Source organism: Gouania willdenowi, chromosome 6, assembly GCF_900634775.1.
Source record: "Gouania willdenowi chromosome 6, fGouWil2.1, whole genome shotgun sequence".
NCBI lineage: Eukaryota > Metazoa > Chordata > Actinopteri > Blenniiformes > Gobiesocidae > Gouania > Gouania willdenowi.
In genome coordinates this window covers 1,808,018-1,880,106 of record NC_041049.1, presented here as the reverse complement: position 1 = coordinate 1,880,106, position 72,089 = coordinate 1,808,018, and the positions used below count along the sequence as shown (strand labels likewise).

The 72,089-nt window shown below is 36.5% G+C and overlaps 3 protein-coding genes across 4 annotated transcripts; all 3 read left to right on the top strand.

The window, feature by feature from the left end:
- Positions 1 to 13,222: 13,222 nt before the first annotated feature.
- LOC114465986 (tetraspanin-8-like) lies at positions 13,223 to 27,768 on the top strand. The gene is made up of 8 exons (XM_028451398.1): positions 13,223 to 13,410; positions 20,350 to 20,409; positions 20,474 to 20,590; positions 24,594 to 24,668; positions 24,748 to 24,843; positions 25,848 to 25,961; positions 26,042 to 26,125; positions 27,469 to 27,768. The coding sequence occupies exons 1-8, from the start codon at positions 13,354 to 13,356 to the stop codon at positions 27,544 to 27,546; spliced, it is 681 nt and encodes a 226-aa protein (XP_028307199.1). The 5' UTR covers positions 13,223 to 13,353; the 3' UTR covers positions 27,547 to 27,768.
- Positions 27,769 to 37,334: 9,566 nt separating this feature from the next.
- Positions 37,335 to 44,344, top strand: LOC114465430 (tetraspanin-3-like). 2 transcript variants are annotated; one of them, XM_028450431.1, is made up of 9 exons: positions 37,335 to 37,430; positions 38,552 to 38,617; positions 38,694 to 38,819; positions 38,885 to 38,959; positions 40,539 to 40,634; positions 40,964 to 41,046; positions 41,412 to 41,481; positions 41,560 to 41,643; positions 43,617 to 44,344. In XM_028450431.1, the coding sequence occupies exons 1-9, from the start codon at positions 37,371 to 37,373 to the stop codon at positions 43,737 to 43,739; spliced, it is 783 nt and encodes a 260-aa protein (XP_028306232.1). In that variant the 5' UTR covers positions 37,335 to 37,370; the 3' UTR covers positions 43,740 to 44,344. The 2 variants fall into 2 exon arrangements, with proteins under 2 accessions (XP_028306232.1, XP_028306233.1); XM_028450432.1 differs by lacking the exon at positions 38,885 to 38,959.
- A 12,220-nt stretch (positions 44,345 to 56,564) lies between these two features.
- LOC114466026 (23 kDa integral membrane protein-like) lies at positions 56,565 to 67,296 on the top strand. The gene is made up of 9 exons (XM_028451454.1): positions 56,565 to 56,757; positions 59,358 to 59,414; positions 61,298 to 61,417; positions 61,488 to 61,562; positions 61,644 to 61,739; positions 62,568 to 62,696; positions 62,766 to 62,798; positions 63,675 to 63,758; positions 66,678 to 67,296. The coding sequence occupies exons 1-9, from the start codon at positions 56,698 to 56,700 to the stop codon at positions 66,762 to 66,764; spliced, it is 741 nt and encodes a 246-aa protein (XP_028307255.1). The 5' UTR covers positions 56,565 to 56,697; the 3' UTR covers positions 66,765 to 67,296.
- Positions 67,297 to 72,089: the final 4,793 nt, after the last annotated feature.

Genomic DNA, 72,089 nt, shown 5'->3' with positions numbered 1-72,089 from the left:
TTATATCACATGATGGCAGACATTGATAAACTCATATTGTTAAAAGAACTCCAATTAACTTCCAAAATCCTGCAATTATCTTCAAATTATTCAACAAAATTTCCCCAAATTACATATAATCTGTCCACAAAATCTAAAATATTTAAAGTGAAGATCCTGCAGAGACATATCTGTTACTTATTGCTTTAATATTATCAGTGCCGTACACGTTATCATTTATTTATACAGTACGTGGAAGTGCAAACTAGAGCACAATAATGATTAAATTACTAATTTTCCCACCTAAGGTTTGTGGCCCACTTGATGTCAAACTTGTCCATATTTGGCCCCTGAACTAAAAGGAGTTTGACACCCCTGCTAACAAGAAATGCAAGCCATTTATTCAGGTTTTCTGGACAATTCTCCCATCAACGTCTTTTGTAAAGATTCTTATTCCATTCTAATGCAATAAGGACATTATTAAGTAACAGATCGATGAAGGTTCCCACCTGGTTGAGGGACACTGAGAGGGGATACCGTCAGTTCTGTGAGGACCTCATGTGGGATAAAAGGGTGAACATGGGGGGAGGAAGTGAAAACCACATGCCCATTAAGGGTTTGTTAAAAGATTTAATTTAAATCATCATTTCATGGCCTCGTGTATCTTCATATTTGTCAAATGTAACATTGAAGTAAAACCGCAAGAACGAACAAACCCTAAAATAAATATTTAAAATCACATTTTTTTCAAAGACAAACGTGAAATTGCTTCATTTGTTTGATTAGAGACAAGTTGTTTTTTTAGATTTGTTTTTGACCAAATTCAAATAAACTTTTGTGCAAGAAACCATTAAATTCCTTTAATTTAGCTTTTTTTCCTGTGGTCAGTTTGATCAGGACTGATAACTGGAGGATTAAATCGACGAGTCAGCATGATGTCGACATGAGCTACCCCTTGGTAGAAGGTTTTTTTTTTTTTTTATTTTATTTTTTTTAAAAACACTTAATATCATAAAAAAACAAACGTCTGCTTGTGTGACTAAAGCTGTTAGCCTTCAGGCGAGTTAGCCATGTTAGCTTGTGAGCAGAGGTCTGTTGGCGGGCGTGCGTTAGCGTAACGCTGTGTGTTTAATTTGTAAATATTCTGCTGATAAAGTGTTGGATGATTTTTTTGTGTGAGAGAGTGAATGAGCTGCTGAGCTTCCTGCGGCCAGTTTTACAAACGTACTGTATCTCCTGTACAGATCAGACACTTTTCTAGTGAGCCTTTGTTGAACTTTATTGTGGTGGAAAAAAATTATTAATAAAACAGTTTTATTGTTCCTCAGTGAGTCTGGTCACCACTTTGTCCAGAACACAATACAGACGTTGCACAGAAACAATCAAGGAAATGTTTAAAAGTTTTCTGTTCCAACTTGTGATGAGATCAGATTTTCTACACCAAACATCAAAATATAGAACAGCAGAATTTACAAAACTACAACCAAAAATATACGGAATGACAAGAAAACCACAAAATACATTAAAGATTATAGAAAAATATGTAGAATGACACCACAATGACTTCAAAACAACATCTGAAATACACAGAATGACAGAAAAACATACCAAACAACAGAAATTACTCCAAAAACACAGAAAACCACGTTAAAATGACAATTACTAAGAAAAACAAATACACAGAATGACTTCCAAAACACACAAATACACTATGGCTCCAAAAAAGAGCATATAGCGACAACAAAAACACGTAGGACAAATGGTTTGTTCATTCCAGAAATGCTGAGTCAGCAGAAAAGCTGCGTTCTCTGCTTCGTTGTCTCCTCCAACCAGGACTGCAGCCATCTGTGAGTAAAGCTGTGGCTGCAAACAGCTGCCCGTCAAACAGCTTTCACCAATCACATTAATCTGTTCCTAATCTCTAGGTTCATCACTGATTCATTAGTAGCTGTATTTTTATTATGACTCTTGGAAATGCACAAAATCTAAATAGCGCAAAAAACCCTGTTAATGGAAACACCTGCATTTTGAAAAAAAAAACACTCAAATATCACGAGAAAGTTTTTACACTTTCATGAGGAGGAATTCCAGATGTTTTGATATGTAAATGTGTTGCAAAAGCGCTATAGAATTTTTTATTTACCATCACCACAACGTGACGTATCTGAAGGTCCCCCACATGTGCAAAGGAATTATAGGAATTTAGAAACGTGTTGAAAACAGACACAGTCGTAGTGAAACAGAAGCGCTAGGAGAACATGGAGCATCAGTCCTTAGAGCCCCTTAGGTTCTATGGGTTCTAATGGTTCTGATAGTGGTTTAGTAGGTTCTAATGGTGGTTCTCTGTTGTCCTGTGAGCGGTGCTGACTCAGCGCTGACTGACTGTGGGCGTGGCCCTACGTACCCCCTGAACCCGTGATCTTCACACGGTGGGAAAGCAGCCTGTGGTGATGAGGCTCTATTTTAGATTTAGAGTGGATGGTGATCAGGGCTCAGTGGGTGTAACCCGACACCCCTGGACTAGACGCAGAGGATTATGGGTCTGATTTAATATCTACGATGTGTCCAAATGTCACAGCGGCTGTTGGTGTTCACTACGTATTCAACTTCAATGAACCCTGTCATCATCTGTGTTCTATCTATCTATCTATCTATCTATCTATCTATCTATCTATCTATCTATCTATCTATTCATCTATCTATCTATCTATTCATCTATCTATCTATTCATCTATCTATCTATCTATCTATCTATCTATCTATCTATCTATCTATCTATCTATCTATCTATTCATCTATCTATCTATTGACTCAGACGTAGCTGAGATGTGACTCTTAATCATCAACATTGGGTCTACAGTAACTATTAACTACTACAGTAACTGTAGTCGGACAAAGACGAGAGCCAAAAATGTTTGAGAACCAAACAATCAAACAATGTTGAAGAATGACTGCAGGAACTCAAGGTATTTCAGCTGAAGACGATGAACAATAAATGACTGTATCATCAGCGTAAAAGTGAGACCTGGCATGAGACATTATTTACATAAATTGTGAACGACAGTGGGCCTAAAATGGATCCTTGAGGAACACCTTCTAGTACAGGGAGAAAAGAAGAAGACAACACACCGTGTTCTCTCTGATCAATAATTAGTGAACCAATTGACAGCCTGGTTAGATCAGCCAATCATGTGGAGTCTATCTGCCAACATAACATGATCAACTGTCCAAAGACTTTGACAAGTCTATGAAAAGAGTTGCACAATACTTTTGGTCGTTTAGTGTCCCTATGACGTCGTTGACGATTTCAAGGAAGTGTTTTCATTGAATCAGGTTTGTGTGCACAGGAACCCTCCATCACGTGTTTCTGGTCCTGGTCCTAGATGTAGACCACAGGGATCAGTACAGAAGGTAGACCACAGGGATCAGTACAGAATGTAGACCACAGGGATCAGTACAGAATGTAGACCACATGGATCAGTGCAGAATGTAGACCACAGGGACCAGTACAGAATGTAGACCACATGGATCAGTGCAGAATGTAGACCACAGGGATCAGTACAGAATGTAGACCACATGGATCAGTGCAGAATGTAGACCACAGGGACCAGTGCAGAATGTAGACCACATGGATCAGTGCAGAATGTAGACCACAGGGACCAGTACAGAATATAGACCACATGGATCAGTGCAGAATGTAGACCACAGGGACCAGTGCAGAATGTAGACCACATGGATCAGTGCAGAATGTAGACCACAGGGACCAGTACAGAATGTAGACCACATGGATCAGTGCAGAATGTAGACCACATGGATCAGTACAGAATGTAGACCACATGGATCAGTGCAGAATGTAGACCACATGGATCAGTGCAGAATGTAGACCACAGGGACCAGTACAGAATGTAGACCACATGGATCAGTACAGAATGTAGACCACATGGATCAGTACAGAATGTAGACCACATGAATCAGTGCAGAATGTAGACCACATGGATCAGTGCAGAATGTAGACCACATGGATCAGTGCAGAATGTAGACCACATGGATCAGTACAGAATGTAGACCACATGAATCAGTACAGAATGTAGACCACATGGATCAGTGCAGAATGTAGACCACAGGGATCAGTACAGAATGTAGACCACAGGGATCAGTACAGAATGTAGACCACAGGGATCAGTGCAGAATGTAGACCACAGGGATCAGTACAGAATGTAGACCACAGGGATCAGTACAGAATGTAGACCACAGGGATCAGTACAGAATGTAGACCACAGGGACCAGTACAGAATGTAGACCACAGGGATCAGTACAGAATGTAGACCACAGGGATCAGTACAGAATGTAGACCACAGGGACCAGTACAGAATGTAGACCACAGGGATCAGTACAGAATGTAGACCACAGGGACCAGTACAGAATGTAGACCACAGGGACCAGTACGTGTGAGGCTTCGTGGTCTACAATCTGCTGACAGTGTCTCTGTGTTTCATCTCTTTAAAGGACAAACTTTCTACTAAAGTCTATCTGGTCCTCAATCTGCGGCAGTTTTCACAGCTGTGTCTTTTTGTGGACACATAAATGTCAGAGCGGCTAAGTGGGTGACATAACAGAGTCAGAGCTGGAGGGGGGTCCAACAGTTCCAGGCCTCGGCACACGGAGCCACGCCCCCAAATACTCCGTCTGGGGCTCTACGAGAACTTTGAAGGCCCGCATTTACTCTGAGGGTCTCTGAGTTCAGTGTGTGTGTGTGTGTGTGTGTGTGTGTGTGTGTGTGTGTGTGTGTGTGTGTGTGTAGGGTGTCAGATTTGGGGGGCCAGAGGTCAGTTTATTTCCAGCTCTTCACTTCATCTCACACATGCCTCTGGTCCGGCTGTCACTCTCTGCTCGTCTACAGCAGGAGGAGAAGCCGCCATAAATAAATCGATAATCAGCTGCATCGGTCACATTAATATTAGTGAGGAGGGGGAGGGGGCTCTAACCCCTGAACCACTTCAATTATTTCTGCTGAAAATCAGAGGTTTTTTTTAAACCAAATTTTGAAATCAACTCTTTAGATTCTCATGCTCTGCTGCCCCCTAGTGTTAAAAATATAAACACTGACATTACACTTTAAAGAGTTACTAGACCCTGTTCAACCACTTTTTTCTACTAAAAAACAAAAGTATTTGTTATTAAGTCGAGTTTTTGATTGAGTCATGTCCAAGTATTTGACTTCGAAGCGATACTGCCCTCTATGGGTTGAAACACAGCTATTAGAGTTGAATTTTCCTATTGGCTGAGAATGGAGGTTTGTGACTTTTTGGTGGCTTCTTACGTTATTGTTTGCCCCGCCCCTCCAATGAAAACTATTTCTTGTGGACTTTGCAGTCTGTGGGAGTAGTGAATAGATTGTTCTTTGAAAATATTATATTATAGTTTGTGTTGTCATTTTATGTGATTTTGCAGTCATTTAGTGTATTTCTCTGCTCTTTGATATATTGTTTTGTCTTTTTGTGTATTTTTCTTGTTGTTATTTTGTGTTATTGCCTTTTGGTGTATGTATGTATTTTTTGTATTTTTTTCTTCATGTTTTGTATTTTTATTATTTTGTGTATTTTAATGCCTTTTTATGTGATTTTTTTTGTGTTGTTTTTGTTGTAGTTATGTTGTGTGTTTATATTTTGGGCCCCCACAAAATTACAAAGACGGCAGCATGTGGCCCCCGAACCACCAGTTGTTGATGTCTGATACATTTCAGACATGTAAGGGATGAAAAAACTTTGATTGTCCAATAACCAATGGGAACGATAATGTGGAAAAGATCAAAGGCTTTGTATGTTTTTATCATTTTATGTGTTTTTGGAGTCATTTTGTCAAGTTTTTGCATGTGTTTTTTTATGTATTTTTTTTGTTATTTTTCTGTTTTTCTTTTTCATTGTAGATTTGTTGTGGTGACGCACACACCTAGACAAATGGCCGCATGTGGCCCCCAGGCCACCAGTTTCCTATGTCTTGTAGGAACGAAAGTATTAGATCGAATGACCGACAATCACTGTTTCACACACTTCCCTCCAATGGAAATAAATTTAGTTGACAAAGCAATAACTTTACATTATTGGTTCTCATCTCGCTTCAGGGCCCAAGACCACGGCTTTAAAACAAGCTGTGACACAAATCTCAGAAACTTTTCCATTTGAACAATTTCATGAAAATTGCTCGCAGGTTTATATAAAAGTTGTTTTAGAATGTCACAGTTTGTTCATCACATAAGTAGATTTGAAATTAAAACAAATTATTTCCAAATGTTTTCATCCACAAACTTGAACAGAAAACATGTATTTTATCAGTAATTAGATTTTTGTTATTTTTTTCCAAACATAACAATAAAAAACTTTATGAACTAAATTTCCTTCGTATTGACAGCACATGGTGTTTTTTTCTGCTGAAAGGAGATTGTTTTAAAATAAAAGCTAATAAATGTATAATTATATTGATCAAATAATATTAAACATTGAAAGGTTTGAATTTAACTGACGTGTGTGTGTGCGTGTGTGTCTGTGTGTGTGTGTGTGTGTGTGTGTGTGTGTGTGTGTGTGTGTGTGTGTGTGTGTGTGTGTGTGTGTGTGTGTGTGTGTGTGTGTGTATGTGTTGTTTTTCAAACTTGGTTGGTTCCAGTATAGTTAATAAGTATTGGCGTGTCAGAATCGATAGCCAATCAGAAGCGAGTATGGATCACAGTGCCGGGATTTAAAATGGCGGCTCAAACTAAACGGTTCGATTCAGTCTCGAAGCGTCGTCGTCCGGTCCAGTTTAGTTTAAACCGGTTTCTGAATCTGTTTTCCCGCTGGAAACACGAAGAATCGACGAAGGAGACGGAGCGAGACCGGAAGTATAACTCAATCTGCTGTACTGGTAAAAAGGCGGGAATAGCACAAGTTATCAACGGTAAATGTTCGTTTAAATTGTTATTTATTGAACATATTTCTTTTTATTTTACAAATATATATATATTTGTCATGGTTTTTGAGTTGTTTTTGCATGTGTTTTTTTGTGTATTTTTGTTATTTATCTGTTTTTTTTTATTGCATTGTGGATTTGTTTTGGGGACGCTAGACAAATGGCCGCATGTGTATATATATATATATATATATATATATATATATATATATAATTATGACCTATTTTGTCCACAACACCAAATTATGTTGTTTTTATCATTATTGTTTTCACATGAAGAATCTGATTACAAATGCTGATTTCAGACACATTGTCATTTGGGAATATTTTTTTATTTATTTTTCAAAACTATTGTGAAAATATTTACATCTAAATATAACGGCAACTTAAAAAAAGCATGTGGAGAAAACCAAAAACGATGTAGGGAATGTGTTTGTACTAGAAAAATACAGGGAAATCACAGATTTTTACTTCCTGAAATGTAAAAAGCTACAAAACATGGAATTTATCCACACATATGGGACGCCAATTGTAAAGTTGCGTATGTTAATATAAGCAGCAACTTTTAGTGACAAACCATCAGTGATATTGCGTATTAGCAAAATATTTAGTTTCACTCGTGACATTTAGATTCAACATTTAGCATTTATTAATATTTAGAGAAAACATTGACATTTTTTTTTTACGAAAATAGTTAATATCACAAATTTCACAAATATTTCTCTAAATATTACCAAAAGTAGAAAAACAATTCACCTTTGTTTTTTTTTTGTTTTTGTTTTTTTTACGTGGTTTGTTTCTAAATGTTGCATAAAGTTGTTGTTTATTTTAGCACACACAACTTTACAATTAGCGCCCCCTACCCAACTACATGTTGGAGGAGAATATCACACATTTCATCATATTTTCCCTTTAAATCAGTGTTTAAATCTGTAGCGTGTTTTGAAAAATCTCTAATGTTGTGCTACGAAATCTTACGAGAGCACTCGGTCATGCTCGATTTTGCTAAATTTAAGCGTACTGTTTTGACTTCTGATTCTGAATCATAGAAAAATAAAATGTATTATATTGACCTTAATTAATCACTAGTAAATGACACCTGTTGTGAAATTTAATTTTAAATGATTTCCAAAAAGCACTTTAAATGTGTTTTTATGACGTTTAGTTTGTTATAGTTACATCACATTTAGAGAAAGCCAATAAAGCAGAAATGCGTATTCTGAAAGGGAATGTGGTGAGTTTGAAACCGTACAGGTTTTACATCCTGAGGCATACTGGGAACACTGGGATACAACATGGGAGACGTGTGGATACAAGTGTAACGTACAAAGGAATCCCACTCAGGTACAGTGTTGAACGTCTTTCTTTGGTTTTACATCGTTTACTTTTGTACACAAATAAATAAACTCACATTTGAAACACTTTTGGTTCCAGCTAAGAAAAATACTAAAGTACAAAGTACATAATGTGGGACAAACTGTCTTAGTTTTAGGTCCCACGCTTTAAAGACAATCACAGATAAGAGTCAGACGTGTCTAAAAACACATGATGTAATAAAGACAGACAAGAAACTGACTAAAAAGGAGCAAATATAACCAATAACAGGCTGAAAATGAGCCAAAATAAAAACAGACGTTATAGAAAAAAGCACAAGACCTAAAAAAGCAAAGATAGACAAAAACTGACCAAAATGAGATCAAGTAAGACTGGTTTGATTGGTTTTCAGGGTTTTCTATTTCTCATTTATTCTATACAGTCATAGAATATTCTTAAGTTTAAATTAAACTGCTGGTTATTTTGTACTTTAAAGATATATTTTTATTAAATACAATTATTGTATTTATTAATGTTTTTCAGGGTCTTCTAATTTACTTTTTAAATGTATTTGTTGAATATTCTCAGGTTTAAGGTTTACAGTTAATTGGCCCTTGTCCACTTCCGTAGATTTGACTTCATTAGCAAACCTTCAACATTTATCACAATATTGTATTTTGACTTTGTTTTTTCAAAATTTAAATTTGAATCTTGAGATTATATTTCAACTTTATTCTCAACACTTCAATTTTATTCTTGATTGGCCCAAAATAATTTTCTCCATCAAATTTGTCCCAAATTCACTTCTGTAAAAGTTGAAATGTTTGTAACAATTAGTTAAAAATAACTATTGTTCTGTTTAAGAAGTAATATTGTTTAATCAAGTCTTTAACTTTATTCCACAATACAAAAATATGTAATAAAGTACAAAATAATGAATAAAAGTATGTAGGTTACGTATCGAATTAATATTCCTATCGAATCAATATCTGTATCGACCAATATCAAGGCACCAATATTGGTATCGTATTGGAAATAAAAAAGTAGTATCAGAACACTTCTATATTAGATGATCCATTTCATAGTGAAAAATAAGGTTTAAATATGTGATCTTTGTGGGGGAGGGTCTAGTCTCTGTCATATAGATATTTATATTTGAGAAAGTAATGTCTGCAATTTCCACTTAATTTAGTGTAAAAAATAGATAAATAATGATATTTCTATGTCAGGAAGTAAACATTGTTTCTTTTATTGCTGACTATTTACACCACGTGTTTCATAGAATAATAATAATAATAACTTTAAATGGATGTTTCATGTGTTTATGGTCAGTTTTTAATTCTTTGTCTCCCTCTAGTGTCTAAAGTACCAAACGTTTCCCACCAGCCTGTGAGGAAAGACTTTGGTTCTCATTTACTGCCCCCTAGTGGTCAAATATATACAGCACAGTTGGATATTTATTAGAGCCGAGGGCCCTAGAAATGTGATTATATTTCATTTAGATTAATAATCACAACAACAATACAGGGAAAAACTCATCATTTTTTGTTGTCATTTTCTTGTGTTTTTTTTGTAATAGTTTGATTTCTTTCTGATATTTTGTGTTATTTTGATGGTGTTTTTTGTGTTTATAATCTATTTCTGTATTTTTGTTGCAATTTTGTGTTTTTTGAGTCAATTTTGTATTTTTTTTTATTGTTTTGTATATTTTACTGCCTTTTTTATGTATTTATGTTGTATTTTTGGATTTCTTTGTATTTTTCTTTAATGCTTTGTGTTTAGTCTTTATGTGTATTTTCATTGTGATTTTCTGGTGTTTTTTGAGTTATTTATTTATTTTACATTTTGTGTTTTTGTTGTTTTGTTTTCTTACGCTATTTTGTTTTTTTTTTTGTTGATTTAGTCTTTCTGATTTTTTTTTTTTGCACGTTTTTCAAGTAATTTTGTGTTATTTTCTTGTTTTTGTAGTCGTTTTGTGTATCTTTCTGCCATTTTGTGTTCTTTGATGGTGTTTTTTGCGTTCATGATCTATTTCTGTATTTTTGTTGCAATTTTGTGTTTTTTGAGTCAATTTGTGTATTTTTTATTGCTGTTTTGTGTATATTGTGTATATATGTTTTTTGTGTATTTGTTGTTTTTTTTTAAATTATTTTAGTATTTATCTTTTATGTTTTATTTATTTTGTGTATTTTTAGTCTGTGTGTATTTTTTTTTTGTCATTTTCTAGTGTTGTTGGAGTTATATTTAGTTTTTTCATGCTTTGTGTTTTACTTATTGTGTATATTTGTTGTCATTTTGTTTCTTTCTGTTATTTTGGGTCATATGCTACAAATCTAGATAATTATAACCTGGATTAATCTCCTTTACCGGGATTCAACTAACCACACATTCCCTTCAGAGAGAAGCTGTCCTTTGAAGGTCGATAACAACACGCTAATTTAAGCCAAGTGTTTTCAGCCTTGGTACGTGTGCGTTCACATGAAAGGGGTGGAGCTTGCAGTGTCTGACCAATCACTGGAGAAACTGGCAGAATGAGCGTCTTTACAGGAGGAACTAATGAAAGGATTAATTTAGAAATAATAATCTTCTTTATAAACTCAGCTGTCAGATCTGCACCAACCAGGATCTTCTATCAATGGGCAGGGCATTTTCTAAGAGATCTGATTGGTCAGGAGGCGGGGCTTTAGGACTCGCTAACATCCAAGCCAGAACAAAACCTGGTGCCGACCGGGTTAGTCGTTCAGCTTAAGTTACCATGGTGATTTAGCTCTGTAGGACGTTAGCCAGCTTTGTAGTCTAGCACACACTGATTAAATCCTGGAAGTTACCATGATAAGAGCTAATCTAGATATGTAGCTTACCCCCATTGTGTTCTTTTGTTGGTGTTTTAGTTTTTTTCTGTATTTTTATTTTTATTTTTTTGCATGTTTTTGAAGTCATTTTGTATATTTGTGTGTTTTTGGAGTTTTATTTTTAGTTTTTGTGACTTTACTTTTTAATGTCAGAAGTTTAGGAGTGAAATTTAACCCAAACCGTGGTTGTTGATTATTCTGTGAGATTCCAGAGCAGGAACGTTGGGATCGTCTCTAATAGTCCTGTGGGCTTTTACACACACACACACACACACACACACACACACTGATCTAAACGGTTTTCTGAGGAGGTTTTACTTCATGTCCACATGTCGTTACTCCATTTACACCGTAGGAGGAAATTGTAAGTGATTTATCTGCAGTGGTTCATGTGTGGAAGGCGTTGCACGTTAACGGTGACACCAAAGTCAGCTCCAGCACTAAAAGCAATGACAGCCTCAGGGGCCGCGTCAACAAAGACTAAAAACTGACAAAAACGACCAAATACAGACTAGAAACACATCCAAAGGTGTTAAACATGAAATGGACTTTATCAACAACAATGGGCAAATAGATGAAAGATTAAACTATATATAAACTTAAAAACAGATTAAATATGAGTATTAATTTGACAAAAATACAACCTGACTAAAAGGGTCCTAAAGGGACTAAAAGCAAACAAAAAGACTAAATACAAACAAAGGACTAAATTCAAAAAGTCAAAGTCTGATTTAATGTCAGTTTCACTATAAAACATTTACAAACACAACAATGTTGAATATATAAATGATAAAGACCAAACAACAACACAATAAGGAAAATCTGAATAAAAGTGCCTTTAAAAACAGACCAAAATCATTGACTAATTACTGGACCTAACCTGTTACCCTAACACCTAACCCTAACCCTAACCTGTTACCCTAACACCTATCCCTAACCCTAACCTGTTACCCTAACACCTATCCCTAACCCTAACCTGTTACCCTAACACCTATCCCTAACCTGTTACCCTAACACCTATCCCTAACCCTAACCTGTTACCCTAACACCTATCCCTAACCCTAACCTGTTACCCTAACACCTATCCCTAACCCTAACCTGTTACCCTAACACCTATCCCTAACCCTAACCTGTTACCCTAACACCTATCCCTAACCCTAATCTGTTACCCTAACACCTATCCCTAACCCTAACCTGTTACCCTAACACCTATCCCTAACCCTAACCTGTTACCCTAACACCTATCCCTAACCCTAACCTGTTACCCTAACACCTATCCCTAACCCTAACCTGTTACCCTAACACCTATCCCTAACCCTAACCTGTTACCCTAGCACCTATCCCTAACCCTAACCTGTTACCCTAACACCTATCCCTAACCCTAACCTGTTACCCTAACACCTATCCCTAACCCTAACCTGTTACCCTAACACCTATCCCTAACCCTAACCTGTTACCCTAACACCTATCCCTAATCCTAACCTGTTACCCTAACACCTATCCCTAACCCTAACCTGTTACCCTAACACCTATCCCTAATCCTAACCTGTTACCCTAACACCTATCCCTAACCCTAACCTGTTACCCTAACACCTATCCCTAATCCTTCTTCACACTAACCTCTAATCCTAACCCCTGATTTTACTTGAGTAACATGTGCTTTACCTTTGACCCCCCCCCCATACCAAACTGAACGATCCAGAACCTTTCAGGTGGTTTTATCAAGAGAAAATAACCACAAACTTAACCCTAACCACACTAGATCCCTCTACCTAACCCAGAAAATGCCAACATAGCTCCAAAGGTGTCATCATTTAGTGAACAACACTTAATGATTCATGCTAATAATGACACATTATTCATGCTAATAACAGGCCTATGTGTAAAAGTGTAATCAAACATAGACTATAAACAGACTAAAAATAAACTAAATAGTGACTGAAAGGACAGAAAATGATGCTGTTATTACTAATAAATAAAACATATTTTCAGGCCAATAGAGAACGTGTTAAAGCAGTGACGAGCGGGAGAAGTGCAGATAAGGAGGAGGAGGTGGTTTCCAGATAAAGAGGAGGTGGAGGAACAGGTAGAGCCGGTTCTCCTCCTCCTCCTCCTCCTCCTCCTCCTCCTCCTACTACTACTACTGCTGAGTATCTGTGTGTGTGTGTGTGTGTGTGTGTGTGTGAGCGTAGCGTAGAGGCCTGGAGGAAACCAGAGGAACGTCTCCACTAAAACTGACCGAGTCGTGAGGACAGAAGTAAAGAACATGGCCGTCAACAAGTGCATCAAATACCTGCTGTTCGCCTTCAACCTGCTTTTCTGGGTGAGTTTTTCATCTCTAACATTCTGCTTTAGCTTCCATTTCTGGACTTTTTTATTTCAACTCATTGTGTTTGAAATTTATATCCACTCGTCTCATCTATGACCTTGTCCTCTTTTGAAATAAATAAATCAATTAAATGATTTAGCTTGTGTCTCACCCTTTTAAGGCATTTTCCTTCAAAATAAAAGCATAATTAGACATGCAAACCAAACGACTTCCTGTTGAAAACATGGGGTTTTTCCTTCTTTTTTGGAAACTTGTCATTATTGAGGCGTGTTTTATTTCCCCGTGTGCACAGTGTGTTTGAGCTGTGATTGGCTGACCTCATCTCAGCTTTAGAATCATTTTCATAAGTCATGTGTTTATCTGAGACATGAGTTAATCATATTTGGGGACATTTTCTCTCAATGTAATTATATATTGTGTTGATACGTTCTGCTCCAGAAACTCCTTATTTCTCTCAAACTTACTGTTATGTCATATTTTCTGGTTCTTTCTGTTTTTGTCACAGCACACCTTTATTTAAATAAGTGTCTGATGGTTACACATAATAATGAACTTCATGTTGTGTTTTTAGTTTCTTATTTTTCTCTCCGTGTTTGGTGCGTTTTGGAGGCGTTTGGCCTCTAGTTCTCCTTCCTGTGGCGGTCCCGTTCCGTCCTTTGTCTGCGGGCGCTTCAGAACCGGTTGTGTGAGTGTGAGCTCGGTGCTCCTTCTATCAACAAACAGTGGTTCAGTTTCAGGGCGTGGCCATGGGCTGAAAATGTGTCCCCATCTTCATTAGGACGTCTGTGAGCTCAGGGACATCAGACATTTGAATATGTTCTTGTCCTATTCTTTTCTATTTTGTCACTTTTAAGCTGATTGTTTTCTGTTTTTAGTTTAGTTTTACTTGTTTTTTGGTCAGTGATTAGTTTTTATCTGTTTGTAGGTACTTTAAAGTCATGATGATGTATTTTTTTTCTCAACGTTTAGTGCAGGTTTTTGTTTATGTCCGTCTTTAGTCAGATTTTTTTTAGTCTTAAGTCAGTTTTTGATCAGTTTTAGGTCCTTTTATGGTAGTTTTTAGTGTTTATAATCAGTGTTTAGTCCATTGATCAGTTTTTGTCTATAATGTCTGTTTTTATCTGTTACTAGGTAATTTAAAGTGGACTTGTTTATCTGTATTTGGTCATTTTGATCTGTTTTTGATCCTTTTTAGTCAATGTTTAGTGCAGGTTTTTGTTTATTGTTCAGTTTTTTTTTTTTTCTCTCTAAATTAGTTTTTAGGTACTGTTTTTAGTCAATTTTTAGTTTAGTGTTTTGGTCAGTTTCTGTCTACAATGTGTGTTTTTAGTTGAGGTTTCAGTTCTTTTTAAGCCATTTTAGGTCTTTTTGTGTGTGTTTTTTGCTATAATGTCCATTTTTAGTCTTTATAGTCAGTATTTAGTCTTTGGGTCTAAGGATACACATTATTATTTTTCTTATGTTGAAAAAAATTAAAATAGTTCATATGTCGCCATTTTGAGGATAAATATATAGATATAAATATTGGTTCATGTCACACAGGCCTGTTGTAACCAAAGCAGTAACGTTTTATCTTGTAAATGATGTGATTGTCTAAACTGTGTGAAATAAGGCGTTCAAACACTGTTTAAAGTAGGATTTTATTCATGAGTGTTACCTTAATAACAATAAAAATCACTAGACTGATACTGCCTTGTTATGTAGCTGCTAATGCTAATGCTACATCACTTTGGTTAAACAAAGTAAAAAAACGGTGATGATTGATGATAGGTTTAAGTTGGTGAATTAGTTTGTTTTATTGGTAACTATCTTTAAAATGAGCTCAACGAAAAAAATGTGATGTGATTTTTTAAAGAAAACATTGTGACATGATGTGTATGTTGTGAATTTAATGATGATTTAGTTGTAAATTCTGACTCCGTGTGGTTACGTCTGTGATGTTGGTTCATATTAGGGCTGTGTCGTTGGTCGGCGTGTCGTTGGTCGGCGTGTCGTTGGTCGGTGTGTCGTTGGTCGTTAACGGCAACATTAGTTTACGATCTTTGAATCTGAGGCTGACATGTACACAAACAAACTGTTAACTTGTGTTTAATTATATATTCATACAAAGGTTTGCTTATTTAGGTAAGATTGTGATCTAGGGCTGGGCAATATGGCCTTTTTTTTAATATCTCAATATTTTCAAGCTAGATCACGTTATATGATATACTGTATATCTGGATATTTTGCCTTTGCCTTGAGATGATACATACAATCTAACCAGAATGGTAATACTTAATATCTATGAATGTTTTCTCTGTGATGTAATGGGGTTTCCCCTAACGATTATAGCATCATGTTAGTTTCTTCTTTCAGACACAAACCCTTAAAATAAGGTCAGACAGTTAAAGTCTAATGCGAGTCCAGTATTACGACGGTGGGTGGTATCGAATCATTGGCACAAACCAATATTTAATGGGGCCCATTATCCAGTACATGTCACGGGGTTCCAGGGGAACCTCAGGTGCGACTCCTCCTTGGTTAGATTGGAATACAGTTTGGTATGAATACTCTATGAATGAATATGATGAGACGCTTGGAGCCCTTTTTTTAAATGGGGCCCGGAGGCCCCACCCCCCATTTTCTGATCCATTTTCCAGTCGTTTTCTCATTTATTTGTGAGTCAAATATTGTGACAGTTGGTGATCCTGAATCAAATATCAATGCATAGTAATAAATTATAATAATCTTTTAATAAAATGTGATTAAATACATTAAAAACATTGTATACATTGTATACACGGGCGACCGTGGCTCAGGTGGTAGAGGGTCGTCTTCCAATCGAGAGGTTGGGGGTTCGATCCCAGTACCTGACTATGTGTCGAAGTGTCCTTGGGCAAGACACTGAACCCTAAGTTGCTCCCAGTGGTCGACTAGTGCCTTGCATGGCAGTCCTGTCCCACTGGTGTGTGAATGTGAGAGTGATTGGGTGAATGAGCTGATATGTAAAGCACTTTGAGACTGTTTCAGTGGTGATAAAGCTCTATATAAATCAAGTCCATTTACCATTTACTGTAATATGATACAGTTTATAGAAATAAATGTGTAATTACCAGTTTGTGGTTAGACACACACACACACACACACACACACACGTGGTAAAATGAATTTCCTGTTTCCTATCGAACATGTTAAGTATTAAACAAGTGAAAGAGTAAAATTAAACTGAATTTTGCCCCAAAACTTTTTTTTTAATTTTCTTTAATACATTTTAATTTCCATAATCCAGTTTTTCATCCTTATTACAACGGATTATTTTTTTAGCCCCAAAGCTGTTTAAAATTGTTTTACATTGTGTTTGAGATTTTTTTAAATTCTTTTCTTAAAGTTTCATCTCGTCGGCAAATGGAGGTTTGAACATGTGGAGGAACTCTTGCCCAACCTGGCAACCCTGCTTCTGTCTGCTGTTGGGCAACAAATAATCCAGAGTTTATCCTTTAAAATCCTTTAAAATGAGACTTTAGTAAGAATGTGATGCGTCAGTGTTTAATCAGCGTCAGGTCGAATCCTAGAGCTAACCATGGATCAAACGTAGACATGGGGCCACCCTGTGTGGCCCCCCAAACAATAATACTAAAACATTACAACAAAACATACAGACGAACAACAAAATGTCTCAAAAACAAACATTTACAGAATGATAAACAACAAAAGCTCTCAAAAATAACAGAAATATATACAATATGACAACAAAGTCCCTGAACATTTACGTTTACGACAAAAATAACAGAAAAAATACAGGTAAAATAGACAAAACACACACAGAAATACTTCAAAAACACACAAAACTACAAACATAATACACAAAATAACAATAAAATACACAGAATGATTGATAAGACACACAATAGAAGAAATATACAAACTTACGATAAAAGTTACCCAAACACTAAGGCAACTAAAACTGAAATTTACAAGAAAATAGACAAAATGACTCAAAACACAAAGAAAAAAACTCCAAACAAAAAACTGACTGACTTCAAAAACCCACAAAACAACTCATAAAAAAAACACACAAAGCCTTTATTGTTTGTGTTAATGCTCATTATTGTTCTAATGCTGATGCGAATGTTCACGCTGTGTTAAAGTTGCTTTTCTCTCATTTAAAGTTTCTCTAAACAAGGTTTAAACTCTTGATTAAACACTCAGAGATCCCAGAGGAGTCGTTTAGTTACAAACCATTCACACGTTTCAGGAATCAATCATAACTTAGAGGTTTATTAATAATTAGAGGCTTTTTTTACCCAATGTTTGAACGATTTATTGGTAAAATGAGACTGTAATAAATCATGACGTACTGCTGGTTCTAAAAGGATCACATGAAAGTTCTGTGAGTCTTTGTAGTTCTTTAAAGGTTTAATGTTTGATTCACTGGTGACTAACAAAAAACCCCCACAGCCGTAGAGCAACTATTGTTCAACACAACAAGTCTGTTTTCACCTTTATGAAAAGGAAAGAAAGAATAAACACGTGATCATCAGACAATTAGACACTAAAGTACAAGAAAAAATACACAAAAACAACACAACAACTTCAAAAATACAATGAAAGTCAATTAAAAATGACACAAAAAACATCAACAAGATAAATAAAAAAAACGTAACGATATGACAAGAAAAATATGATGAAAAATAAGGTGAAAGCAAAAGTACACAATACCTCAAAGACTTAAAAAACCCAAGAGAAACACACAAAATGATGAGAAATAAACACAAAATGTCTTTAAAAAACAAACGACACAAAATACACCAAAAGAAACACGACAACTTCAAAAACACACTACATGTCAATTAAAAATGACAGAAAAGAAATCTACGAGAAAAACACACAAAATGATGAGAAATAAACACAAAATGCCTTTAAAAACCAAATGACAATAAAACAACTTCAAAAACCCACTGAATGACCACAAAAAATTACACAAAATGACTTAAAAAACAAAACGACAGTTAAATAACACAACTTCAAAAATAAACACGATGAGAACAAAAATATACAGTGACCACAAAAGTCTTCTAAAACTCACAAAACAATAAGAAAAACACACAAATCTATGAGAAACACACAAAATGACGAGAAATAAACATAAAATTCTTTAAAAACCAAATGACAATAAAAAAAAATTCAACAGCTAAATAACACAACTTCAAAAATACAGAATATGACAAGAAAAATACACAGTGAGCACAAAAAAAACACAAAATGACCTAAAAGGTTAAAAATACATAAAACCACATTTTCGTCTCTGTTTAAAGTGAAAAATTGCCACTGAATGTGTGATCTTGTCCCAAATCATACATGTAAAGCTATATTTCATGTCATATAGCAATTTTCACGCAATTGTTTTTAAAAACAAAGTAAGATAGAAATAATAACAGTATTCAGTGTGTGTATTACTGTGGAAGGACGTTAACCTGTTGATCCTGTGATGTCATCGCCCTGGTTTAGTCAGTGTGTTTGTGTTGAGGAACCTTAGAGACATAATGTGTTACATAATCGATGAGTACGCTCATTATTTGTGACGGACAGCCTCCAAAGCTCAGTTTCTGATCCTTTTGTTCTCGTTCACGTGTCCATAGATGAAGTGACGGATCGTTTACTGCACAACACACGCATCTGTTCCAGTGTTTCAGTCCCACCTGATGGTGGCGCTGTGCTACGGAAACACAATTACACAACGTGTCGGGTTTCCTGCAGAACAACATTTCATTCATAATTAAAGTTTGTCGACTGAATGTTTAAACAGTATCAGTTTTACTCACAACACGTCGTTATTCATGTTGACAGGATGAGTTTTACAGTCTAGTCATGTGACCACTTTGGGTTTTTTTTGTTCACCCGCAAACTTTAGCTGAACTGATCAGATGGTAAGAACACACACAAGACAGAGAAATACACAACGTGTCTCCTAAATACATGCAATGACTAGAAACCATAAACAAAATGACACAAATACCAACAACAAAATTACAGTTACTCCAAAAACACAAAAAACCAACTGATTTGCACATGGCTCCAAAAATACACAACACAGCAACCGCAATACACAAAATGTAACAAAAACACACAAGAAATGACTAAAAAAATAGAAAAAAGGGCAACAAATTTACCCAAAATACACAAAACAACTGTAAAAAACACACATGAACAACAGGAAATTAAACAAAAACACAAAACAAATACACAAACAACACCAACATATTTACACAAGATTACTTAAAACAACTCCAAAAATACACAAAATGGCCGCCAAAATACTCAAAATGTGACAAAATCACACAAAAACCTTCATAAATACACAGAAACGACAATAAACACAAAAACAACAACGAAAATATATGAAAACGCACAAATTCACTTAAAAGAATAAACACACAAAATGACAGTAACTCATAATTTAAACAAAACGGGACAAACTCCATAAATAACCAAAACCACTCAATAAATACAGAGGAATGACAACAAAAATACTCAAACGATACCAAATGATACAAAATAATCACAAAAATACACCAAAACACACAACATGAGTCAAAAAACACAAACGATGACAAAAATATATAAAAACACACAAAATAACTTCAAAAACAGAAAATAACAAAAACACTAAACAACAATATAAATATACAAAATCACGATAACACATAATTTGATATATAAAAGTCTTTAAAAAATGTAAATCATATTTTGAACATCTCAACATCATAAGATCATCGACCTCTGCACACACGCTTAGAAAAAGATATGAAAAATGTGGAGATGATTTTTAATTTGTTACATTTTGTATCTTTCTCTCTGATGTAATATTAATCTCTTTTCAAACCAATGACCTCATAAATCAGAGAGAATATGATGAAACTATGTGATGGTAGATGTTTCTTCTTCTCTCCTCAGATCAGTGGCTGCGTCATCCTGGGCGTGTCCATCTACCTGAAAGTCAGCAAACGTCACCAGGTGAGCGTCCACGTTTCCTCTTCCTCTCCAAACCGCTCTGACCTTTTCTACTTCCTGTTCCCAGCTGAATGGAGCCATTCCGGGCGTGGACCTATTGATCGCCATCGGTGTGATCATCATGGTGCTGGGCTTCCTGGGCTGCTGTGGAGCCATCAGAGAGAGCCGCTGTCTGCTGCTGCTGGTACGCGACGCCCAACGCTTGTTAGATTTACCACCTGATGATGGTTTCTGAAGAACGGTCGTTAAAAACTGAACAGTGAGAACATGCAACTGTAGTCACAGCAGTTTGAAACACAAGTTGTAAAAGAACAAAAAGTGTTCAAAAACTAGCCGTGGGAGTAAACAATGCAAGATAATGTGTTCAAGAGATCGATACGTTATTTAAATAGAAACAAATGTATTTTATCTTATTATTAAACTCTGTATGAGCTTTTTTAGTTCCTTTAGTGACCAGTAGGGGCAGCAACATGCATCTACTCTATCTAGTCTATTAAAAGAACGACAACAATGGAAGGTAGAGAGAGTCAGAATTTAGAGCCAACCCCAGATGATACATCTCACATCACAAGATATCACCTCACCCCAAGTACACTGACCTTTCACCTCTTTAAACCAGTGATTCTCAACCAAGGGGAGAGATTTTTGGGGTCCATCCATAAAGTCAGTAAAATGATGGTCTATTGTTCTATGAATCTGTGATAACCATATTTATTTATTCATCTGAATAATATCCACTGTTATCCAGGAACGTTTATTATTATTAAAATCATCTTAAAGATGGAAATCCTGGTTTTAATTACTAATAAAATGGGTTCAAAGTGATCAAAAATGGTGGAAAATGTGGTGAAATGGGATTTTAAAAACCACAGAAATAAAACAGATATAGGAAGTGGTAAAAAGTGTCAATATTAGAACAATTTGTTTAAAGTGGCAAGTAATTGGTATGACAAAAAAATGTGAACGTGGATAAATGGGCAAAAAATAATGATGAAATATGGCGGAAAGAGATTAAAAGTGACAATAATGGGTCAACATATGTGACATTAGGTGGAAAAGTGTGGAAAGTGTTTATAAGTGCTGAACATGTCTGGAAAGTGGAAAAAATGTGCAGAAAAGTCATTGAAATATGATGTAGAAGTGTCAGAAATGGGAGAAATGTAGCAAAAATATGACAAGAAAAAGTGATGAAAATATGTTAAAATATGGGGAGTTTGGTGGAGTTGCAGAAATGGGCTGAAATTATTGAAACAATTCTTAGTTTCTTGAAGGCTCTGTCGATCCTTTCCCAGTGTCCAAAAGCACATACATCTGGGAGGTGTGTCAGATTATGCCACTGTCCATTTGTCCATTAACTAGACTTCATTCAGCCGTTAGCGATTCGTGTAATTTCGTCAACAATTTGTTGTTTGTGTCAATTGTTCCAATGTCTGGTCGGCTTTTCCCACTAGTTGCTTCTTTACTCTCTGCTAATGTTTTACCAATGTATCGCTTGCTCATTTTGATAATTTTAGCCCAGAAACTGTTTGCTAAAAGAAACCAATTTCTAATTCATCCCCAGCGGCGATGTAGAGATATTTATCCGTTCAACGTACAGAAGTGAAGACAACCTTAAATAACATTAAATGTCACAGCCTCAGTGACATTTAGCTTTGAGCTGTTTGACAAACCAACGCCAATATTTGGACAAGGTTCGACAGCGTAGGCTCATGAAAACTCCATCAAACATGTTTGCTAAGCAGCCAGCTGGTGTGTTAATCCAGAATAAAAGAAGAAAAGTCTTAATTGTTAAGATGTATTGCAGGCAGGAAGTAGTGGTTCATCTGGTTTAGTCAGTTTAGGAACATTTTGTGTTTCAAACAATGTGTCGGGAGTCGAGAGAAAAAGGAGCAAGATGAGTTCAGACTTCCTGCGTGTAGACGAAACCAAACAAGACAAAAGACTAGACAACTCAAGTCTAGACTAGTCTAGAACAGACAAAACTAGACTACACAAGACTAGTGAAGACCAGACGCGACAAAACAAGTCAAGACTAGTCAAGAGCACACATACCAAGACTATAAAAGATAAGACTAGACTAGTAGAAACATGAAAAAACTAGGCAAGACCTGTATTCGCAAGGCAAATACGTATTTGGCAATTGAAAATTGGCAAAAATGACAACATTTATTTGGATTTGTTGACAAGTTTGTTGTTTTTACTAATTAAATTGAAAGTAATAATGCAGGAGACTGACCTTGACCTTAAATATGACCTTGAGCAAAGGTCACAGATTGAAATGTTGCTCAATGGTACCAGTCTGAGCACTGTATTAGGGCTGGGTTGTATACCGGTTCATTTTGAATACCTGTATATATTTTCATTATGATATTAATTTTTAAAGTACTGTCGTTCTTGATTACACAACTTTCGGAACGCTACACCACATTTCCGACGTAAACAGTAGCGCTCCGTTGTTACAGTGTAAGTCATACGTGCAAATAGATAAGAGAGACACAATTGAAAGCTCTGAAGCTACATGTGCCTGCGTGCGCTTGCCTCTGCTACAGGAGGCCCAGTTAGCTTAGCAAGTCGGCAGTTTAGCAGTAATACACAAAAAAAGAGCAAAGGATCGCAATTTGCAATTACTATAACGCGTAAATAAGTCCTGGTGGAGCTGCAAACAAAACGCTCCTTATTCACCATTCACCATAACAAACCACCACACCACTGAGTTTGCAGCATTTAAAGCTAGAAATCAAGCTCATGCTTAAGCTAAGCTAGTGTGGCAAAGAGCCATTGGGCTTCCGTTGCAAACTTGTATTACTACTAGTGTGAAATTATTTTATTGAGTATTCGGGAATCAAGGTCCAAGGGTTTGGAGGAAGACGGGTGAGGAACAGAACATTGCACCCCCAAATCATGACTGGATATTTCAAGCAGATTGGGTTCTGGTCCGAATGAAAGACACACTTTATTTTTTATCAGAAAAGAGGACCTTTGACCACTGGCCAACAGTCCAGTCCTTCTTCTCTTTTTCTGCAAAAACTGAAAAATAAATGGCGATTTCTTCAGTATTCTTATTTTTTGAATTCCTGTTTTTGTGGGTTTTATGAGCTAGAAGCCCAAATTATATAAAAATAAACCAATAAGTACTTGAAATTGTTTAAATTGTGAGCCCTGAATCTATAATCTATGAAAGTTGAACATTTTGAATGGAATTATGGAAATTAAACAACTTTTCCATGATATTCTAATTTTTTGAAAAGGGTCTGTATATCAGACTAGAGGGAAAGATAAACTACACAACACTAGATGAACAAAGAACAAAAAAAATGAAGTATAGGATATTGACATAAGATATTGAGCAATTTTCCCAAAGTTACTGGGAAATAATTTGCAGTGAAATGTTTTTTCTCGTAAGGTAGAATATTGCATAGAAAAGTACCAGTATGTCTATGCTGGTTGGAAATATGATAAAACCACTAAGAATAAGACTATACAAGATAAAGCCTGACTAAACTAGAAGAAACGTCTATAAAATATACAGAAAAAAAACACAGACTAGAGAATGTTAGACGAGAGTAGACTACACTACACAGAATAAGTCTGTATTAGATGATACCAGAAGAGTCAGGACTAGAGAAGACCAGGCCAGGCCAAACATGACAAGACTAGACAAACTAGAGAAGACAAGACTAGTCCAGACCTCTCAAAAACAAGACCAAACTACACAAGATGAGACTAGAGAAGACCAGACAAGATATACAGTACATTAGAATAGACTAGGGGAGGATAAACTACACCACACTAGACTAGCAAAGTCTTTTCGTAAACCCAAAGAAAATGAAGTGTTGGAAAGTATTGACGTACAGGATATTGACAATATCGAGCATAAAGTTACCGAGAAATCATCTGCAGTGAAATTCATTTCTTGTAAGGTAAAATTTTGCATCGAAATGTACCAGTATGACCATGTGGTTGGTAAAATGAGTTGTGGATCACCTTCAAAATAAAAGTTGCCTTTATCAAATTCAGTAATCTGCGTACAGAATAATATTTCAGTCAAAACAAGAAATAAAACACTTACAAAGGAACTCCTTTACATTCAAAGTAAGAGTTTCAATGTTCACCTGAAAATATTGGACAAAAACAGACATTTAGTGACGTTTGACTGACACTAAAATCTTCTGCTTGTTTTACATCAGTTCTTCGTCGCCCTTCTTCTGATCTTCATCCTTCTCATGGCTGCTGGCATCGTGGGAGCTGTGGGAGAAAGTAAGGTCAGTGTTCCAGGGAAACGGTGTCTGTTTGGGTTCTGTTGGTACAAGCGTGACATGTGACCTGTGTCTGTGTGTGTAGGTGAAGACGTGGCTAAAGGAAAAACTAGAAGAACTGGTGCCGCTGAGCGATCAACCTCAGAACGTGAGGGACGACGTCGAGAGTCTGCAGAGGGAGGTTTGTCTGAAAACATCTGGGACTTTAACAAAGTCCATGACTACATTCACCCAACATAGAACAAACTGTTATAGATACGTTAAGATTCAGGTCATTAGCCGGTCTAGTCGATTAATGTCTTGTCCTGTCTCGTCTCTTCTAGTTTTTTTTGGGCCTTGTCTAGTGTTGTCTTGTTTTTACTAGTTTTGCTCTGTGTACTTTAGTTTTGTCTTGCATTGTTGTCTCTTCTAGTGTTGTCTCATTTAGTCTTGTCTCATTTATTCTTGACCTGTCATACCTTTTGTCGTCTTGTCTAGTCTGTTCTAGTCTTGTCTAGTCTAGTGTTGTTCTAAGTTGTATGTGTCAAACTTAAGGCCCGGGGGCCTAAAATAATGTAAATCATTGTGTAAATGAAACTCAACAATATTTGCAAGTGCTCACAGTTTTTCCCGGTGCTTATATTTTATGATGGCATTAATTTTTAATGTTAAACTGTTGAAAAAACAATATCCTTTAATTTTTGTCAAATTGTTGCACAATATTTTCAGTGATTAAATAGAAATTGGTCACAAAATCCAGGAAATTTATAGTGTAGATCTTGTTGGGACTGCTATGTCACTTATTACTTGGATATTGTCGGTTTTTTACATATTTTGAATTTTATGTATACATAGAAGTGTAAACAAGGGATCAATAATAAAATCTGTCCCACCTGAAATCAAACTGCTCCGTATTTGGCCCCTGAACTAAAATCAGTTTGAGAACCTGTTCTAAGTAGTCTCGTCAAGTATCGTCTCTTTTCTAGTCTTGCCTTGTCATCTGTTTATTAGTCTTGTCCAGTGCAGATTAATCTAATCAAGGCTCGTCTTATCTTGTATGGTTTTGTCTTTATTCTTACCCACCAGCTAACCGTTAGCTAGCTGTTGTAGGAGATCTTTTAACAGGTAAATCTTAGAGATGATTGAGATGTGATCGTTTTCTTCAGGGCGTATGTTTATATCTCACTCTTACTTCTGTTCTTCCAGCTGAAATGCTGTGGTATTGTAAACGGACCCACGGACTGGGGAACCGTCCCCCCCGCCTCCTGTAAATGTAACGCCACCGATTCCAGCTGCACGGCTGGCGTCATCTTCGTGGAGGTGAGCCACTGAAGGGTTGAATCTTTCTGGTTTCAAACAGACGATTTGATGGTTTAATCACATGGTCTCTGCGTCCTCAGCCCTGTGGTGATAAACTGATCACAATGATGGAGTCCAACCTACTGATCGTGGTCGGAATCGCCTTCGGTATTGCCTGCCTGCTGGTAAACACACAAATAATGACACGCCCCTTCTTTCCCCATTGTTTATCTACATGTATGTTTTGTTTATTTAGTCTTTACGGTTATTCTTGTTATATTGTCTTTATTATTATTATCAGTAGTGTTGTTGATTCTGTTGTGGTGTTATTGCTATAATTTTTTACTATTTGTTATTATTTATGGTATCATTAGCAGGATTGAAGTCAATTATAATTGTTTTTTTTTGTTTTTTTAAATAAATAAACACAACACAATAAGCACAATATGCGCAACTACTAACATCACATTGCACTCTCACCTTAAAACAGTCGACTCCTCCCCACCCCTTCCATGTTCCTACCCTGACTTTCTCTTCCATGTTCCCTTCCCCCTCACCTAGGTGTAACATTGTCCTCTCTTTTTATATCCTCCCGTTAATAAAGTGTTTCTTACACTTAATGTTGCTGATGCTGCTGATGGTCACAATTATGCAATAAAATAAATTCATTTATTTAATAAAAACAGTCAATTATAATTTTAATTGCATAATTGATCATTAATTACAATAATGGCATAATTGTAATTTAAAAAATTGGTTGCTGTCATATTCCTAATTAAAGTGTTATTTAATTTAGATAATTGAAATTGCCCTGAAAATTCTATAAAAATTGTCAATTATAATTTAACACAAAACTGGGGAACCATGTTACAGTTCTATGTACAGTTCTACACATACTGTATGTAGCTAAAAATTATTAATGTTTCATATCAAGCTTTCTTACATTTTACCACTTAAAAATATATAAATCGTGAGGTAAACTGACACAAGAAATATTAAAATGTATATTTTTATTGATTAGGAAGGTAAGCAATAGATGGGAAACAAATAGGTTTTTAGTGTATTTTACAGCTGATTAGCATTAGCGATGCTAACAGAAAGCTAACACAAGAGGAAGGTTAACTTTTATTGCGCCATTTACTTCAGGTTCAGTAATTGTGATTAATGGTAATTGAACTTTAGTAATTAACTTTCTGAGGATAAAAAAAATCATTGTAATTGTTAAAAATGCTGGTCACTGTAATCAGAATTTTATTATAATTGTAACTGAAAAATGTAATTGATCCCAACCATGATCACACACAAATACCAATATTCAAGTATAAGTCAAGTGTTTGTTTTTGGCTCATGAAAATATGAACTGCTTTTTTCCATCATCTTAAAAAAATATTTTGAGCAAAAAAATTAATCTTTAAAAACATTATTCATCATATTGATAAACTGATTGAAAGTTAAAGTTCTGAATGCTGTAAATATGAAACGGGAAACAACAATGAGCAAACCAACCATGTGTTTCTCCCGTCTGCAGATCTTTGGTATGGTCTTCTCTATGATCCTCTACTGTCAGATCACCCGGAGCGAGAGTGGCACCAACAACACCGCCTAGCCCCGCCCAGCCCCGCTCTGGCATCGGCCAATCGGCAGCAGCCTCTGCAGCGACCTCCATTTCACATGAGTCGCTCTGAGTCTGTGCTTTTACTGTGAAAGAGGTGTTCGGGTTTTGTGTTTCTCACAGAGACTCAGATCCGGTTTTACCCTGTGATGTCACACAGTGTGTGCTTTGGGTTTGTTTGGGGGCGGAAGTTAAAATAAAGGATATTTCCCAACACAGGGGGTGCTGATTGTTTTATTTAGAATTTGAATGTGTAAGTCAACGGTTTCTCATAAACAAACCCAACACGCACTCAATGATATGTAAATAAATTACAGAACTCTCTCCTGGTCAGACCGCCCTAATCAGGACAGATAGATTGTACACTGATAGCGTTCACCAAGGCCTCTGCCTGAGGAGGCTCTGCTATGTTGTGACTACCCCTATAGTCACAACATAGTGGTACAGAGGGCCTATGAACACAAACAGTGTGGATAGTAATATTCATTTGTATTAGTTAAACATTGTGCTATGTCCACAAGAGGGCGTCACCAGGGACCTCCTGCCTTTATACGTATTACACCCATTTTTCACTTTGTAAAATAGTTCTCTGAGGTCTAAATGACATCTGTGCTGGGGTTTGGTCAAAACATAACATGAACAACAGAGAAGGTTTATGACCCAGTATAAACCAGCTCTTTCAGAGCGCTCCGTTTTGGGGGGTGTTTCCCTGGACCTCCCTCTACCCCTGCCTCTCTCTTCTACGGGGTTTAGCGGCATGAGTTCAGCTCAGGGTCAGCTTTAAAAAAAAAACACAAAGATATTTTAAAATACTTTTCCTCCATCTGTTGATTTTGTACGGATAGTTTGGGATCAAGCCGTCATTCAGGAGGAGTTTGGTGGGAAGTACTGCACTGCATGAGTTCATGGAAACGGTCATGGGTGAAGTAGTTGGAACACACTAACAAGTAATACCCAACTACTGAGGGGACATTACCATTAAAAATGAAATCCAGCCACTTCCTTCTTGCGTTTTCGGCATCTGGAGTTTGAAGCAAAGCCACATGCTGGTTTTTACAACCTACAACCGAGAAAGTTCTGTATTTACTTTTACCGGTAGCCGTCACTTTTTTTGCAAGCGAGAAAAACAATGGTGGACTTTTGCAAAATTTTAATCAGGTTGGGGGTGGAGTCCATGGGTGGAGAGGAGGGGATTTTCTTTCCTGATTTCACTTGTGACGTCGCAAACAGAAAATCTGAAACGGAGCAATTTTCTCTGTGTTGTAAGACTTACAATGACCATAAAAAACCAACTGGATGGGTTTATTTCACATTCTGTGTGCCGGTGGACACTCAACTTACCTCGTGTTCACAAAGACAGCAAAAGTGGATTTTTCATAATATGTCCCCTTTAAAACGACAGACTGTTTTTCACAGGTATCATTTTCATAACAAACATTTTTGTCGTAATAGGTATTTTGTAGTCATGCACATTTTTATTGTAATGTTCATGTATGTCATGTTATTTTTGTCTAAATGCACATTTTTGGCACGGCATATTTTTTTTCTCGTAACAGATTTTTGTCATAACTGACATTTTTGTTGTAATACATTTTTTTGTTATAATGTATATTTTTGTCAGTTTAAATTTTTCTAATGAACATTTTTGAACGAACTAACGAACTAAATCACATTTTTGACAGAATCCCAACAGTCGGAATCCACAAATTCAAATTATTCTTTGTGATATTATTTATGTCAGGGGTTCTCAACTGTTCTCACCCCGTGACCCACATTTTGCCACGGTCATTAAATCGTGATCCACCTTTTTTTTTTTTTTTTTTTTTTTAGAATTCGACTAACCAAAGTTAGTATTTAAAAAATAGCTTATATGTAAAGTTTTTTTTAAAACATAAATCCGTATATTTTCCTGTGCAACATGTGCCTGCCAAAAGAAAAGTGTGTTTCAAAATAAAAGACAAATCCATTAAGAGAGACATGAAGTATTTATTTATTTTGACCAGCTGTTTCCGACCCACCCAGTACAGGTCCGTGACCCACGTTTGGGTCCAGACCCACCAGTTGAGAATCACTGATTTATGTAATTACAGAACTCTGTCCTGGTCAGTTCTGCTCAAACTGCTCTAAGCAGGCCAGATACCATCGTACACTGATAGCATTCACCAAGGTTGCTGCCTTTGCTATGTTATGACTAATGCTATCAGCAACATACATAGCACTGAGAGCTCTGAACAGCAGCAGATTCACTGACACACACTGTAGGCTGTTTTACCTCTGAGATCCCAGACTGATCTGTTCCCCAAAACCCTTTGAAATAATATTGCCTCCTATCTTCTTTCCTATCCACTGTTTGTGCTGTTCCAGTGTTTAAGTAGTGGCCATGTTAAGGAGTGTTCCAGTTGTCTAAAAGCTAAGGAAAAGAGGCTCAATGCTTCCTTTATAACCTCCTTTAGCCTAGGAAACACTGATGCATCCTTTGATTCAATTCATAGATAGGATAGACCATCAGAGTGTTCCAAACTAGTTGAGCCGTGAACCATTGTTCATGAACCTCCAGCTCTAGCATCAAGACACCTGAAACAGAAAAGAGAGCGAGGAGAAGACACAGACTGCAGAACTCACGCTGACATAAAACAGACACTGTGGTTCTAGAAAAATGGATCAGAGACATTTTTATCCACATATTTTATTCAACATATTTCATTCACCTAGGAATGCTTAGTGTGGTTGTACATGTGTATGTCTACAACGTTATGTAGGACCATATCTGGCATAAATGTAACAATTTCATGAAATCCTTCTTATGGCAAAATGTTGATTAGTGAGTGGAAGATGAGTGTGATCAACTATTCTCAATGTGACGTTCTTTTAGATTCACATTTGTTCCTCGTAGCCTGGCAACCTCTTTTCCTTTGATTTACATTCAAACCTTGTGATATTTGAGATTATATCAGTGGAAAGTGTTATAAATGTGCTTTTAGTCCATTTTATGAAATGTGTAGTTTTGTGTAGTTTTTTTCCCCATGGCAGACGTCACTAACATTATTATTATTATTATTATTATTAGGTTCCGATGTCCCAGAATGGGACAGAGGAACCTATTGTTTTCGCTATTATATCGTTTTATTATTATTATACCCCGCCCGCCTTTGATCGCTAATTCGACCCCCTAAAAATGCCCGAAAACTCACCGAAATTTGCACGCACCTCAGGCCTGGCGAAAAATTTGATAATTAGGTGGCGTGAAAAAAAACGGACAGAAAACGCAAACGTAGCGTGCGTTTTCGCCGCCAAAAAAACGATGGAACCGCACGACCGCCAGGTTTGACCGATATGTACGAAAATCGCCACGTGTAGTCTCCGCCCCAGAATGAGCAAAAAGTTACATTGTGACCCCGCCCAAAACCAAACAGGAAGTCAGCCATCTTGGGTCAAAGGTCAAAAATGGCGTTTCGCCCTCGAAACGCATCTGCGCGAACTAGTCTGAGGGGATTCATCCGATTCGCTTAAAACTTGGCAACACCATATAGGACCCATTGAAGATGAAAAGTTATCAAAAGAATTTTCGTATCTGTCACGGTTTGGTCGTGGCGCCGCCACAAAAATGCAATGCTAATTTTCGTTAGCACGCAAAAAATTCCAAATCTCCATAACTCTGACACACAAACTTCAATCAGCTTCAAATTTCACACAAAGGACATGTGCCCAAGCTTGGTCATGACTGCTTTGAAACATTTCCCATCATGCCTTGTCTTTTCGACCTGTGTCATTTAAGGTCATGTACACGGTTAGCATCAACAGGACGCCGTTCTAGGAAAAAGCTTATAACTCTAGAATGCAATGTTCAAACTGCTTCATTTTTGATACACACGATCACTGTCCAGAGCTAAACAAGAAACGATAACCAATTTACCCACAATGCCTTGCGTTCTCAGAGGGCGCCGCTTCTGTGGTCGTCCAACACGAGCAGCTGTAGCGGACAGACGATATGTCGTGTTGACTTCAAAACACTGTACGATGAACCTACACAGAGGGGAGCAAATTCCTATTGAAGAAACAACAGACTGTGGTCAGTAGGAGGGGCTTATAATGACACACGAAAATCCCTCGCCATAACAACGCCATATATACGAAAACGCTTATAACTCTAGAGTGCAAAGTTCAAACTGCTTCATATTTGATACATACGATCACTGTCTAGAGCTAAACAACAAACGATAACCAATTTACCCACAATGCCTTGCGTTCTCAGAGGGCGCCGCTTCTGTGGTCGTCCAACACGAGCAGCTGTAGCGGACAGACGATATGTCGTGTTGACTTCAAAACACTGTAGGATGAATCTTATTAGATGGAAGCACATTGCTATGGCAAATAGAGCAGGCTGTGAAAAGTGGGAGGGGCCTATCATGACACAGGAAAATCCATCGCCATAACTACGCCGTTATACGAAAACGCTTATAACTCTAGATTGCAAAGTTCAAACTGCTTCATATTTGATACACACGATCACTGTCCAGAGCTAAACAACAAACGATAGCCAATTTACCCACAATGCCTTGCGTTCTCAGAGGGCGCCGCTTCTGTGGTCGTCCTACACGAGCAGATGTAGCGGATAGACGACATATCGTGTTGACTTGAAAACACTGTAGGATGAATCTTATTAGATGGAAGCACATTGCGATGGAAAATATACCAGGCTGTGAAAAGTGGGAGGGGCCTATCATGACACAGGAGAATTCTTCGCCATCAGCACGCTGTAATAGGAAAAAGCTTATAACTCTAGAATGCTAAATTCAAACTGCTTCATATTTGATACACACGATGACTGTCCAGCCATAAACAAAACTCCATAACCAATTTACCCATAATGCCTTGCGTTCTCAGAGGGCGCCGCTTCTGTGGTCGTCCTACACGAGCAGCTGTAGCGGACAGACTATATGTCGTGTTGACTTCAAAACACTGTAGGATGAACCTACACAGAGGGTAGCAAATTGCTATGGAAGAAAAAACAGGCTGTGATCAGTGGGAGGGGCCTATAATGACACGGGAGAATCCTTCGCCATCAGCACGCTATAATAGGAAAATGCTTATAACGCTCCAATGCAAAGTTCAAACCGCTTCATATTTGATACACACGATGATTGTCCATCCATAAACAACGCTCGATGACCAAATTACCCATCATGGCCAGTGGGAGGGGCCTATAATCACACACGAAAATCCCTCGCCATAACTACGCCGTTATACGAAAACGCTTATAACTCTAGAGTGCAAAGTTCAAACTGCTCCATATTTGATACACATGATGACCGTACAGCCGTAAACAAAACTCAAGAACCAATTTACCCATAATGCCTTGCGTTTTCAGAGGGCGCCGCTTCTGTGGTCGTCCAACACGAGCAGCTGTAGCGGACAGACGATATGTCGTGTTGACTTCAAAACACTGTAGGATGAATCTTATTAGATGGAAGCACATTGCTATGGCAAATAGAGCAGGCTGTGAAAAGTGGGAGGGGCCTATCATGACACAGGAAAATCCCTCGCCATAACTACGCCGTTATACGAAAACGCTTATAACTCTAGAGTGCAAAGTTCAAACTGCTTCATATTTGATACACACGATCACTGTCCAGAGCTAAACAACAAACGATAACCAATTTACCCACAATGCCTTGCGTTCTCAGAGGGCGCCGCTTTTGTGGTCGTCCTACACGAGCAGCTGTAGCGGACAGACGATATGTCGTGTTGACTTCAAAACACTGTAGGATGAACCTACACAGAGGGGAGCAAATTGCTATGGAAGAAAAAACAGGCTGTGATCAGTGGGAGGGGCCTATAATTACACGGGAGAATCCTTCGCCATCAGCACGCTATAATAGGAAAATGCTTATAACGCTTCAATGCAAAGTTCAAACTGCTTCATATTTGATACACACGATGATTGTCCATCCATAAACAACGCTCGATGACCAAATTACCCATCATGGCCAGTGGGAGGGGCCTATCATGACACATGAAAATCCCTCGCCATAACTACGCCGTTATACGAAAACGCTTATAACTCTAGAGTGCAAAGTTCAAACTGCTTCATATTTGATACACACGATCACTGTCCACAGCTAAACAACAAACGATAACCAATTTACCCACAATGCCTTGCGTTCTCAGAGGGCGCCGCTTCTGTGGTCGTTCAACACGAGCAGCTGTAGCGGACAGACGATATGTCGTGTTGACTTCAAAACACTGTAGGATGAACCTACACATAGGGGAGCAAATTGCTATGGAAGAAAAAACAGGCTGTGGTCAGTGGGAGGAGCCTATAATGACACGGGAGAATCCTTCGCCATCAGCACGCTATAATAGGAAAATGCTTATAACGCTTCAATGCAAAGTTCAAACTGCTTCTTATTTGATACACATGATGATTGTCCATCCATAAACAATGCTCGATGACCAAATTACCCATCATGGCCAGTGGGAGGGGCCTATAATGACACACGAAAATCCCTCGCCATAACTACGCCGTTATACGAAAACGCTTGCAACTCCAGAGTGCAAAGTTCAAACTGCTTCATATTTGATACACACGATCACTGTCCAGAGCTAAACAACAAACGATAACCAATTTACCCACAATGCCTTGCGCTCTCAGAGGGCGCCGCTTCTGTGGTCGTCCTACGCCAGCAGCTCTAGCGGCAAGACGACATGTCGTGTTGACTTGAAAACACTGTAGGATGAATCTTATTAGATGGAAGCACATTGCTATGGCAAATAGAGCAGGCTGTGAAAAGTGGGAGGGGCCTATCATGACACAGGAGAATTCTTCGCCATAACTACGCCGTTGTACGAAAACGCTTACAACTCCAGGCCAATTCCCAAATCCCCAACAGTGGTATACGTGACCGTGGGTTACCGCCCCCGGCCGCTTCATCGGAACCTATGACGCCGCTCGCGGCTTTAATTATTATTATTATTATTATTATTATTATTATTATTATTATTATTATTATGTCACCTAGTGGAAGTGTGTCTGATTGTCAAAACAACATGAGGTCCTTTTCCTAACTCCTTCAGGAAGTCTCCTAACACCTTTCCTTAAAGCTGATATTCAGAGTTTCTGAGAAACGTCTGGATGTCCCGCCCTAAACAGCTCCACTTCCTCCCACTGCCTCTGCCAATCTACCAGAAGCCACGCCTCTATTTTTCTGCACATGCATAGAGGAACATAACAAGGTTGCATTGGGTCACGTTGATATATGTCTATGGGTCAGGTAGAGCTAAAATCATATTTACATATTTGTTGTTATGACGCACGGCCTTGTTTACGTGCACAGTTCCACATTCACTTTGACTGACAGTCTCAAAAACAGGAAGTTGAAGCCTATTGGCTGGGTGCAGTCGGCGATCGCTTTTATTTGTACAGGGGTCTATAGGACGGAGGCGGGACTTATATACATGAATGTATATGAATGACCACCAGCAGTAGACCATAGGTATTTTTTTGCATTTCAATAGAATCATACATAAATATAGATTTCTCAGAAACTCTAGATATAAGTTTTAACCCTGTGACATCATCCACAGGGATTTTTAGATTTACTTGTAGCTCAGGGTTTGTGTGGTTGGTCATAATGTTGTGGCTGAAAGTGTTTAGATGATAACTGATGGCTGTTTGAGCTAAAGGAATCCTGAGCTGCCTTTGTTGACTTTAGACTAAAAATAACTGAAGTGGACAGACTTACGTCTACATCAGAGACTGTCCGTCATCCATGGGTCGGCTCCCTGAGGACAAACCACAGCTGTCCTACATGCTGGTGTTCTGATTCAGCTGGTGTTCATGTTATCTGGTGACTCACGGTTTTTTTCATTTAAAATCAACAATTCATTGTCATGATCTGGGTTTCATTGTTTGATTATTTTTTTTATTTTTGTTTGTGTACATGTTTTAATATTTAGTATTTTGTTGGTATGGGTTCCTGTCTGAGGCTGTGTTGTAAAAGTACTACGAACATACTACTCATACTAACATACTACTCATATTAACATACTACTCATACTAATGTACTACTTATATTAACGTACTACTCATACTAACGTACTACTCATATTAACATACTACTCATACTAACATACTACTTATACTAACATACTACTCATACTAACATACTACTCATACTAACGTACTACTCATACTAACGTACTACTCATACTAACGTACTACTCATACTAACGTACTACTCATACTAACGTACTACTCATACTAACTTACTACTTATATTAACATACTACTCATACTAACGTACTACTTATATTAACGTACTACTAATACTAACGTACTACTCATACTAACGTACTACTCATACTAACGTACTACTCATACTAACGTACTACTCATACTAACTTACTACTTATATTAACATACTACTCATACTAACGTACTACTTATATTAACATACTACTAATACTAACGTACTACTCATACTAACGTACTACTTATATTAACATACTACTTATACTAACATACTACTCATACTAACGTACTACTCATGCTAACATACTACTCATACTAACTTACTACTTATATTAACATACTACTCATACTAACGTACTACTTATATTAACGTACTACTAATACTAACGTACTACTCATACTAACATACTACTTATACTAATGTTTTAATACAAACATACTACTTATACTAACATTCATTATAGATTCACAAATAATAATCCACTATAAACGCACACACACACACACACTTCTAATATCGAAGGTGTTTAGCAACAAAGTGAATATATTTTTTCATCAGCACTTTTACTTTTACTTCACTACATTTAACAGTTAAAAAACATACGTTTACTACGTTACTTTTATTTTTGTCTCCTTGTTACAAATTAAAACATGAATATAACAACTTCCGGTTCACGTACGAATTGGAGGTAACGGTGAGATTGGGATGCCCGGGGCAAGCGGAGATCAACGCTTCCTCATCAGTAAGCGTTGATTAGGGCGTCCATACGTCTACTTTTACCCAGACATGTTCTCTTTTCATGTCTTATCTGAACCGTCTGAACGGATTTTACAAACTCATCAAAAGACTTTGTTTCCCAGGGACCCTGAATGCATCTCAGGAACACTTTAATACAAAATATCGTAACCAAGCTAATATTTGCTCTATCAAAGAAATTCCACCAGTTTCTAAATGCAAAGGATTTGCTCTTTACAGCCATTATCAATCAATATCTATATTAATCAATATCTCAGACACTTGATTCGCTAACTGTTCATGTTTACCTAAAAGTGAAATAAAGGGAACAAGGGGAGAATATTTATGGCTGTTTTGCTTCTTTTTATGCATACTTTGACACATATTTTTCTTTAACTTTTGATACATGAGTAATTATTTTTCAAACAATATTTTCAATACTTAAGTACATTAAATGTGAGCTGGTTTAATACTTTAACTCATTTGTTTTTCTAATGGGTGACTTTTACCAAAGTCATTTTCAGTTATTGTATTTGTACTTTTACTTAGTTATTTTTTCCAGGTACTTTATGCACCTCTGTCTAAAATACACCTGGTCATATTTGTTGATATTTAAAGCCCGTGTGTGAGTGAATAGTTTAGATACTAATGTGTCCTCACGGCTCGTCGTCACGGGAGGACGATCTGTCCTCCTTCAGCTGATCTTCCAAACTTGGTCATGTTCTCTGATGTGAACTGTAAACAACACACACACACACACACACACACACACACACACACACACACACACACACACACACACACGGTCTTTCTTCAGTCCCAGACGTGGTCATGGCTCGCTGCAGGACTTTCCTTCGAGGACTTTCCATCTGTGTGACGGTTCTACTGATGGTGAGATACAGATTACAGATACTACTGATGGACACAACAACAACAACAACAACAACAACAACAACAACAACAACAACAACAACTGGTTGCGCTGCTTGTGTCACATGGAACGTAACAGGAACCCAATTATCGGTACAAGTGTCTGGAGTTCCTCTGCTTTGCCTCGTTATGAACCCTTAAAATGAAACTTTCACTTAATGACTTTTAGTTGCTAACGTTAAAGTTAACGCGTCATGGTTTCACAAAGCCTTTCAACTGAAGCCGACTTTTTGCATCTTCTGCTTAACGAGTCCTGTTACGTTCCACGTTCCATTTTGGTTCCTTACATATCAGTTCCTTTGCATTTTTTGTTTCTTGACTTTTTTTTTGGGTCACTTGACTTTATGAGTTTTCCAAAAAGTTTTGGCTTCTTGATGTTTTGATTTTTCTACAACATTTTGGTTGCTTAACTTTTTGGTTCCCAGACATTTTGGTTCCTTTAAGTTTCAGTTTGTTTATGTTTTGGTTCCTTTCAAATGGTGGTTTCTTTATGTTTTGGATTCTTTTACATTTTGCTAACTTGATGTTTTCAATATGTGATATTTTGGTTCCTTTAAGTTTCAGTTTGTTTACGTTTTGCTTCCTTTTCGTTTTGGTGGCTTTCACATGGTGGATTCTTCATGTTTTAGAACCTTGACATTTTGCTAACTTGATGTTTTCAATATCTAACGTTTCGGTTCATTGATGTTTTGGTTGCTTTACTTTTCAGTTCCCAGACATTTTGGTTAACTTAAGTTTGTTTACGTTTTGGTTCTAGATCTTTGATATTTTGGTTCTTTGACTGTTTTATTAATTGTTAAGGTTTGTGTTTATTCAGACAACTTATTTTTCCTGGAGATTTTCTTTTTTTTGTCTCCTGACATGTTTCAACTGTCTATACTGCCAGTCTTCCTCAGAGGCGTCAGCTTATTGCTTTGATGTGTCCTTATGAGTTCTTTCTGGGCGTGGCAACCTTGACAGTTCTGTCAGGCTGGCCACACCCCCTGTTGCCCGATTGTCTCTGAAGTCTTGCTGAATTTATAGTTTTATTCATTGACGTTATGTTTTATTTTTAACGTTCCATGTTACCTTTCTCTCCGCAGGGTTCTGGTGTGGTGATGATTGGCGTTGGCTTATCCTCCATCAACGAGAACATCCCAGTGTTGGAGGTATCAAGACTTTTCCGTCCAAATCCTGTTCTTTAGTTAAAACGCAGACATCCGAGTTTCCTTTTCTGTGTTCCAGCTGTTTGAACATCTGCCCAGCAGTGACGGTTTGCTGGTGCTGCAGGTTTTCGGACCTTTGACCATAGTTCTGTCGGGTCTCGGTATCTGTGCGACAACTTTGGACCTCAAACCTCTGCTGATGGCGGTGAGAAAACACCACATTTTCTAATCTGAAGTGACGATAGTTACACGAGTGTTTGTTTCTTTCAGTTTTCTGTTCTGCTCTTCGTAGAGTTTGTGGCTCTTTTGATCGTCGCTGCACCTCTGGTTCAAGTTCAAGCTCAGGTCATTTGGACTTTCAGCTCCCATCATCCTTTGCTTGTTAGCGGCAACATGACCAAAGCCAATCAATTTTGAATGTAATCAAAATGAGGGAACGTGATTATAACAGTTCTCGAGAAGTTTTGTTAGATTTAGCATTCAGCTACTTTAACGTTTACTCATATGCTAACTGCTAACTCAGCTATTACACAATAACACCACATCACTTTAAAAGGCTATTCATTCATTTGGACTCACTGATATTTTACTATATTTAGTGGAAGTCGTCATACGAACGACAACATGCCCAACGTAACATAAGCAACGGTTTGAATACATTTCTATCGTCATCTTTTAAACAGCCATGTTCTTTTGTGTATGTGTTTTTTTAGCACATTGTGCCACTCGTTGGCCTGTAATGATCAGTAAAAACTGCAAATGCGTACAGAAAACTTTTGTCAATGTTTGGGTGAATTTTTTTCCCCCTTATGTTTTTTCTTTCTTTGTGTTCTTTTTTTCCTCTTTGTATCAGCCAATCACAGGCCTCTAAATCATCACAATGCCCTAATCCAGGGGGTCATGAGACACTGGGAGAGCGTCGCCAGATGCCTTCAAGAAACTAAGAATATCTTTTGAACAATTTTAGCCCATTTTTACTTATTTTTTGCCCTTTTTCTGCAAATACACCAAACTTGTCATATTTTCATTACTTTTTTTGCCATATTTTTGCTCCTTTTAATGTATTTTTGCTACATTTTTCCCATTTCAGACACTTCTACATCACATTTCAATGTCTTTTCTACACATTTTTTCCACTTTCCAGACATGTTCAGCACTTATAAACCCTTTCACCATTTTTACACCTAATGTCACATATGTTGACCCATTATTGTCACTTTTAACCTCTTTTCATCATATTTCATGATTATTTTTGCCAATTTAACCACATTCACAATTTGTCATAACCATTATTTGACAGTTTAAACTAATTGTTCCTACTTTTTAAATGACATTACCCCTCATTTCTCCCCATTTTTGCCACTTTTAAGCCAATTTTGTCACTTTGGGACTGTCTCTGAGCTGGCCTGGTGTCGCCTCAGAGTTCCCCCAGAACAGCTGGAGGACGTGTGCGTGGATCGGGAGGTCTGGGTATCTCTGCTGAGACTGCTACCTCCGCGACCCGGCCCCGGATAAAGCGGAAGAAGATGGATGGATGGATGGATGGATGGATGGATGGATGGATGGATGTCACTTTGAACCCTTTTTACCACTTTTTCTGTTCCCTCTGATTTGCAACTTTTAACCAATTTCTGTGGTTTTTAAAAATCCCATTTTACCACCTTTTCCACCATTTTTGGTCACTTTTAACCCATCGATTAGAACCACTGGTTTAATCGACTTTGATAATGACAAAAATCTATTATAGACGTCACATTATATCCACACAAACTTCAATAGATTTGAGAAAAGTTCTCTGTAAATCCAAAGAGTTTTAGTAAAAATAAGTGGATTTTGATCCCACTGACAGTTCAGATCTTGGTTTTCCTTCATGATTAGTTTGTGACTTCCTGTACTTGCTCCTCCTCTTCCTCTTTCTCCTCAGATGGACCGCGAGGTGGACGAGCTCTTCCTCAATGTAACTCCTCTCCACAAAGCACACGTGGACATCCAGAGGGAGCTGGACAAGCTGCAGGCGTCGGTAAACCTGCGTACAGTTACTAAGAATAAAAACTCCTTAAATTCTGCTGTGATCATGAATGAAAACCGGTTTGTGTGAATGAATCAGTTGTGAATAATTCTACGTAATGTTACGTATGTGTTTAAAAATTTAAACTTTACAAAACAAAAGATACACATGTGGCTGGAAGTCCTTTAAATACAGAGAGAGGTAATGGTATTTGTTGCCATAGCAACCATTCCACAGGGTCTGTTTCAAAGTGACTTTGAACAAACTCTTTAAGTTTTTCTCAAACAGACTGAAGTGTAAATATTGTGATCACTGAAGTGTTTTCATTTTCTCTTCCTAAGGAATCGTGCTGTGGTTTGAGGAGTTATGAAGACTGGGAGAACCAACAACCTACTTCCTGTTTCTGCTCAACTACTTCCCACAGGTCACACACACAACACAACACCACAGTTTGTACTACACAATACCACAGCACAATGCAACACAACAACACACCTAACACCACTACACAAAAATATATTACACAGCACTACACAAAACAACAGTACTACGCAATATAACATTACACAACACCGTACTACACAACTATACACAACACAGTATTACAAAACTATGCACAACACAACAACACACTACTACACAACACTGTACTACACAACAGTAGACAACACAAAACAATACTTCACAATTACACATAAAACAATACTACTCAACATAAAAACATATCACAGTACTACACATCTGGTCCTGTGGTATTTTATTGTGAAAGTCCTGTTCCTGTTCATGCAGCTCCTCTGAGCAGCTGCAGTGTGTGAGTGTGGAGGGGCGTGGCCCTGAAGAGCAGCAGGTGCACTCAGAGGTGAACGACGACTCCTCCTTCTGTGAAGGTCAAAGGTCAACGTTCACCTTCATTCCTGTGCTGATGTTTGTGTCTCAGGCCTGTGGAACAATCCTCAAGAACCACCTCAGCTTTCCCATCAAACTACGCATCGCAATCATTTCTGCCTTCGCCACCATCACGGTACACACACACACACACACACACACGCACACGCACACACACACACACACGCACACGCACACGCACACACACACACACACACACACACACACACACACACACACACACACACACACACACACACACACACACACACACCATAATAAGAAATAAAAAACCAACAAGATCCACGTGAACAAGTATTTAGTGACAGTGAGAAGAAACAACTCCCTTTTAACAGTAATAAATCTCTGTTAGAACCAGGTTCAGAGGTGGCAGCCATCTGCGTGGACTGGTTGTGGTTAGTGGACAGAAGGACCAATAGAACAGGATAGAGAGATAGAACATCAGAGTGTTCCAGACTAGTTGAGCCGTGAACCACAGATCAGGAAGTGACATCATCAGCTTCACCTGAAACAGAGCAGAGGGAGAAGAACGAGGAGAAGACACTGACTGCAGAAAAATATGATACATTATTATCAAGTCAGCCTGTGTTGGCCTTGGGCTTCACTCCCAGTGCCTAGTCAGCACTTATTATAAAGGTGATCAATATCCTCCTGTTTATTGATAAGCTAACAGTGACTCTAAGGTCTGTAAATGTGACCGTTTACAGACGAGTCCATGTCGCTCTAGTGGTTATGTTATATTATGTTATGATTCAGTCCATTAGATATAAATCTATATCTTTCCTACATGATGTCATCAGTAAATGAAAGGATTAATTTATAATTAATAATCTTCTTTATAAACTCAGTTGTCAGATCTGCACCAACCAGGATCATCCATCAATGGACAGGTTGTTTTCTAAGAGATCTGATTGGTCAGGAGGCGGGGCTTTAGGACTTGCTAACATCCAAGCCTGCTGCTTAAACCAGAGGGTGTTTGATCAAACCCAGCTCAGGGTTAAGTCCAGGTTTAACCTGAGAGTCTGGCTCTGTTAAGCCTGGTTCTAACTGGAACAGCTGTTTCATCAACGAGAAAACACCTTGGTTACCATAGTAACACAGTCTGCTCCTGACCAGGTTTAATCTGCTGAGTCACTCTCATGAAACCACGTCATCATTATTAAAGAAGTCATTTAGTGATGTTTTAATAAAACACTCAATAAAGATCTATAAAAGGAAACATGAGTCAATAATACTTCTGTTATACTTTTATTTTTAAATACAGCTTTAATACAATATTTTTAAAAGAAATCAAACAGAATATGATAGTAAATGTTTTAAAATGATTTTAAATCCATACAAATGATGATATAATCATTTTCCTATTACATGTTTAATGTATTATTAATGATATATCAGTCTCCATCAGTAATAATATATAAGGATACGTGTGTATCATCACCTCTATTTACCACATGGTATCAATGTGTTTATTTATTGATCAGAGATTAATAATGAGAAAGCTGTAGATATACAGAGAGGGAGGGGCTTCAGGGACAGGGCGGAGCACTAAGGCGTACCTCCGTGCACAGCTCACCTGCAGCGTCTACAGTGTTGGATGTGACATCCAACAGCATCCAACAGCACCACTGCTGCTCCTGCTGATCATTTAGTGCTGAGTTCATCAAACACTCACTAGTCTCATGAATTATATATTATTTAATTACCAGTTACATCGTCTCTTTTATTAAACGCTGACAGGTGTTAATCACATGATCAGTTATTTAACCCTTTACTACTTTTAAAATATTCAAACCACAGTTTTTTTTAACATGTCTGTCATTTATTTTCACTGCTCAGTAACAGATGACGTCACTTCCTGTTGGTCTCAGCATTGGTTCCTATTGGCTTCTCATTCATTGTAAAAGCTTCAGCGCATGCGTCGTCACTCTGATCATAAGATCTGTGATACCCCTGGTTCGCTGTTCAGCATTCATTTCCATAGTGATTAAGCTCCAGCAAGCTTTGTAGTGCAGCACACACTGATCAAATACAGCAAGTTATTGTGATAAGAGGTTGTGTGTGTGTGTGTGTGTGTGTGTGTTACAGATGGTGGCCGTCCCTCTGTGTGTTGCTTTATCTCTGGAGAAACACTGGTCAACACCTCCCGTGGAGACGACGGTGGACGTGTTCAACAGAGTCAACTACCGACCCAAACCCTCGCTCACCTGACCTCTGACCCCCGCATAGGCCGACCATCGCTTTTTATTTGTGATGACACAACCACAACAAACTGAATCAGAAACTTCCATCTATAAACATTCTAAAGGTCCTACACTGACACGGGACACTGAGGGCCCAGGGGCCACATGTGGCTCTCAGGATAGTTTCATGTGGTCACTAAAGTAAACGCACAAAATGACTCCAAAAACACAAAACGACAATGCTTGTAGTAGTGGTGTCCAATCTTGGTCCTCCAGAGACCAGAGGCCTCTGCTGTGTGGACCCTTTGCTAGTCACTGTGTTGCTGTGCTGCGAGTTTCATGTCTTTTTTTTTTGTAAACCAAAGGACAGGATAAAACCTGAACCAGCTGAACTTTGGTAGTGCAGCCACTAGAGGGCAGCAGTGAACTTTGGTGGTGCACTTGCACAAAAACAAATGAAACTAAAGTAATTAAACAGTATTTAAAATGGAACTTAAAGCAGGACTGTTGTTAGTCATTATGAACAGAGGGTGCTGTGAAAAAAAACTGTTGTTTTTTTGGACAAGTAACGTATGAGCCTGTAGGCTTATTTCAAATACATTTAAAAATAAATAAATGGATTGAGATTCACTACATTATTGTCATATACGACTCTATGGAGGGTTTTCACCGACTTCACGTTCTGGGCAGTAAGCCGGATGCGCGGCCATGTTGGAGGCACTCAGAGGTAAACACTGCGAAGGATAAACCACAGAAAAGCTCCTCAAAATGTGTTATAGATGCAAAGGCATACAAGGAAGGCTTTGGTCCACAGGAAATGGCTTCATATTTGGAAAAGTTAGGCTATATTGGTAGTGCAGATCCATACGAGTTGGGTCCCTTGTCTTGAATTAATGCCATATTTCCTCCTCGTTTCTGTTATTAGACGATAAAACTACTCGTCTGCTGCTGCCATGGCTGTATGATGTGGCATGAAACCTCTTTACTCCAACACCACGAGCCTGCCTGATGTTGAAAAGTAACGTGAACCTGTGTTGATTAGACCTAAATATAATCAGATACAGGTACAGTTTAAAGTTAAAGTCCAAAATACACATAATAGCCTACGTGTGTCAAAATAATTTCCCAAAATATTAATTAGGAATTTATAAATTGTGCAAAATGTTTTGAATTGGCCACATTTTATTATTATTATTATTATTATTATTATTATTATAATCTTTTTTGTTCTTTTCTCCTCTCTTTTCTCAATTGTATTTTGTACTGTATGTGTGTATGTAAATATATATTTATATATTGTTCCTTTCTCCCACATATTTGACTATTATTAACTTGTTAGAGAGTTATGTAGAATTGTTTGTATATTGCAATAAATAAATAGATAAATAAATAAAAAAAAAAATAAATAAATAAAACATTCAATATTTACCCAGGAGTAAAGCTTTTGACCTCAGTGTGAGGGGGCGCTCGCGCTCCAATCTGTTCATTTACAACCTCTAATAATCAGTAGAAGAAGAACACATGGCCCAGTGTACGTCAGCTGTAGCTGATGCCACTGATTATTTTGGACTTATTTGGTTTTAATTTGTGGTAATTCCGGGTCCATTTTTTTTTCTCTCTCAAGTCTCACGGATTTCAACGACCTGTGACGGAGTATGTGTGAGAGAGAACCCTAGGACAGGTAGCGACACACACACACACACACACACACACACACACACACACACACACACACACACACACACACACACACACACACACACACACACACACACACACACACACACACACACACACACAAGGTATTTATAATAAAAAATATACTAGTACAAAACAAACACACAAATCAATTGTATTTGGTGTATTTTTGTTGTTTTGTGTACTTAATTTACACATACAGTACACAAAACATCAACAGAAATACACAAAAATATACAAAAAGGCTCCAAAAACAAAAATTGACTCCAAAAAACATAAATTACAGAAAAAACACACCAAACAACAACATAAATATGTAAATGACTCAAAAAAACACAAAACTAAATATTTATACAAAAATACTCAAAATGACAACAGAAATGCACAAAACTACACTAAAAAGATACAAAAATACACAATGACTCCAAAAAACATACATTACAGAAAAATACACCAAAGACAAAAATTAAAATGAGTAAAAAAAAAAACATTTATCATGTTCATGTCTCATAGAATTAAACCAGATAAATCACACACTATTTTATTTTAAATAAACCCTTTTATAACTCTTTTATAACAGAGTACAGTATGTACACCTCTTTGTACATCCAACCTTAAACACATACTCATTTGGCCGTAATTGACAACTCTACTTAAGCTCCTCCCACTATATGAATACATACTTCTGACAGGCACTGTACTAGTCTATCTATAAAGCAAGGAGTCTGTGTTCCTCAAATATCTCTGCAAATCAGGCTCAGATTGACCTGAGACTTTCAACATGGCTGCTGCTTGGTTCAAAGCCTACCCTCGGCGAAGGGGGCCGACGACTGTGGCGAGGCCAGGGAGTAGGGGGAGTGCCACCAACGTGGCGTGGAAGGCCGAGCGCCGGGCCTTCAGCGGCGGGGAGAGGAGGGTGGCGGTGGCGGCTGCTTCTCCAGCCCATAGACTGTTGCCGCGGTGCGACCCTGGCCCTTAGAGCCAACCCTTATCCCAAAGGTACAGGTCAACTACTGTCTGCATACACAATCAGAAGACAAGGCAGGCTGGACCCACTGACTGTTTGTTGATTTTTACGACAGTGCTGCGGCACTTGTGGCCACTAGGGGCGCTTGCGTGAAAGTTACTGATCTAGTGCCCCTAGTGGCCAAAAGCTACACAGTGTGCCTTTAATTATTATGAAGGTTTAACATTGTTTGTAATTTTTTAATGGTTCTGTTTCACCATTTTTCATTCTTTTCACTTCTTTTTTGGCAGTTTTTTTTGGCCAACTACAGTTGTTTCAACTTTTTAATTGTTTGTGCTTGTATTCGGTCATTTTTGTTTGTTTTTGGTAAATTGTTTTTTTAATTGTTTTTACTTGTTTTTGGTATTATTTTGTCACTTTTAATAATAATAAATAATAATAATGCATCAATTTTATATAGTGCTTTATCATAGATACTCAAAGTTGCTTTTCAGAGTTAAGGCATTATTCTTCCACGCCACCACTTTTGGTTGTTCTTGCTTTTTGTTGAGTGTTTTGGCCAATTTTGGTGGAGTTTTACATGAGTTTTATTGCTTTTACATCTTTGTTTTTGCATATTTTTGGTTGTTTTTACTTGTTTGGGTTATATTTGGGCTGTTTTTATTTTTATATTTTAAAGTTATTAGTTGTGTTGGTTGTTGTTTTTTGTGGGGTTTTTATTGGTTGTTTTTACAGGTTCGATAAACCTCACTGACCTTTCTCACCTCTATTATTATATTCACTTTGAAGAAAAGATGATCATACTTCTTAACTCGAGGTCGCGAAAGGTGGTTTTTGCAAATTTTTGGATCTTTTTAGTTCTTTTTTAATCTAAATTGGTAGTTTTTGTTTTTTAAACTATTTTGGTTAGCTTTCCGTTTTTCTGGTATTTTCCGGTGTTTGTTTTTAGTCTTTTATTTTAGTTTGTCATTTTTACTTGTACAGTGTGCCTTCAAGTTGTTGTCTTTTTTTGTCATTTGCTGTTGTTTTGGTAGTTTGTCTTTTTTTTGGAGGTTTCGGATAGTTTGCACTTTTGTTGTTTTTAATTGTTTTTTTCGTCCTATTCTGTCATTTTTTGTCGCTTTTGGTTGTTCTTGCCTTTTGTGTTGTTTTGGTGGAGTTTTACATGAGTTTTATTGCTTTTACATCTTTGTTTTTGCATATTTTCGGTTGTATTTGATTGTTTGGATTATGTTTGTACAGCATTGGCTGTTTTTATTTATTTATTTATTTTAAAGGTAATAATTGTCTTGGTTATTATTTGTGAATTTAGTTTTTTATGTGTTTTTTTGTTTTTACAGTTTCAATAATATCAACCACTACTTTTTCGCTTTCACTTCGTCTGACGTAGCAGAGTAGGTTTTGTTTTCCTGGAAAGTAAAGGTGGGGCAACTCATCGTGTGGGAAGTTTGAAACATAAACCACATCCTGTAAATCACATATTCTGAGAGTCTGTGATAAAGTGGAACAGGAAGTTCTGACGAAGTATCTTTACAAATAAAGAAATAAGAGAAAAGGAACAAAAAGAAGTGATGAAAAATAGATTTGATAGTAATTTAAACTACTATTACTATCAGAAGAATTCTGATTATGAAATAAGAGTAAATGACTTTATTGTTAGAAAACACTTTTTGCATTGTTATCCAAATGTTTTGGGATATTATTCATTTTCCCTAATTTCTCCTTTGTTTTTTCAATGATTTTGTTTCAGTTCTTTAGATTTGTTTAGAAATTATCAAATTGATGCAAACGTTTATTATTATATTAACATTTAAACTCTTGCTGTCACTATTATTTTTATTCATGATATCTTGAAGGTTACTTTTTATCTCTTCAGATTACATTGAGGTAACATTGAGAATTTTTACCTGTTTATGATGAACTCAGACTTATTCATGTGATGTTTGGAGGAAATAACAAATGAAAAGCTGCATAAGATTTCATCTCACTCTCAACTTTCTTATATTTCTGTAACAATAACATCAGAATCCTGTCCTCAGTTAGCTAATGCTATACATTTTGTTAGCTGAGGCTACATTGTTAGCTGACCTTGTGTTAGTGGAGTGAGAATAAAGCGATTTAGCGATATACTGCGATATTTCACCGCGTGATAATCGTACCGATCCAAAAAAAAGTCTAAATCCATTTGTTTGATCATGTTTTTTTTTTTGTTTTTTTTTAATAAAGAGAAAAACGTTTAATTATTTTAAGATTAGCGTCGCACGTAAACTCATGGTCACTAGGTGACAGTGAACGCACCATCATTCCTTGTTAAACTACCTCACTCCTCTATGACTTTTAGCTTTATTTTCATGAAACATATACTTTAATAGATGTATGTGGTTAGTTTTTTAAACAATTTAGGAACTTAACAGAATCAAAATCTGTTGTAGAAGATAAAGTTAAACTTTTGGGGAAAAAAATTAATTTGACAGTTTGATAAACATTCCCCTTGTTTTTAATATTTGTGCTAGAATTACAGTTAATTACCATTTAGTGGTTCACAAGAGAAAAAAACATGAAAAAAATTATATTTTATACCATTTTGTACTTGTAAAGGTGAAATTTGTAATTATTGTATTGTTTAGTATCGGGATTGTATGGTGACATGGAAATCGTGAATTGTATCGTATCATCAGATCCATGCCAACGCACAGCCCTATTATCTACTATATTGTATATTTAAGTAAAATGTCTCTTTTTTTGTAAGTCCAATAATGTCCACCTTAGAGCGTTTGATCCATTCTCGTCTTCTCAGTGAAACATTTTGGCAAAACACGTCATTTCAAATTGTTGAAACGTTTTAAAACCACATTACTCTAAAACTCAGCAGCACCATTCAAAGGTCCAACCGCAACCTACTTCTTCTTCTTCTTCTTCTTCTAGCATGTGTTTTTTCCTGTGTGAAATGGGTTGTTATGACACCTATTCTCCATTTAACCTCTGAATTCTCGTCCTTTTGCATAAATATGAGAACTATGTGAAGAGGTTGGAGTTAACCTTGATGAAGGTTTTCAGATCAACAAGTCCTTAGGAACTCATTTTAGTTCTAAAGTGGGCCACGGATTTTAGGCTGGAAAACAAGTAGTTTCAGAATAAAAGTGCTCTTTTCTGTAAAATATATGTTTTAGTGCTGTCATTTGGCATTTTTGGCGTATTTTTTGTTTTGTTTTTAGTTTGTTAGTACTGTGGGTTTGCCGAGTAATTTTTTATGTTTTTTTTGTCTTTTGGTGTACTTTTGTGGTTTTCTGTAATTCTGTATATTTTTCTGAGTAATTTTGTCTATTACTGTTGTTGTTTTGTTAATTTTTAGTAGTTTTGTGTGTTTTTGGAGTATTTTTTGTGTTTTTATCTGGTCTTTTCCTGCAGTGTTGTTATTCTTTGTGTTTTTTTAATGTAATCTTGCTCTTGTTTTGTGTTTTTTTTCTGTCATTTTGTACATTTACTTTGGGGGCCTCATAAAATTAAACAGAGGGTCAAATCTGGCCCCCGGGCCGCCAGTTGTCTGATGTAATATTATAGTATTTAAGGCACAGACAATGACTAAGCACTAACTGACAGTCTTTGTCGAATTTTTCTTTGATTTTGTTTTTTATCCATTTTTCGTGAAATATTTGTGAAATTTTGGTTTTTTTCAACGTTTTTGCGATAAAAATGGCTGCAATCATGTGATATAATAATGGGGAAAACTGTGGGACCGTTCTTCTTCTACTTCCTTTTTTTTCTTCTTCTTGTTTTTTGCTTTTCTTCTTCTTTTGCTTATCGATTTTCTTTCTGGTTTCTTTTTCTTCTTTAATACTCAGTCACTTTCTCATGGGAACAGGGACGAGAGACTCCAGGCAGGGAATGAAAGGGTGGGGAGAGTTGATTATTTTAAAGTGAGAGTGAGATGTGATGTTGTAGTTGTGTATATTGTGTTTATTGTGTTGTGTAAGCCAGTCTGGTGACATCAAGAATGTGGAAGAACAAGAACGTTCCCATTTTTGATGAAACAGATCAAATCGTTTGTAGCGACTAAACTGTTTCTTTTCTGTTGAAACATGACGCTGCTCGTCTTTGTCCTTAAGTTCAGGAGCTCTCACAGCTTTGTGTTTCTGTTCGTGGAGAAATGTGATTTTTTTTCTTTTTTCTTTTTTCCAAACCACTCCTCTTCCTGTTTTCTCCTGTTTCTTCTGTTTTTTTCCAGTTGTGGTGTTGGCTCTGAGTTTCCAGGGAGAGAAGAAACCAGCTCGGGTTTCATCTTCTTACAACCATCATTGGGCACAAGAGACTCATTGTTGTTCACACACACACACACACACACACATACACACACACACACACACACACACACACACACACAGACCCATTGTTAGCTCTACAGCAGTGATTCCAGTACCCCTTCATGTACCCCTACTCCTGCACACTTACAATGTAGCCCTACAGTGAATTTTACCTATCATGTTGAGGAAAAATACATTTTAATAATAATAACTAGAATATTTGCATTGTTAGGGTGCAGGTGTTGGCCCGCGTCGCACTGCATTAGCTTATCAATGGCATTAGCTAACATTAGCTTCATCTAGCATTAGTATTAGCCTAGCAATTGCAATAACCTAACAATAGCATTAACCGAGCATCAACATTAACATTAGCATACCAATACCATGAGCCTAGCATTAATACTGACCTTGTATTAGCTTTAATCTAGCATTATCATTAACCTAGCATTAGCCTAGCATTAGCAATAACCTAGCATTAGCAATAACCTAGCATTAACAATGACCTCGCATGGACTTTAACCTAGCATTAGCATTAGCCTAGCATTAGCAATAACCTAGCATTTATATAGTAGCAGCCTAGCATTAACATTGACCTTGCATGAACTTTAACCCAGCATTACCATTAGCCTAACAATAACATTAGCATTAACCGAGCATTAGCCTAACAATAACAGTAACCTAGCATTAGCATAGCATTAGCTTTACCCTAGCATTAGCATTAACCTAGCAATAGCTTTAGCCTAGCATTAGGACATTAACATTACCTGCCGTATTTATATCCTAGTTTTGTTGTCAGTGTTTTTCATTCACATACCCCCATGATAATTTGCGTACCCCTGGGGGTACCCGTACCCCACTTTGGGAATTTAGGATCTAGAGCACATAGACTGGAGAGGTGGCTGAAGTACTAGTGTTCAGTACTCAAGTAAAAGTATAGATAAGTGAAGAAAAAATGACTAGTAAAAATATTGAAATTACTCCGTTACTTGAGTAAAAGTAAAGTATTAGGTCTACATACGACTAAATGTATTTAAATACTAAAGTAAAACAAATGTTCCTTCAATAACAAGACACGGTTTTTGAAACAGCAAATTTTATATCTTTTATTCTTTAACAACTTGTAGAAAACTGGTACATGGAAAAAAGTTAAATCTGTTTCCCTTTATGAACATCTGGAGAATTTAGTGCTCTTTATATAAATAAAATAAAAAAATAAAAGCTTCTTCTCCAGCTTCGCGGTTGTTGGTTTGCATTTTTTTATGTCGTGACGTCATCTTCAAAGGTCTTAAAAGTAACAAGGTCATTTTTACAGATATTTGTTTAAAAAAGTAAAGTGTAAAAGTCACCAAAAAAAATAAATACTCAAGTAAAGTACAGATACAAAAACAAGTACTTAAGTACAGTAACAAAGTATTTGTACTTGGTCACCTCTGGTAGACTGGATGTATTGGAGAACTCGTCTGTTTTCAATGAGTCGGTAATTAGACGAAGACAGAAAGGAAACATAACTGCTTTATAAATCATAAGAACTTTTATTGATATTTATTTATTGATTGTTTTTTGCTTTTTGTTTATTCAAAGACAGAGGAAGGTTGTTTTTGGTTGTTTTTTGGTCGTTTAATGACAATCTGGACATACTTCATTAGGGCAAGGCAAGGTAAGGCAAATTTATTTGTATAGCGCATTTCATACTCAAGGCAACTCAATGTGCTTTACATGATAAAACATTCAATTGTTTAAAATCAATAAGAACATTTAAAATCATCAGTAAAATCAGTAAAATCAATTAAAATCATCAGTAAAATCATCATTACATCAACAACATGACAAAAAATCTCTCTCTCAATCATATGCAGTAGAGAAAAAAAGTGCCTTTAACTTTGATTTTAAAATGTTCACATTAGATGCTGACTTCAGCTCCGCTGGCAGTTTGTTCCACTTTTTTGCAGCATAACAACTAAAAGCAGCATCACCATGGTTACTGTGAGCTCTGGGCTCCACTATCTGATCTGTGTCCATAGATCTGAGAGACCTGCTGGGTTCATACCTGACTAACATCTCACTGATGTATTCTGGACCAAACCCATTCACACATTTATAACCAGCAGCAGAACTTTACAGTCTCCTCTGAGGCTGACTGGGAGCCAGTGTAAAGACTTTAAAACTGGACTAATGTGTTCTGACCTCTTTGTTCTGGTTCAGACCTGAGCTGCAGCGTTCTGAACCAGCTGTAGATGTTTGATGAAGACCATTACAATAGTCCAGTCTGCTGGAGATAAAAGCATGGACCAGTTTCTCCTGATCTTTCTGAGCCATTAAACCTTTCACTCTGGAGATGTTCTTTAGGTGGTAGAAGATGTTTTTGTGATAGATTTGATCTGACTGCTGAATGTAAGATCTGAGTCAATCAGAACACCAAGGTTTTTGACTTGGTCTTTAGCTTTTAAAGATCGAGACTCAAGATAATTGCTGACAGCAGTCCTCTTTTCATTGTTACCAAAGACAATCACCTCCATCTTGTCATGGTTTAGTTAAAGGAAGTTTTCACTCATCCAGCAGTTTATTTTTTCTAAGCAGTCACACAACACCTCAATGGGACCATAGTCATCTGGGTTCAGTGATAGATATAGTTGTGTGTCATCTGCATAGCTCTGATAATCAACCTTACAGTTCTGTAAAATTTGTCCTAAAGGAAGCATGTAAAGGTTAAACAGAAGGGGTCCAAGAACAGATCCCTGAGGAACCCCACAGGACATTGGTAATCTGTCAGATTCAAAGTTTCCAATGCTTACAAAATAGCTTCGCTCCTCCAAGTATGACTTAAACCATTGCATTACTTTTCCATTTAGTCCAACCCATGTTTGCAATCTGTGCAACAAAATTGTATGATCTACAGTGTCAAATGCAGACTTAGATCCAATAGAATGAGAACAGATACTTTTCCTGAATCAGTGTTCAACCTTATGTCATTGATCACTTTGATCAGAGCAGTTTCAGTGCTGTGATGAGAACGAAAACCTGACTGAAATTTATCAAATATTTTGTTGAATGTTAAGAATTGACTCAGTTGGTTGAAGACCACCTTCTCAATGATCTTGGCCATGAATGGAAGGTTCTGATTGGTCTATAGTTAGCCAGTATAGAGGCATCCAGTGTTCTCTTTTTTAACCACTCCCTCCAGGATTTCACGGCCTAAAATGCCTGATTTTGCAGCAGCTTTTTCAAAAAACTGCGTTCAGCACCTCCTGTAACTTAAAGAAGGAAAGAGTAAAGTTTCTTAAATCAAGCTGTGTTATTATCTATGATGTTCTACATGATATATCATGAAACACTTATGTGCTATGTGCTTTAAAATAGTAGATACGCTTTAACATGGAGGACAACACTTGCTAGCAGTAATTCACTAGACGACTGGTAAGATAGTATAAAAGGAATAAAAGCCTTTAAAAATCAAACAACGTAGATTACAGCATTTAATGTCTATAACAACGTGTTCTCTGTTCCAGTCGCTTGTTTTCTCGGCGTATCACTACAAACAACAGGCTAATGAGTTTACGGAGCACCCGCAGTGTCCACCATGTTGTAAACAAAGCTCTGAGCTCCTGCTACGGGAAGCAGGAGGGTCAAATGTCATTGCGCTGCTAATCCTTTAAAACTTCTTTACTTGATTTTCTTTTGTGAACCTTTTAATTTCATATCGTTGTTTTTATCATTCCTTAGTCACTGTGTTTTTGGCACTTAGATATTTGTACATTATATTTAGAATTCAATTACCTGTAATGAAGCTCTATCAAAGATTATACATAATGGTAGAGGTTTAACCAGGTTATTCAAGCACTAAGTGCTAAAATAGGGTTAGGGTTAGGATCATGGTTAGGGTTAGGATCAGGGTTAGGGTTAGGATCAGGATCATGGTTAGGGTTAGGATCATGGTTAGGGTTAGGATCATGGTTAGGGTTAGGATCATGGTTAGGGTTAGGATCATGGTTAGGGTTAGGATCATCGTTATGTTAGGATCATGGTTAGGGTTAGGATCATGGTTAGGGTTAGGATCATCGTTAGGGTTAGGATCATGGTTAGGGTTAGGATCATGGTTAGGGTTAGGATCATGGTTAGGGTTAGGATCATCGTTATGTTAGGATCATGGTTAGGGTTAGGATCAGGGTTAGGGTTAGGATCAGGATCATGGTTAGGGTTAGGATCATGGTTAGGGTTAGGATCATGGTTAGGGTTAGGATCATGGTTAGGGTTAGGATCATCGTTATGTTAGGATCATGGTTAGGGTTAGGATTATGGTTAGGGTTAGTAAAAAAGGGAGATAAGTATTGCAAAGTTCCCCAAATTTGCCAGAAAAGTGGAGGCAGTAGTGGTTGAGGTTAGTGAAAAGGTTCACGTCCAGGAATCGGCTCAGGGGAATTGATAGAGCGTATTTTGTAGGGGGTGTGGTTGTAGGGGCGTTGTTTGTACAGTTCCGCGGCTGCAGCTAGACCCTTCTCGATTCGGCCAGAATCTTAGTCAGACTGGTTAAAATTGGGACATTTGCGGTGATTGGACAGAATTGCAGGGCCGCACAGAATTTGTGGCTGAATTTGCATTAATAGTTGCGATCGCAACGTTGCAAATTCCTGGAGGGTCTGATTACTTACCTTTACTTGTTGTTTCTCAGAACTTGATCAATATTTAGTCGTACAACGTCAAAGAAAATGATTTTAAAAAAATTCACGTGCCATCAGTCATTTCAGAGACAATTTTGACCAACCCTGACTTCTTTGTTTTAAGGGTTTGGGATTTTTGCAGTTATTTTAAAACCACAATAGAGGTAAAGCAATCTGTAGCAATTAATTCATTAATTTTTTTGGGGACCTTCTTCATTCAAACCCTGAGCTAAGAGTTGATTGGTCGACTGAGTCGTGATTGGAAACATATGTCAGTCAGAAGACCATGTTTACAAAGACAAGGAGGGGAATGAGAATAGAGGAGGGAAGAAGAGAAGTACGGTGGCCCTAAAAGCTCACAAAATGACAGACGTGAAACCAAAGCAGCACGTTAAACATCAACAACAGGAGTAAGTGTTGAGTTCTATGGTTCTATGGTTCTATGGTTCTATGGTTCTATGGTTCTTCATTTTACCTTGTGTTGTGGGGTTTGTGAAGGTTCCATTTTAAATATTTTTAAATCATCTTTACTTAACATATTTTATGTACCTACAGTATATTTGATTATTTAGTTATTTTTTCACTGCCATTATCATTTTCACTAATTTTAATAATGTTCTTCTTGTTTGTAACTTATTTTTTTCTGCTCGTTTGTACAGATTGTTTCTTGACTTTATTCTTGTGTTTCTCAAAAGCACTTTTTCACCTCTGATATAAACTGATCACAGCAGATCCTAAATCACCACAAACACGTTTCTTTGATCAAACCATTGAATTTGTTCATTGTTCTTAAACATTTTTGACTTACATAATGTGGTCCTAATGTTATGGCTAATTGTTTTCCTCTAAATGAAGTGTATTTATTGGCTCTATATGCCTCTACATGCAGACGTTTGGTTTGATCAGAAGGTGAATTCCTGCTCTGTGTGACGAGGCTGTTTTCATGTAACAGTAAACTGCTGCTGCACATTCCCCTCTCTCTCTCTCTCTCACACACACACACACACACACACACACACACACACACACACACACACACACAAACACACACACACACACACACACACACACACACACACACACACATCCCCTCTCTCTCACACACACACACACACACACACACACACACACACACACACACACACACACACACACACACACACACACACACACACACACACACACACACACACACACACACATCCCCTCTCTCTCACACACACACACACACACACATCCCCTCTCTCACACACACACACACACACATCCCCTCTCTCTCTCTCTCACACACACACACACACACACACACATTCTCACACACCATTCCACTCCCTATCCAACAGTCACACAGCAGAAGCTCTAAAGATGAGGAAAACCAACAGTTGTCTCCGAGGCCTTTTCATCGGCTTCAACACCTTGTTTGCAGTGAGTTTGAATTCTTTATTCTTTTATTTTCAGCCTCAATAACATTAGTTACATTAGTTACATTGTTACATAATAGTTTCATTAGTTACATTAGTTACATTGTTACATTAGTGGCATTAGTTACATAAATACATAATATTGTTTTATAGTTATTGCCTGTGTCAACATGTCTTTTTGAGTTGTCTGCATTGTTTAATATTTGGTCTTTAATAGAACTTTGACAGAATAAATAAAGCATGTAATGGAAAACAACATGATAGCTTCATTTACCCAACTTTAAAAACAGTATGTTTGTAACATTGTTGCATTTTCCTGTTTAGTTTACTTTAGTTTAGCTTTTTTAATTATTATTCAACATTTCCTTTACAGTATTTTGGTCTTGTGTCCGTAACATTGTTTTCCCAGGATTTCGTGTGTTTATGACCTTGCAGATATAACAGTGCTGATAATAATCATAATAATAATAATAATTACAAGGTTAACACTGAGACCTCTGCCAGTCTCTGTTTGCTTTCCTGAGTGTTTGGATTGGACTGAGGATGAAAACAGACCCACTTTAACGCTGCGTGTGTAGATGAGGCCTGGTGAGGCTCAGACACATTGTTTCCATCAGAAGAATCAGTAAACGCTTCCAGTAAAAACACGCTCAGCTCCGCCTACTTTTCCTCCCTCTGCTCAAAGCAAAACATGATCTCGTGTGAGGAAGGAGTGTCTCACTGAGGCCCAAACACTATTTTAATCATTTCTGTTTATTCCAAACTGAACCATTAAAACCAGGAGTGACTTTTATCACTACACGTGCCCAAACTCAACATTTGTTGGTTCGTTCGTTTCCAACCCAGATGAATAAAAACCACTTTACCAGTTTACAGAAACTCAAACATCTGGATTTGGTAAACAAAGACAAAAGGTCATTAAATTTCAACACATTTCCAGGACATCACATGCACTATTTACGCACAAATTCTGAAGTTTTTTACCAAATGTTCATTAATCAATATTCACACTGTACATTTTTAGATTGATCGGATTATGTCACTAGTGAAAAACTAATAAACAATAAATTAAATCAGACACAGAATTAAGCTACAATGGCCTCATGTAAAGGAAGAATTGTTTTATATCTCAAGAAAGAGTAACATTTGTACTGTAGTTAGATTAAAACAGAGATTATTATTATTATTATTATCAGGACGTTAATTGTTTGCCAGGTGAAAATGTTCCACACCAGGTGTTTAGCTGTGTGTGTGTGTGTGTGTGTGTGTGTGTGTGTGTGTGTGTGTGTGTGTGTGTGTGTGTGTGTGTGTGTGTGTGTGTGTGTGTGTGTGTGTGTGTGTGTGTGTGTGTGTGTGTGTGTGTGTGTGTGTGTGTGTATCTTTTGCCTTTACTCTAAGTTATGGTTATGTACCATGAAACAGAGGAAAATATTTACGTGTCTTATGAAAGATGCCATAGATATGACTTTGTTACAGGAAACACATCTTGATGACGAGGAGCATTTGAAATTACAACAATGGTTATTCAGTTTTCTCATGTTTTACAACAAGTAGCATCGTTGGTTCAGAAGAAAAAGGCCTTTTAAAGTGTCTGACAGTGTTAAAGATCAACAGTTATGTTAGAATTAAAGGAATTTTCAAGGTCAAAATGTAGTGATAATGATGATGTATTTCCCACCTGCTCACCCACTCACCTTTCTTACATCATGATTTATGAACCGAGCTCCACTGATTTCTAATTGTACAGTTATCATTGGTGCAGATTTCAACATGATAGTAAATTTCCGTCCAGTGCCCCGCCCCCTCTCCTAGAGCCAATGCGCTCCATGCTGTGATGAGTTTGGGTTGATTGATGTTTGGAGATGCTTTCATCCATCAGATAAACAATATTCATCCTTCTCTGCTCCTCACAAGAATTCATCATTTTTTTCTCCCACGCACTGATTTCTATTCAGTTTCATTATGCAAAATGTCAGGCATAATCATTTCTGACCATGCTAGAGTTATTATAGATATCAACCCTAGATCCTCACTGCAACAGTCCCATCACTGCATTTAATACTATTAATCTTAAAGATGAGAGTTTAACACATTTTTGTAGTGAATTTAGGGCATTTCTATCTATTAATATACTCAATCAGCCAAAAATGCTTCTATTTTATGGGAAACTTGCAAAGTATGTGTCAGAGGACTAATTATCTCATATTCCACAACAAAAAAGCACCAGAGAGAAGAAACAAAAATCCTTAGAAGGAAAAACGTTATTTCTCTCTCACCACTGCTGTGGGACGAGATCACCACACAGAGATTTTATGAGCACATGTAGGGACAAACCTGTAAAATATCTAGTATATTATGTTAAAAAGGGGAGGACCACAAGTATATGAGAATAAATTGATAAATGGCTGCTTTAAGAACTTTTACAAGTAATTATATTATTCTGATTAAGTTCCAGGGACGGAGAAAATAATGAACATTTTGTTTTGTTTTCTGTGAAATTAAAAGCGTTTATGGATTGAATCAAGAAGAGACTTTTCTTTTTTTTAAACACTTTCATTTTGTCAAACTTTTTACACATTTTATATTGTTTTCTTCTGTCCTCAGGTCATTGGATGTCTTATGATTTTTGGGACCATTAAAGCAACCGCGTACAGCGACCAGGTAACCTTTACTATGGAAAGTTCTGAACTCTGTTTAAAACCTCTAATTCTAAAGTTCTTAATACGAGGCAAAGTTTTTGGTTTAAAGGGAAAGTTTCAGTGGTGGAAACGTTCTGATGTCTGACAATAAAGAATAGAAAGAAAGATGAATCAAAAATGTTAAGAGGAAGTGCCCTGGATGTTTCTCTAGAGCAGTGTTTCTCAAATGGGGGCACGTGTTCCCCTAGGGGTACGTGATGGCACTACAGGGGGTACGAGAGAGAGAGAGAGAGAGAGAGAGAGAGAGAGAGAGAGAGAGAGAGAGAGAGAGAGAGAGAGAGAGAGAGAGAGAGAGAGAGAGAGAGAGAGAGAGAGAGAGAGAGAGAGAGGAAAATTAACAAATAAAATGTTAAAAGCTGTAGAAATCAATCTATTCAGGAGCCACGGTGTTTTTCAATCTTGGGTCACATGGTGTGATTAAAGAGAAATTAAAGAAATTAAAATGGGTTTTTGAAATTTTGAAATTATTATTAAAAGAAAAATGAAAACACGATCTTAAACAACAATATTTCTATACTTTTACTTTGTGAAATATAAATATAGCTCAACTAAAGTAATATGCAGTAATATATATATATATATATATATATATATATATATATATATACTAAATATGATTTCTTTCTAACCCTAACCCCCTAACCCTATCAAAATGAGATTCTATAGATGTTAAAGGTGAACAAAGGGGGGACTTGGATGAACCACTGCTCTAGAACAGAACAATAGGAACTAGAACCAAAGAGAGGAAGAAAAGTGTCACTGAACCAGAGGAAATGTCAACCATTGAGTTCCTGTTAGTAACGCAAAGAAATCATGAATTTAATGCAGTAATTTGAAAAATAAGGAAACTGAAAAATATCAACATGAGCTGATTGAAATGTAGGGGCGTCTACAATCTGATGTAGTGAGGAACATAAAGGGTGGACTAGATATCAGACACATTCCTATGATGATAATGAACTGTGGCATGACGTCCAGCTCCTACTTATAGAACCAGTCCTTCGCGCTAACGTTAGACGTTTTGTTATGACACCCTGAGCTGTCGCTGCATATCAGACGTTAAACTGTTTTGGGGTTTTTCTCACTATGAACAAAGGTGAACTTTCAAACCCCACCTGCGCCCATCGTCCCCCAAATAATCCTGACAAATTACACAATTTCAAATGTATTGAACCAACAGGGAAAAAGTAAGATCATATTTCATAATAAATAGAAACCAAATGTAAAAGTGCATTGTTTGCAATATTTGACAAAATGCTTAAGAAAACCAAAAAAGAAATTCAGTGCATGTATTAAATTAAGCAGTGTTTCCTAAAAGGGGGTGCGTGTACCCCTAGGGGTACGCGATGGCACAACAGGGGGTACTTGAGAGATAAAGTGTCCAGACGTGATATGACTACAAATGATAAAAACTATAGAAATTAATCTATTCAGGAGCCACTAAATCAGTGTTTTTCAACCTTGGGGACGGGACCCCATACTGTAGATACTCCAGCCAAACGTTAAAGATAGAAGTTGGACAGTAGGGCACCATGATTGCACTTCTTATATTGTGTTGGTTGAGAAAATTCTTGTTTCCAGGAAAAAGTTCTAGGTTTTCTGAGAATGTTCTGTATAGTAGGAAACATGATAAGTTCCAGGGGTACGTTCTTAGTTCCAGTGGAAACTCCTTGTTTCTGGAGAACTTTCTCAGTTTATTGAACCAAACATTCTACTGACCCTTTCTGAACAAGACCAAAGTTAGAACTCAGACGTTTCTTCACTATATTGTTTATTTCTGACCTAAGTGGTTCTAACGTAGGAGAATGAAGACCACAACTGTTGAACTCTCTGTTTGTGTTGCAGCTCTCCTCCGTTTCCCCCCAGGGGCTTGTCTGGTCATGGGTGATCAGCATCGGCATCCTCAGTATCTCCTGCCTGGGAATCTACGCCGGCTACTCAGAGAAGATCGTCCCCCTGAAAATAGTAAGTAGAGCCCATGTGGTTAGCCACTGCTACTAGCGTACAGAAGAACTAACCGATGTATCGTTATCAGTTTGCCGGCTTCATGGGCGTCGGAATGATCATCATGATTATCTTCGGCATCGTCATGGCTGCCTACAAAAGCCAGGTTATCTCCATTCCTGAGGCTAAAGACCATCTCACGCTGATGGTGGTTTGTCCTTAAAGTGACGAGGTTTCTTCCTTTCAGGTCTCAAGCGTCCTAGAGAATCTGCCCTCTGACGTAGTAGACTACCTCATGAGCAACCAAGAAACATCAGAGAGTCTGAAGGAGCTCCAGCACAGCGTACGTATGAGTAGGAAGTCATTGGTTTTATTTATTTATGTTTAACCCTTGTTCACTCCTGTAAATGTACGTACACGTGTACACCTTGTGTACACTAACGTTTCGTCTCATAAAAGTGCAATAAAAATGTACTCCATTCATTTTTTTTAACTTCCACCGCATCAGATCTTTTCAACTACTTCAGACGTATCTATAGATATTAAATGTATAGTAATTTGTATAGACTTTTTCATTCAGCAGGAAAAACAAAAGTGAAATATTTGTGATAAAAATATTACAGCCTGTCAATAATTGATGGCAGAAGTGAATTTAATGCATAATTATTTTTGACACAAGGACAATTTTAAAGAAAAAAACACACTTGTACATTTTGTATATTAGAAATCCAGGCCTTCACTAAAAATTCCCTCTGGTTGGTAGGGGGTCATTACACCTAAAATATACTTTCTTTTTATTTTGATCTATTAGGTATTAATGAAAAATCATATGTCATGATTACAGTATATGAAAAATATGTGTTTTCATTGGGAGTCAATGGGGCACATTTGGTCACGAGGTTACTAAGTGTCAGTATGATGCATGATATACAGTATATATTTCCTTTTCTATACATTTTTAATACACACGACTTTGGAATTAAGCAAATAAACTATTTGTGGTGAATTATTATACAACAATCCTTAAAAATGAGCAGAATATTGAAAGAAAAACCAATAAAAACACCCAAAATGTCACTTCTGGTCACAAAGATGCTCTGAGGATTCATCTGGACAACACTGAGCTTTAATTCCTACTTTCTTCTTCTTGTGATTTCTAATGTGGTTGCAGGCCTACTGCTGTGGAGTGTTGGGTCCAGAGGACTGGGGTACACGAATCCCCGACTCCTGCAGCTGCATTTACGCTGGTCCAGGCTTAGAGGACCTCTTTGGGACGTCCTCGTGTAGATCAACACCTGATGTATGTCAGATGAAAAACCACCATGGTGTTGACTGGTTCTGAGTGTGATCTGCTCTGGTTTTCCTGTAGGGTCACGACGGCCCAGACGAGATCTACGCCCGGGTAACCCAGCACTCACCCCACAGCACGACTTACACCCACCCAGCTTTTCAGTGTCTTTAGACATTTTTCACAAACCCTAAACCTGGATCAGATGAGTTCATACCTGAAACAATAAATGATTATAATAGAAATGATTCAATAAATACTAATGGTAATATAAATAAAATACATAATACAGAAATGGCAGCGTTAATTACAGCAGTGTAAAAAATGAATGTGATTATGTTTGATCTGAGGGTCACATGATCAACATTCATGTCAGCATTTAGAATATTGACCAATCTGAGCATTAACAGGAAACAACAAAGACTTTGTGTGTTTTTGTTGACATTTTTTAACGTTTGGTGTGAACAGGATTTTGTCATTTTACCCCAAATATAGACTTTAGGCCATAGAAGATTCCATGGGGAATCTGATCAATATTCTGATTGTGGATCAGTTTAATTATTGGTGAAATTTGAAAAGTTCATACCTCGGTTTGTAATTGACCGATCTTTACTGCACTGGACACAGTTACTGTATATCAGGTTGGTTTTTCTATTATCCCACCAAGTTTCATCTGGTTTGGATCCAGATTACGTATGATTTTCTTTTTTTAATGACTGTATCCAAACATTATGACCTACTGTATGGTTATTAATGGAGATATACAGCACATTTGTTCTTCCACTGTTTCTACAAATATGGCCTAAAACCTTCTTCTCTGTCTAATAAAACACATTATTCTGTATCATAGTGACATGTTTAGATCCTGTGTTCCTCCATCTTAAAATCACGTGATTGATGATGTCATAGATGAATGTCTACATGTAGCTCTGAGCGCTAACCACCATGCTAGACACAGCGCTATGCTAACCATCATCTCTTTCTCTGTAGCCCTGCAGAGAAGTCATCGTGATTATTGTCAACTTGGTCTTCAAGATCGCCATGATCTTCTTCTTCTCATTTTCATTTATCGCAGTGAGCTCCATTACACATCTACTCTATAGATAGATACTCTATAGATAGATAGATACTAGATAGATACTCTATAGATAGATAGATACTAGATAGATACTCTATAGATAGATAGATACTAGATAGATACTCTATAGATAGATAGATACTAGATAGATACTCTATAGATAGATAGATACTAGATAGATACTCTATAGATAGATAGATACTAGATAGATAGATACTAGATAGATACTCTACTAGATAGATAGATACTATAGATATATAGATAGATAGATACTAGATAGATAGATACTAGATAGATACTCTATAGATAGATAGATACTAGATAGATAGATACTAGATAGATACTCTATAGATAGATAGATACTAGATAGATACTCTATAGATAGATACTCTATAGATAGATAGATACTAGATAGATACTCTATAGATAGATAGATACTAGATAGATAGATACTAGATAGATACTCTATAGATAGATACTCTATAGATAGATACTAGATAGATACTCTATAGATAGATAGATACTAGATAGATACTCTATAGATAGATAAATACTAGATAGATACTCTATAGATAGATAGATACTAGATAGATACTCTATAGATAGATACTAGATAGATACTAGATAGATACTCTATAGATAGATAGATACTAGATAGATACTCTATAGATAGATAAATACTAGATAGATACTCTATAGATAGATAGATACTAGATAGATACTCTATAGATAGATACTCTATAGATAGATAGATACTAGATAGATACTCTATAGATAAATAGATAGATAGATAGATACTCTATATATAGATAGATAGATAGATAGATAGATAGATAGATACTAGATAGTTACTAGATAGATACTCTATAGATAGATAGATACTAGATAGATACTCTATAGATAGATAGATACTCTATAGATAGATAGATTACTAGATAGATACTATATAGATAGATAGATACTAGATAGATACTCTATAGATAGATAGATACTAGATAGATACTCTATAGATAGATAGATACTAGATAGATACTCTATAGATAGATAGATACTAGATAGATACTCTATAGATAGATAGATACTAGATAGATACTCTATAGATAGATAGATACTCTATAGATAGATAGATACTAGATAGATACTCTATAGATAGATAGATACTAGATAGATAGATACTAGATAGATACTCTATAGATAGATAGATACTAGATAGATAGATACTAGATAGATACTCTATAGATAGATAGATACTAGATAGATACTCTATAGATAGATACTCTATAGATAGATAGATACTAGATAGATACTCTATAGATAGATAGATACTAGATAGATAGATACTAGATAGATACTCTATAGATAGATACTCTATAGATAGATACTAGATAGATACTCTATAGATAGATAGATACTAGATAGATACTCTATAGATAGATAAATACTAGATAGATACTCTATAGATAGATAGATACTAGATAGATACTCTATAGATAGATACTCTATAGATAGATACTAGATAGATACTAGATAGATACTCTATAGATAGATAGATACTAGATAGATACTCTATAGATAGATAAATACTAGATAGATACTCTATAGATAGATAGATACTAGATAGATACTCTATAGATAGATACTCTATAGATAGATAGATACTAGATAGATACTCTATAGATAGATAGATAGATACTAGATAGATACTCTATATATAGATAGATAGATAGATAGATAGATAGATAGATACTAGATAGTTACTAGATAGATACTCTATAGATAGATAGATACTAGATAGATACTCTATAGATAGATAGATACTCTATAGATAGATAGATACTAGATAGATACTCTATAGATAGATAGATACTAGATAGATACTCTATAGATAGATACTCTATAGATAGATACTAGATAGATACTAGATAGATACTCTATAGATAGATAGATACTCTATAGATAGATAGATACTAGATAGATACTCTATAGATAGATAGATACTAGATAGATACTCTATATATAGATAGATAGATAGATAGATAGATACTCTATAGATAGATATTCTATAGATAGATAGATACTCTATAGATACTCTATAGATAGATATTCTATAGATAGATAGATACTCTATAGATACTCTATAGATAGATAGATAGATACTCTATAGATAGATAGATAGATACTCTATAGATAGATAGATAGATAGATAGATAGATAGATACTCTATAGATAGATAGATAGATAGATACTCTATAGATAGATACTCTATAGATAGATAGATAGATAGATTATCTATAGATAGATAGATAGATAGATACTCTATAGATAGATAGATAGATAGATACTCTATAGATACTCTATAGATAGATAGATAGATACTCTATAGATAGATAGATAGATAGATACTCTATAGATACTCTATAGATAGATAGATAGATACTCTATAGATAGATAGATAGATACTCTATAGATAGATAGATAGATAGATAGATAGATAGATAGATTATCTATAGATAGATAGATAGATACTCTATAGATAGATAGATAGATAGATAGATAGATAGATAGATAGATAGATACTCTATAGATAGATAGATAGATACTCTATAGTTAGATAGATAGATAGATAGATAGATAGATAGATAGATAGATTATCTATAGATAGATAGATAGATACTCTATAGATAGATAGATAGATACTCTATAGATAGATAGATAGATAGATAGATTATCTATAGATAGATAGATAGATACTCTATAGATAGATACTCTATAGATAGCTACTCTATAGATAGATAGATAGATAGATAGATACTCTATAGATAGATAGATAGATACTGTATAGATACTCTATAGATAGATATATAACTGGTTTTAACTGGTCTGTCTGTCCTTCTGTCTATGTGTTTGTCCATCAGCTGCTCAGCCTGGTGGCTTCACTCTTCATGATACACCAGGTGAAGCGTTCAGATGTGGGGGCGCCCATCCCCATGAAGGGCTACTGACGCCTTTGAACCCAGTGGAGAGAGGGGGCGGAGTCTCGCTATGTTTTTCTAATGTGCCAATGATCTCATTCTTTACATGTGTTACTTTCTCATCATATCAGCCATTATTTCACCCCTGAAACAAGTCACCACTGTGAAGAACAGGTTATGCTTATATATGTACTTTTATCATTTCTTTAACTCTGTGTCACCTTTTATTGTTTCTCATATTGAGCAAAGCGACGGTTCTTCAGCTCAAACGTCACTTTGTTAATCTGAGGAGACTGAATGAGAGCGAGACTTTAAAGCAGGGGTGTCAAACTCATTTTAGTTCAGGGGCCAAATTACAGACCAGTTTGGCCTTCAGTGGGCCATGGATTTTTTGTGGGAAAAAAAGCAAATTCAACTTTAATGGGCCCTGGTTTGCACTTCCATGTATAAATTATATTATGTGAGTATTTCAGTCCCTGCAGGCGCTTCACCTAAATTTCCCTGATTTGGGGAAATTTTGCCAGATATTGGAAAAATTGAGAGTTCTTCGAACAATTTCAGATTAAAAATGACTGCCGTCATGTAACATAAGAACTGGAAAACTGAGCTCTGCAGATTTTGGGGATTTTAATCTAATTTTAGTATTTGAAGGGGCTGAGATATCTACAGCTGAATTAGTTAATCATTTACAAAATGTTTCATGTTTTTTCTATCGTTTTTATTTTCACGAGTGGACTGAACTTGATGCTCTAAAGGGCCGGATTTGGACCCCGAGCCTTGAGTTTGACATGTGTGCTTTAAAGTGTCTCTGCCACCACCAACACAACTTATAGTTTTCACACCACGTATAATAACTCATTTAACCGTTATCATAAAGCAAGGATTGGATTGGTAAAAACCTTGATGAAAAGTATCATAAAGGCTGTGAATCTGGCTAATGTTGAGCTATGTGGAAATAGATCAACTAAAATATTTTTTTATTTTTTTACAACTAACATTACAAATATTTCTTGTGACTAAAATAAGGCAAAAAATAAATAAAAAATACTAAAACCTAGACTGAACAACAAAGCCTAACTAGAAAAAAACACAACATAATAAACATAAAAACAACAAATAAATGTATCTTTTCTAAATATTCCACAATAATTAAAATGTCTGTTTCCTGTTCTATTTTCAAAATAATCATATTTTTATCAACTTAAAAAACATATTTTTAGAGAGTATCCTTTTCGCTAATGCTCCTTAGCTAACATGGCTAGCTTACATTTAACAAGCTAGCATACTAACCTTTTCGCTGTGTGGCTAAAACCTTGTAATCTTTAACCCGTTTTTACTACTGATTGTTTTCATTTTACTGTTCTCAGCATAGCATTGACTGGCTAATGCTAGCAAAGTAGAGTTTGGATACAAACAACTAAAAAAGTTACTCACTAGGCTCATTTTTCCTTATCAGCTATGTTGCTTTCATAAAATTATTGATCCATCTTAGCACAAATAGCACCTAAGGTCATGGAAAGTTCAACCAAAACCTATTTAAAAGATTTTATTTTGCTAAAAGTACAAGACCAACACCGACAACGCCATAGTTAGCACGTTAGCATGACTTTCAAAACGTTTTTCCTTAAACTTTAAATATATGTATTATTTTAAAATCAGCACAAACAAAGCTTATATATATATATATATATATATATAGTATCTTTGATTTATATAGCACTTTTTAAAACACTTAAAGACAGTTTGCAAATCAAAATGAAAACACAAAAGAAAATAATAATGTACAGATACAAAACATAATAATATGAATAACAAAAAAAATAGGCTATATGTATAAGAATAGCCCCAAAGCATGAAGAACCCAAATAAAATGTAGATGTATGAATATTTTTGAATTCAGCTACATTAAATGCCACTTTTGAAACGCTCTCCCTAAAGAAACTATGAGTAAAAATGTTTTATATGTTTTGATGAAAATAAATGACAAAGAAAAGAAAAACCAAAGATTTAAAAAAAAAAAAAAACACAAAGTCAGGTCGGTGTTAAATGTGTTAGCTTGTGTGTGTGTGTGTGTGTGTGCGTGTGTGCGTGTGTGTGTGTGTGTGTGTGTGTGTGTGTTTACACTCATTAGTGTGTATGGTTCAATGTGTTTCCCTCACCTTTCTATGCATAAACAGCTCAGGCTTATGTGTTATATTCTGCACTGCTTCAACTCCAGAATAAAGTGTGTGCACTGAAAATCACACTGGTGTCGCTTTCATTATTTATACTGAAAAAACTAGTGACCAACTTATTATTATTATTCATAATTTATTAATGTGTTTATTTGGTCTGTTTTGACAGACAGGTGACACTAGTGAAAATCAGTGACGGTATTAGATGTTGTTGTAGTGTTTGTTTTTGTTGTTGTAGCTATTTGCAGACGCTCCCTGGGCTCTGGTCACACACCCAGCTGCTCATTGACACAAATGTTATTGGATGATTCTGAAATCTTTAAAAGACAAGAATAAATATATTTCTTTTTTCCAAAACAAGACCATAAAAATCTCAAAATGTCAAGATCATTAGAAAAAAGAATGCATTTTAATTTAAAAAAAATGTGATTACTGACTGACAGTCATGTATATTTAAATGAACACTTTTATGTGATTTAGACTGATTTTCCACAATCTGCAACCTAACATGTTTGTTATTTTAATGAAACCTATAAGTATTTTCCAAAAAATTTGACGAACCTGAAAGGTGAAGTTTGATAAGGATCCAGAAACCACCGATGATGGCTGTGCCGTGAGTAAAGTCCCGAAAGGACCTGAGCATTCCGTAAATTGATCCCGTTTAAATTACGATAAAAAAAACCTAATAAATGCAAGATAAGAAGTGGGGGAGTGAAGTACGCAACAGTCGCCACCCTCGTTTGAACAAAGAGTAAGTGAACCCAAGGACCTTCCCAAGTGGAAACTCTGCGCCAGCATTAGCGGCTAACCGAAATAGCTAACCGGTTCACCCTGTCAAATCACAAAGTTATTCTACAAGAGCTGAGAGCCTTCCGTCTAGAAAACAAAGAACAACTTGAAGACATCAAGGAAAAGCTGACCAAAGTGAATAACATGCTGGAGGAAGTGGAGGAGAGAATGCTAAACATGGAGGAAGCTATGACCAAGCTAGTGCAGCTAAACATAAAGCTGGAAGAGAAGATGGTGGATATGGAGAGCCGGTCAAGGAGAAAAAACATCAGAATCTATGGTGTTCCAGAATGGTCAGAGAAAGACTGTCCATCAATGAGTGCTTTTGTTGAGGTACTACTGAGTGAAGGATTGTGTGGACATTAGCGTTGAACCAAAGATGCTCCACCACGCTCTGTCGTGGTTACGTTTTAAGCTTTAAGATCAAAAAACAAATCCTATGCAAAGAATGGCGAAAAAAAAGTATTTACTTGGAATGGTAAACACATATCACTGGACAACAATTACCCCCACCAATCCTTAAGAAATGAAAGGAATACGCAGAAGTACGCAAGATTTTGAAAACAAACCAGATACCATTTCAAACCCTCAACCCAGCCAGACTGAAAGTGACGTTCATGGATTCAGAAAGAAATCTACGCCACTGCATCAAAAGCGACCTCTGGTGGTGAAACACAAGCATTGTGAATTATTCAAATATTAAAGCTTGACTGTTGCTATTGGGGAATATTTCAAACATAATGATAATGACGAGGTTGATCCAGGAATACGTTGAAATGCCTTTAAGGCAGTAATTAGTGGGAAAATAATAAGTATCTCTTCCCATCAAAAACAAGTTACTCTTAACAAACTTGTCAACTTAGAACATAAACTACTGAAACTTCAACAAAAACACGCTAAACGTATGAGAGCTGAGCTCAAATCTGAAATAAAACAATTAAAAAGAAATAGATGACATCAATACACTGAATATACGGGGGCAAAATGTACTAAACAGTATATGAAGCAGGTGCTAGATCTCTAAAACGTCTCCAGAATCCCTCTAATAATAAAAATGAAATTAATTAATGATTATTTAGAGCTTTACTCTCAAATTCACGTAGATAATGATCAAGATACAGATGTTTTCTTCTCACAACTAAATTTACCAACACTGACAGAATAACAGACTCCTTTCCCCAATAACCAAAGAAGAAGAAATCCAACTGCCATTAAAACACTGAAAAAAGTAAAGATGGCAGGAGCAGATGGATTAAACAATGGAGAGGAGCCATAACCTTAAAGGACATTTAACTGGGTGATGCAAAAGAAAACAATCCCTCATTCATGGAATGAATCAATAATTTCCATCATCCCAAAGGAAGGAAAAGACAGACTTGAATGTAGTAAATAGTGTCTTGAATATAGATTACAAATTGTTTGCATCTATCATATCAAGGAGATTGGAAACAATATTACCTCATCTAATACATAAGGATCATAAGGAGAGCGCTACATGTGCTGAATAATGTCGTACAGTAAAAACATGAACCTCTGGTGATGAGTCTGGACGTGTATAATGTTGTGTTCAAGACCAAGACCTCCCTGAGACCAAGACCTCCCTGAGACCAAGACCTCCCCGAGACCAAGACCTCCCTGAGACCAGAATGCACCGAGACCAAGACTTTCGAGAGCCGAGACCAAGACCACAAACATTTTTTTTTTCAATTTAAAAAAATCTATAAATAAATAAAATTATGACAAGGTTCGACAGTTAAATAACATTCTCTCTTTAATTTTAGTTTATTTTAAATACATTTGACGGACAAAAAAGGTGCCTGCAAAAAATTAACTAAAATATTAAAACTACTACTGCTACTGATAAATTCACAATTATTCTACATATTTGAAAACAAGATTTTTATGTTAGCTGAATGTTCAGCAAGTGTTTAAAAGTATTTTTGCCAAGAAATAATGATTCTGATTCTTTGAGTGAAACTTTCTGAAATAAAACTACAAACAAGTTGTCATCAGTGTAGAAAACATAGAGCTACAGGTAGATGTGACTAAACTAAATAAAACAAACTCAAACCCTGGAACAGTCATGTGACAAATCAATCAATAGTTCTTGTTGAGAATTATTATTATTATTATTATTATTATTATTATTATTATTATTATTATTATTATTATTATTATTATTATTATAATTATTATTATTATTATTATTATTCTGGATACAGTGGAAACAGAAACTATAAAAAAATATTATATTGTGAACCTGTTTATATTGTGGGGAACATATTATATACATAAATGTAATTAGAGTCTAAAGCCACAAAAAAAAAAACACCACTTTAAAAAGAAAATAGACTAATATAAGACCTCTTTACAGTTATTTGACTCATTCTGC

Excerpts from the sequence above, each read along its gene's own strand:
- LOC114465430 (XM_028450431.1), top strand. The coding sequence starts at position 37,371 with ATGGCTCGCTGCAGGACTTTCCTTCGAGGACTTTCCATCTGTGTGACG. Across the intron at positions 38,618-38,693 it reads AGAACATCCCAGTGTTGGAG|CTGTTTGAACATCTGCCCAG; the intron begins GTATCAAGACTT and ends TCTGTGTTCCAG. Across the intron at positions 40,635-40,963 it reads TGGACAAGCTGCAGGCGTCG|GAATCGTGCTGTGGTTTGAG; the intron begins GTAAACCTGCGT and ends TCTCTTCCTAAG.
- LOC114465986 (XM_028451398.1), top strand. The coding sequence starts at position 13,354 with ATGGCCGTCAACAAGTGCATCAAATACCTGCTGTTCGCCTTCAACCTG. Across the intron at positions 20,591-24,593 it reads GCCGCTGTCTGCTGCTGCTG|TTCTTCGTCGCCCTTCTTCT; the intron begins GTACGCGACGCC and ends GTTTTACATCAG. Across the intron at positions 24,669-24,747 it reads GAGCTGTGGGAGAAAGTAAG|GTGAAGACGTGGCTAAAGGA; the intron begins GTCAGTGTTCCA and ends CTGTGTGTGTAG.
- LOC114466026 (XM_028451454.1), top strand. The coding sequence starts at position 56,698 with ATGAGGAAAACCAACAGTTGTCTCCGAGGCCTTTTCATCGGCTTCAAC. Across the intron at positions 56,758-59,357 it reads GCTTCAACACCTTGTTTGCA|GTCATTGGATGTCTTATGAT; the intron begins GTGAGTTTGAAT and ends TTCTGTCCTCAG. Across the intron at positions 59,415-61,297 it reads CAACCGCGTACAGCGACCAG|CTCTCCTCCGTTTCCCCCCA; the intron begins GTAACCTTTACT and ends TTTGTGTTGCAG.